This window comes from Camellia sinensis, chromosome 6, assembly GCF_055761805.1.
Source record: "Camellia sinensis isolate YWXY chromosome 6, ASM5576180v1, whole genome shotgun sequence".
NCBI lineage: Eukaryota > Viridiplantae > Streptophyta > Magnoliopsida > Ericales > Theaceae > Camellia > Camellia sinensis.
In genome coordinates, this window is record NC_138966.1 from 204,766,160 (window position 1) to 204,838,248 (window position 72,089).

The 72,089-nt window shown below is 37.7% G+C and overlaps 2 protein-coding genes across 9 annotated transcripts; one reads left to right on the forward strand and one right to left on the reverse strand.

The window, feature by feature from the left end:
* The first annotated feature begins 16,731 nt into the window (after positions 1–16,731).
* CRSH (Ca2+-activated RelA/spot-like protein) lies at positions 16,732–43,427 on the forward strand. 3 transcript variants are annotated; one of them, XR_014333825.1, is made up of 5 exons: positions 16,757–17,300; positions 17,801–18,733; positions 19,081–19,365; positions 31,632–33,693; positions 33,781–35,140. XR_014333825.1 is itself a non-coding variant. In XM_028253255.2 (4 exons), the coding sequence occupies exons 1-4, from the start codon at positions 16,854–16,856 to the stop codon at positions 43,264–43,266; spliced, it is 1,803 nt and encodes a 600-aa protein (XP_028109056.1). In that variant the 5' UTR covers positions 16,732–16,853; the 3' UTR covers positions 43,267–43,427. The 3 variants fall into 3 exon arrangements, 2 of the variants coding, with proteins under 2 accessions (XP_028109056.1, XP_028109192.1); XM_028253255.2 differs by lacking the exons at positions 31,632–33,693; positions 33,781–35,140 and adding an exon at positions 43,129–43,427 and having other exon boundaries at positions 16,732–17,300; XM_028253391.2 differs by lacking the exons at positions 19,081–19,365; positions 31,632–33,693; positions 33,781–35,140 and adding an exon at positions 43,129–43,427 and having other exon boundaries at positions 16,761–17,300.
* Positions 43,428–44,209: 782 nt separating this feature from the next.
* On the reverse strand, positions 44,210–54,231 carry CIPK1 (CBL-interacting protein kinase 1). Of its 6 annotated transcripts, none has more exons than XM_028253495.2 (12): positions 53,719–54,231; positions 53,155–53,217; positions 47,864–47,935; positions 47,616–47,723; positions 47,119–47,199; positions 46,819–46,998; positions 46,482–46,703; positions 46,271–46,375; positions 46,041–46,157; positions 45,662–45,724; positions 44,707–44,781; positions 44,210–44,617 (listed from the first exon to the last, which is right to left on the reverse strand). In XM_028253495.2, the coding sequence occupies exons 1-12, from the start codon at positions 53,929–53,931 to the stop codon at positions 44,546–44,548; spliced, it is 1,371 nt and encodes a 456-aa protein (XP_028109296.2). In that variant the 5' UTR covers positions 53,932–54,231; the 3' UTR covers positions 44,210–44,545. The 6 variants fall into 6 exon arrangements, with proteins under 6 accessions (XP_028109296.2, XP_082732023.1, XP_082732027.1 ...); XM_082875897.1 differs by having other exon boundaries at positions 46,271–46,378; XM_082875901.1 differs by having other exon boundaries at positions 53,155–53,626; positions 53,719–54,157.
* Between the last annotated feature and the right edge of the window lie 17,858 nt (positions 54,232–72,089).

Consider the following 72,089-nt stretch of genomic DNA (forward strand, 5'->3'; position numbering starts at 1 on the left):
GATTATTTCATGAAATCAAGGCCCAAAAGCATGCCAATTGTTCACAATTTCAACTTAAACTTTATGGATGCTCCCAAAAACATGACATGCATGAAATGAGAGGATGTAAAACATGATGAATTCTCAAAACATTGGTGAAATGAACACATGCATGAAAGAATTCTTTGAAATCATGCCCAATTTATGAAGAAAAGAACATACATGCATGGTATCGCTCAATTCTCCTCAATTCTAGTGCAATTCCCTCATGAATTCACCTAATTCACTTGAAGTCTTGTAGAGTCTAACTCAATTACACAATTAAGAGTTTGATTCCTTACCTAGAGACTTGAATTCACAAGAGTTGAAGTTGAAACTCTCAAATCTTCTTCAAATGTCAACAATTCCTAGCAATTCCTTAGTTTGAGTTCAATTTTTCTTCCCTCTCTCTCTCTCCCTCACGTTTGGTGCTTAAAGGTGGGAAGTAAGAGTGTCAAAAACATGTAATAAGGTGTAGAAGTGGTCTTGCATAAGCCTACTTAGTGGCCTAGCATAAGCCCACTTAGTGGCCTTTAAGTAATTGGCTTAACCTAAATTAAGTAGCATTAATTATTCTAATTTAATCGTTCCAAATCAAATTTTAATTAAACTTACCATAAAATCCTATAAATCCTAATTAACATATAAATCAAGTCAATTTCTGAATCGGATGTCGATAAGACCTTTAATTCGCAAATCAAAACTAAAACATGAACAGATCTTTCTACGTCAAACAAATATAAACACAAAATGATGCAATGCACATATAATTAACTCATAATTTCTTCTTAATTACTTATTTGGCATACTTAAACATGAATTAGCGTTAATCATGGAACGGGTTGTTACAGGCTGCCAGCCACTGGTGCACCATTCTTCCTAGGCATGATAAACTAATTCAGAAAACACATAAATAAGCTACTGAACACAGACGAATTTGAGGTAGGACTCAAATCAACATAAAAACTAGGGTTAAGCAGGAATGAGAGGATAGAGAACAAAGGCTATCCCCACCTTAATTACAAAGAAAGTCATCACACTACTAGATGTTGGTCACGTAAATCTTCCTAAGAATGATGTAGTGTAAATTTTGTTTTCTTCCATGTTTGTTTCTTTTTTGTTTTTTGTGTTATGAATGAAACAAAGAGGGTCGGAAGAAAATAAAAAGAACAAAGAATGCATCAAATGCACTCTACATAAATACTACAGTGCATATAAAATTTGATTTCTCTCCAGTTCATTGATTCTCATCTTTGTATAATTACAAAGTAGATAGATACAGCACGCACACACATACACATATAGTCCAGCATGCATTTGATGAAATGAGTTCTAAGTGCTTCACTAGGATGATCAAATTTTTGTAGTTACAATTAAAACACTAGCTTGGTCCCTAGATGCTAATCCTTAAAAAGGATAATCGAAATTAAGAAGGCTCCCATTTTCTTTTCCATTTTTTTTAATCCAAAGTAGATCTAATACATTCACAACCCTTCATCTACGAAGATATAACAATAGAAACATTGAATAAAAAGTTCTAGAACTGTAGTCAATAAACCCGTCACAATTCTAAATTTTTTGCATTTATTTGAAACCAGAACTCCATTACAAAAACATGGTTTGCCTGTTTCAAACTTGGAAGCCAAATAAATATATCTCAATCATAGAATAACATTTCTTGCATCCGCAGTGAGTTGCTAAATATAACTTAAAAACCTAAAAAATAGACTCATTGGGTTAACCAATCATGAACTCACCATTCAATCTGTATTCACCAAAAATGAAGAAAAATATAAAACGTCAAGGGAAGGTAGTTTAACCTAATAACAATGGAAACTTGCTTTTTGGGGAATTCCCAAACCCTGCTTGCTGCGATAAACGAATCTACTTCCCGAGATCAACAGCTAGAGGTTCCAACTCTTCTATGTTCTCATCTTCTGGGGCAAAATATGTAGGAAATGGAAGCATCAAAATATCTGGTTTTTTGTAACCAACATCTTTTATAAACACATCAGAGCGTTCTTTAAAAAAGAGAGGTATGAAGGTGAGCTCGTATCTTTTGGTATTTTGTACCAAAGACCTAAGATCAAATCTCATCCTCATCAGCATTGGGAGTTTTATGGTCATGGGGAGGGCATCCGCCCATTGTGTAGAATGTTAATATTGGATCCCAAGAAAAATAAAAGATAAATAAAGGGTGAAGGAGTAGGATATCAGCAGTGTCAGGATTTTGTTAGATTGCTAGCATATCAACAGTTTACATAGGCAGAACATAACCCAATGCCTTATAACTCAGACTTTAAGCATTCACATCAGAAAGATTAAAAGGTTAGAAAAACCATACTTGGCCTTTCACCTACATCAAGTTCCTTGTTGGGTTTATTTTGTAAACCAAACATTTTTAACTGTCTGTTACTTGCCACCTATGCGCCCAGGCATCTTTTTGCCTTTGAAAGCCTGTTCAAACAACATATTAAGAATGTAAGCCATAATATACATCCACAGTAAAACTACTGTTCACAGAGAAAAAGTTTGAAGAAACTTTCCTCCCCCACTTTCTTCCTTCAAGAGAGATATTTGAACACACCGTTTCCCAAATTCAAAACAAAATTTTGACGTACAACATTCTAAACAAACCCAAATTCATATCTTAAAATAATTTCCCCATTCCCTACAAAAATTTAAATAAATAAAATGTTTATGTTCATGATAGCAAGGTACGAATCTACCACGATATTTTGTATGGTCATTGTCCTTTGATGGAGTTTCTTCTTGATTTGCCTTGGATTATAGTAGATAAGAAAGAAGTTGTGGCAAATTTTCTCTATATTTTTACTACAGAAGTTTTATGGTCACCCAATTCAATAGGACATTTAATGACTAGGACATGGAATTTGTTGGGAGCTTTCTAAGGAGATTCCGAGGATAACATGGTGCGAAGACCTTTGACATGTTCTTGATGAGTTTGTTATACATTTCTTTTTGGAAGACAATGGGTTCATATTTTCCTTGAAAAGGAACATGCCGTACTAAAGCTCCAAGCAAGCCTGTTTTAGATCTTGGATTTAGAGAGAGATTTGTGGAGTGAAAAGTAAATAAAATATAAACTAATGTTTTCCACAAATCCCTTCCATTTTTTTTTTCCCTCAACAAATCCAAGATCCAAACACAACATAAGATGAATTTTTTGCTTAGATGACAGCTAGGGAGTCCATTTAACTTTGGATAACCCTTAGTTAAGGGAAGTTTTAGCAGAATTGTCACGACCTAAACCCGCCTCTATAGGTTCAGCGTTGTAACCGGCCAGTAATCCTTAGATTACCAAAGGCTTTTGAACAAATTATTACATAGTAAAGGGCTGTGAAAGCAAATATAGAAATATACATAGTCCATAGAGCTGTGTAGACATACATGGAACTGAAATTTAAAACTTAGACACATAAGAGTGACGTCGTATCTATATATTAGTCATACGTCACCAAACCCACATATACAGAACTTACAAAACATGTTCGGACAAAACATAAGAAAGTACAAAGGTCCTAAAGACTTGTTTTTCATAAACTTGATCAGATCTCAAAAGGGAACCTCATCGGGAGGCACAGTGGCTGGCTGACCCAAACTCTCCAGGCAGCAGCTTAGGCCTGGTCATGCGTCTGCTCACCTACATACATAATATAAATAGTGAGCGGAAGCCTAGTGAATAATAACAAAGTAAAGAATTTAATGAACAAGTCCTATAGCAGATTTCAAATTAGAAATAATTTCAAATTCGCATACTTAATTAGAAATCATAGCAGGTATATATGGTACATCCATCTAGCTATCATATCATACCAATTTTGCATAGTTGGTACCGACGACCACATAGGTCCATATCTTGTGCACAAGTAACCATGGTATTATTACCCCCAAGCGAGGGCCACGTAAACATAAGCCATGGTATTGTTACCCCCAGGTAAGGGCCATATGAATATAAGCCATAGTATTGTTACCCCTGGGCATGGGCGACGTGCATATTGGCCATGGTATTATTACCCCCAGGCGAGGGCCATGTGAACTAAGGATGCCACAAATATATTTCAGAAAAATGGGCATACATTCATGATTCATAAAATAGCATTTCAGGAAACAGATCGTATTATTTAGTCAAAAACTACTTATATCCAAACATAACTTTACAAAGTTATTACTCAAAAGTAGACAGACAAAGCAGACAAATCAGATAGCTTATAGCGCGTGACTTACACAAACATAACAGATACACAGATTGAAACACACACACGGAATATACTTAACTCATTACGTTTCGTTCTTAGTGTGTTTCTAAGTCTTATCCTCATTATTATGTCTTAATCTTGGCTTACAAATGCCTAAAATGCAAAGAGGATGCTAAAATGCACTTAAGAACGCTTAACAAAACTTGTTAAAAACAGGGGTCTCGCTCGAGCGCAACTTCCTTCGCTCGAGTGAACGTTCAAAAATGTGAGTGGTCGCTCGAGCGCAACTTCCTTAGCTCGAGCGGCCTGTAAACTTCGCAAAAGTACTGGTTGTGTAAATTCTCCGCTCGATGGTCGCTCGAGCGTGTGAATGAGATCTTTGCTTGAGCGCAACTCTTGTCGCTTAAGCGGTCTGCAAAAATTGTAAACTTCTGGGAGCATGCATTTTATGCTCGAGCCAACCTTTGGTCGCTTAAGCAATAGTACAAAATACAGAGTGGTCGCTCGAGCGCAGGTTCTGTCGTTCGAGCGGAAAGCAGAATTTTGAAATTTCCAAATTTGCTCCCAAGCTACAAAACTCGAATCCAAGTTATAAAACAGGTTCTCTTGAGCCAAAAACTTGAGGAAACACTTAGAAACTTGTAAAACATGGAGAATTAAAGATCGTTTCATGAAATCAAGGCCCAAAGCATGTTAATTGCTCAAAATCAAACATGAAGGTTTCCAAACTATAACGTGCATGTGATGATATGCTCTTCAACCAACCAAACCATGATCTATTGAGATGTTTATGACAAAACCATGTTGAATTGTGAAACCATAGCCAATGGAAGGTCATGCATGCGAAGATTCTTGCAAAAACAACTTCAAAGCTTCATGATATGCATATGCATGCATGAATCATGTTCAATTCTACCATCTAGCCTCAATTCTCTTTGAATAATGCACAAGGTAACTTAAACTCATAGAGTGTGAGTTGATTTCTTACCTAAAGTCCATAATTCCTTTTGATTCAAGCTAGGCTCAACAGCTATCACTAATTCCTTCCAATTCTTGATCACCCTTAACAATTCTCTCTTTTCTTCTTGGCTTTGATCTCTCACTTGATCTCTCTTTTTCTCTGTAGACACCTCATTTTTTACTGTCCTTAAGACTTGGGGGCCTCAGGTTGATTGCTTGAGGATGAAGGCTATATTGTGCAAATGTTCGATTTCTTCGGCAAGAGAAGCTTCAAATCCCAACCTTACAACCCATTTCGGACCAAAAATGTTTTGACCAAAATTATTTTAGACCTTAAAACCTTTTTTTCAAAATATTTTTGAAAAAAGTTTTTACAATGTTCTGAAGCTCGCATTTCGTTAAATGTTGCATTTTTTCGGTAAACCGAGCAAGGACAAAGTGGAAATAAATGAAAGAGAGGTGAAATCTTTGAAAAATCTTTCAAAACACCTTATTTATAGGTTTGGAGTTGAAGAAAATAGGAGGGGAGGGAAGAAAACTAGTTGAGGAGAAGTTAGACATCAATTCGGTTAGGACCAAAACTGAGCAGTTTTCACTAAAATAGGCATATCTTTTTTGAAACTTAGAATTTTGATGTGAGGCTGCCATCATTGGAAATTAGACTTTTGGAACTTCAATTTAGACTCAAGAATGACCTATAAAGGAGTCCGGATGAAGGAGATATACCCATTTGAAGTCGGGCCCGAAAAATAGTTTTTGGCCATTGATGTGGCTTGTCGGCCCCATGCCAGCCGTAGGTGAAGTTTTTCGGCCCCATGCCGGCAATAGATGATGTTTTCCGGCCATGGATGAAGTTTGCTGGCCCCTGGTGTCAAAAAACAGTTTTTTTTTTTTTTTTTTTTTGTAGATATTTACCTCCAGCTGTTTGCACAAAGTTCCAGCTGTCCATTTGATGATATTTTCAACCAAAGCTCACATTTTTCTATACATAGATGACCTATCTCTCATATTTCAAGGTTAGAAAAATTTTAGGAGTCTCTCTCTCTATAATTCTCTCTCTCTACATTTCTCTCTCTCTCTCTTGCAAGTTTGTACAAATTAGCCTACATACACTTCAAGTTTGCCTATCAATCCTTAACCAAAGTTGCTTATCTTTGGGTTGAGGTTATTTGGGACCCTCTTTGAGCTCTAGAAGGTGGTCTTGGCTTGATTTATTGCTTCATTTGTGTCTTCCCTTCAAGAGGTATAACACTCTCCTTTTATACTTGTTTTGCACACTTGTTTTGCCATCTTTTTCAACTGTTTTTGGCCTGATTTTGAACTGTAAAAAAATCTATTTTTGTGGCCTAAAGTTGGTGGCTTAAGGCCATTTTCAGTTAGGGCGTGGTTCACCCTTCTTGCTTCTTTGCTTGTAAAGTTTTTGTGCCTTTGTCCATCACTTTCAAACCAACTTTTTTTGGCCTTTTTAACCACTGAATTTCAGAGGTTTTTCAGTGGCAAAAAAATTATTTTGAAGTCCAAATTTGGAGGGATTAACCTCCCTTTCTTGTGTCTTGTTTGTATGCCTAGTTAGCTTCACATGTTAGCATATTTTTCTAGCTTAATTCAGCTCAAGTCCAGCATATTTTTGTCTCTGAAATAGACTGCTTTAGCTCTGTTTTGGGTTGGTTAGGTTGGTTGAGTCTTGTTTTTCATGGTTATAGTGCAATAGTCTTCACAAGTTGGTGTTTTAGGGTTGTGACAACCCTCACTACTGTTTACTGATAACACTGATTACTGCTAAACTAAGACTGATCATGATAAGTAATTGAATTGATTGAAATTTTGAGCTAATTGATTGAGTGTGTTAGTTTAAATGCATTTTTATCTGCTTAATTGTTAAATGATCTATTCATATGCTATGTTTTAAACTGCAAATTGAAGGCCTTATCGGCGGTCGAATCTGAAATTGATTAGTGTTTTATGCTGACTAGAATTTATATAATTTTATGATATATTTAGTTGAAATGTGATTTGGTATGTTTAAATTGGATTAAATAATACTAATTTACAAGAGTTGGACTTATTCACCAAAATGCCACTTAGTGGACTTTCATGAGCCTTTTATTTGATCTCTATATGCTAGCATTACAACACTTCATCAGCCCTTTTTTGAGTCCAAACCGACTGAGAGAGAGAGAGTAAGAGGATAGGCTTGAATTCATCAAACTTAACTTGGAGACTTGAAGAAATTGAAGGTTGATTGCATAATTGAGCTCTCATTCTTGTAATTGAGGAACCTAGGTATGAAATTTATCCTCTTAATTGTTAAATTAAGTCATATATTGCATGGTTCATGGAAGTTTAGAGATTAAAGTCAAAAATTGGTTTAGATTGTTGAATTGAAGCTTGTATCATGCATACATGTGCATATCTTGAAGTTTAGAGTTGTTTTCATGGAAATTCTTGCTTGCATGTCCACATTTTTGTTATAGTCCATGAACTCACCATGTTTTGAAGTTAAATCTTGCATTTGATCTTGTTTTAGAGCATTGGAGTTTCAAGGAACCCATGCATGTCTTGAATTTGTATTGTTCTTCATGTTCTTGAAGTTTATTTGAAAATTGTGTTTAATTGAACTATATTTGGGCTTTGATTTCACAAATTGATCTTTGAAACATGTCATATTTTGAGTTTGCAAGTGTTTTTCAGAAAATTAGCCCAAAAGGATCGAATTTGATGCATTAAAGTTGAGTTTTGAGCTTGAGGTTCAAATCTAGAAATTCCTGATTTTGGACTCACGCTCAAGCGAGGAACTCCACGCTCGAGCGTACACTGAGTTCATGCAGTCCGCTCGAGCAAAGAAAGTGACGCTCGAGCGTGAAATGCGTGTATCTAGTACTTTGTATGTGTTTACAGTTTGCTCGAGCGAGAGAGTTCACGCTCGAGCGAGGACATGTGTCTCACGCTCGAGCGTGATTTTTGTACATCCAGTATTTTTACTGTAGCTTACAGTCCGCTCGAGCGACAGAAGTTACGCTCGAGCGGAGCTCCTTTGTCTGCATGTCCGCTCGAGCGTATAAAGACACGCTCGAGCGAGACCCCTGTTTTCTGAAAATTCTGAAAACTGTTTTTAAGTGCATCTTTGCATCCTCATTCCATCTTAGGCATACTTAGGCCTAGTTTAAGGCATCTTGATGAGGATATCGATGTAGAACCACACTGAGGCAATTTAGGGATTAAGTTATTATTTCCCAACTGTGTAGCTTAGTGTGTGTTCATTCTGTAACTGTAGGGTTGGCATCCGAGGACGCTCTAGCTGCTTATAGCCCAGTGCTCTGTGAGTAACAATGTTGTAAAGATATGTTCAATTGAGATTATTTTCTGAACAAATGACTGTACTGCTTTATGAAATGACATTGTTTACTGAATGAATGTTTGTCCTATTTGTGAACTGTATTCGTGGCATCCATAGCAATTTACTGTTACTGCTGCTGTTATAGAGATCTCTGTCGGTTCCCACGTTTGGAACCACTACTGTTTACTGATATGATGACCATCATTGACTGTTCAGTCTCTTAAGACCTACTGTACTGTTTTGCTATTGGATGTACCACATATGACTATTATAGTTTTTGAATGACTGTTATGGCATGAATTATGAGCCACAAACTAAATGACTGATATACTGATAAATGACTGTTTTCAGTACTCAAAGGACATTCATTCTTAACCTCTTTACGCATATGTTATTCATTGGGCTTCAGCTTACTATTTATATATATATATATATATATATATGTATGTAGGTGTTCAGGCACTGGACCGGAGTTAGGAACGTCAGGCTAAGCCTTGTTTTGTCAAGCCAACCATCGTGCCTCACCTTGAGGTTCCAAGTGCTGCCAAGCTAAGGCTGCTTCAGGGTGTTTTAGATCCCCCATTTTCTGTCTCTGTTTTGTATCGACTGTATTGACTGAATGATATTTGTACTGTACTGTTATGGTAGGGACTTGGTTCCTAACCTGAATGATTGTATATGATATATGTATATACTGTTTTTGTTCTGAATGTGAATATGTTATAAAAAGTCTTTTTGCATACAGACTGTTACAACTCATTGGATATCTTTTAATTACTGTTTTGGCTTCCGCCAGCCCCTGTACTCTGTATTACTGTTTTACTGTTAAGCAGGCCTTCGGTAATCTCGGATTACTGGCCGATTACGATGCTAAATCCATAGGGGCAGGTTTGGGTCGTGACAAGGGTCTTAGACATCTCTTGTTTGAGTTGATAGCATTTTTTGGTGTTGTTTATCACTCATTTTCAGCACTTAACCATCTCTGCAACCTCCCTCCTTTCTTGGTTTTATTTTTGCTTTGAAAGTGGTTCAAACCATTTTCTTATTTAAAGCATGAAATTGAGGTTTTATACTTAATGATTTAATCTTTTTGGGGGTTCATTACCAACGGCATGAGGTCTCTTTCATGCCTAAGACAACCTTTGGTTTGAGCTTTCTTTCCATTTAGAGGACTTAATTCACCATTTGGACTTAATATGATTAAAGGATGGTTGGTAACTAAAATGTGTAAATAAAATTGATAAGTAAAAGAGGCAAGATAAGCATTCCTTTGTACTGCATTGCATGTGTTCAATTCGGATGTTAGTTTGAACACAAGAAAAATGGGACATTTTATACTCGAAAGTGATGAAATGTGCCATTTTCCTAGGTCTCCATTGCCCTTGATCTTGCATGATAAGGTGATAGTTCTTGAATGTTTTGTTTTGCATACATTAAGCTTGCACACCTTGAAGCACAAGCCATCATGCAATGAAATTGCTTTGATTGGTGGCTTGTGGTTTAAGTTCACAATTCTTTGGATTTGTCCATGAAAAGAAGAGGTGAATTATGCAGACAACCCTTGGAAAAATTCTCTGTTTGGTCTGTTTGTACTCTGTTGCAGCATGGTGATCTAATGCATCAGTGGCCATCAATGCACCATTGGTGGCCGGCAGTGCACTATAAATGGCCGGCAGGCCACCCTTTTGGCCAATAGAGGGCCGACAACATCCATCCAAGGCCGACATGCCACTGATGTAAACCTCAATTGATTTTGGTAAGATGGGGTAGCAAGGTTCTGGAAATTCTCAACCCTACAAATAGAGGCTTTCAAGAGCAAAACAGAGGTCTTTTCGGGCCAAAACCAAGCATGTGCATCTTCCACTTGTCGAGGCAGAGCAGTGGCAGCGTAGTTTAATGTCTTAAATGCTTAGTTCATGTGCATTTGTGTTGTAAATTAATTAATTAGTTAGTTAGTTAAAGTGTTATAATAATTAATAATTAGTAATTAGCTTAGCTAGTTATTTATTTGGCTTGTAATAATTAGTCTAATTAGCTTAATTAGATTAGTTTAATCAGCTAGCTAGGTAGCCCTTATTCATTCGAACCCTCTTTCGCGATGGCGTAATGTTGTAATAAGTGTGTGTGCATGTGTGTATGTTTTTCCAACCCCACGTCTTTCTCCCTTTTATTTACTCGCTTTTGATGGTTAGATAGGGGACATGTTTCAATTAGCATACCTTATGCTTGCATCCATTTATTCGTATTGCATGCACTGAGGCTCGACGCATCATTCAAACTGCATTGTTATTTCAATACATATTTGAATATGTGTTTAATCGCATGTTATCAAATCGATCCATATGCCATATTAATAGCCAAGCCTATTAATTACATATTACATGTGTTGCATTAGGCATCTTGTATAGTTAGAAATCATGCATATTTTTCTAACTGGTTTCCTTTCTTAGCTTGGAGTACTAGGTGAGTTTTTATGCTTTAGCATACTTGCATGAATGTGGATGTTTCCATGATTAGCATGCTTGCCATGAGGCTATGTGCTTAAATGCTAAACTGCTTAAATGCCTATGGATGAAGGCTTGTTGTTTGAATTGGAACAATTCAACAAATGTATGTTTTAAGCCCACTTTGTTAGGTAGCAAATCAGTTTTAAGCCCACTACGTTTTGTGGTAAATCCGCAAACTTTAAGCCCACTTAAGGTGGCAAATTTAAACCATTTTCACAAACAAACATGAGTTGAATTGTTCCAACTTGAACAAACTAGTCTATACTTGATTGTACGCATCACATAGTAATGCTAGCTTAATAACCAGAACAAGAACACATTATATTTATAAAAGATCATATCATGATTAGTAGAAGCCGACCTTGATCGCGCGAGCGGGAGTGCTCAATTCATGACCTTCCCCTCTCGTACCTAAGTTCCCTAGCCGAGACAACTTTAGTGATGACGGACACATGGCCTTTGCCACGAGTCATGTGTTTCCTAAATTTTTCCAAAAATAAAATATTTAGGTGGTGACTCTGTATCTAGCAAAGTAGTCCAATTTTGGCACTTTTTGATTCAAAATCAATTTTCCAAAACGATTTGTCGAATTTGGACTCTTAGGTGTTTATCAGTTTCACATTGCACTTGTAAGATTAGATTCAGAACCACGGGAGTCCAAACTGTAGGGCTTTCTTTTCGAGCTTTCGAAAGGAGACGTGAAAAAGCCCGAGCTACATTCTGTCTCTCACGTTTATTGTGTGTATAGGCTCAAAATGAAGAAAAGAAATAAGGTGAAGCATATAAGGGGCCTTATATAGGCTTACCTAGTGATAATTAATTAAAGTTAATCAAATGGGCATTAATTATTCTAATTTAATTGCTCCGAATCGAATTTTAATTAAACTTACCATAAAATTCTAAAAATTTCAAATATCACATAACCTAAGTCAATTTCACGTTCAGATGCCGATAAAGCCTTCAATTCACAGAACAAAACAAAAATACGAACAGATCTTTCTACGATAGATAGATAGAAACACAAATAATGCAACACACATGCAATTAATTTAAAATTTCATCTTCATTCCTCATCAAGCATTCTTAATCATGGTTTAACAGTTAATTATAGATTGGGGTTATTAGAAGAATAGTGTTACACCTGCAAGTAGGTGGGAGAGGATACAAACCATCATTTTTTTGGTGTTCAGTAGGTGATGTCCCATATAATTAAGGGCATGTTTGCCTTTTGGAGATATATGGATGTTCGAAAGGAATATATGTGTTTTTTTCGTGTTTATGGAAGGAGAAAAATAGCAATTATGTTTCAGTATGAGGCCTCTAAATGTGGCCGACATGGCAAATAATTGATCACTCTCTCTTTAGCTTAGCTTTGGAGATAACAGAGCTCATCAAATCGAATACTCTTGAAAAGGGTTTCAAGTTTCACCATACCAGACCAATGTGTTGCTGCTTCTACTGTTGTTCAGCAAGAGGGAGATAGAGGGAGAAGACGAAGCTCCAGATTTTAGTGTAGGGTTTTTGATTGGGGAGCGTTTGTGTACTCGACAGTCTTCTGTGTTCCACTGGACCACTGACCGCTCTTGTGACGCGTGTTCATTCTCCAGGCTCGGTTTGATTCTTGGATATAGAAGGCTAGATTGGAGATTATATACTGTGGGTTCTATATATCTTGTGTTTGTAATTTTTTTTGGAGGAGGATATAATATACAACTAGATTGTGTATTTCCAAAATGGGTGGATATACAATACCCACTCCACCCTATTATATCATATCCCATCAAATGGGATAAGAACTAAAAATACAATTTTACCCTTTTATAATGGAAAATCTAATTATGTGTATATATGAACTTTACAATGAGAAATTTGATTGTGGAAAATCGGATTATGGAAAATCTAATTTAAAAGTTTTGAATTTTCAAAGTTTTAATTCAAAAAATATTTACCAATTTAAGAATTAAATAAATAAGTGGGCCAAATAAACTACGATATGTATTTTATTTTATTTTTTTAATTCTGCCAATTAAACTATGATATGTATTTTTTATTTGTAAGAATTTAGAATATGCAATTAAATTTAGAAAAATAATTTTAAAAATGTTAAAACTTAATTTATTCTAAATTATTTTTCTTAAATATTTTAAACAAATTTATATTATTATTTAATTTTTGATTATGTTATTACTTAATTGATTATTATTATTTAATACACACACACATATATATATATATATATTTGTAAATGATTGGATGTAATGAAAATACATATGTATTGCCTGATGATGGGTATAGGGACAAAATAGACATTAATGTATGTTATTTGCTTATATCTAATAATTCTTTTTGTTAAACAAGCATGGATAAAAAATTTTCAGTACTACATACTGAACTCAACAAACACGAGCATGAGATATGTTATCCAATTCATATATCCTATTCATTACATATACTGAGTAAATCCCAAGGCACATTATATCCTTCATTTTATATCCGGACAATCAAACAAGGCCATAGAGCATTTTCTTTTCTCTTTGGAAAATTTATCATAAAGTGGTAATTTTATGATACTTAAGGTTGCAAACGAACCAAACTGTTTATGAATAGTTTGAACTCGACTCGTACAAAACTCATTTGAACTCCACTCATTTACTAAATGAACGAGCTCGAGCTCGATTTTTATGCTCGTTTATTGATCAAGCCGAGCTCGAGTAGCTCTAAACTCGGCTCTTAAACATAAAAATAAATAAATAAATATTTATTTTTAATAATATATTAAATAAAATTTCAATAATCTTTTTTTTTTTTTTTATGTTTGGTGTTTGTGTAAATTTACATATTTGCTTGATGAAATTTATTATTAATATAAGTATTATTATATATTTTACTCATAATTTTGTATATATTTTTTTATCTTAATAAGTAAATTAATTTAAATTTAATTTTTTTCAAGCTCGAGTTCGAGTTCGAACTCGGTTCTTTTATGTAATCAAGCGAGCTTGAGCCGATCTCGAGTTCAACAAATATTTGACAAGCCGAGCTCGAACTTGATTTTTGAAGCTTGACTTGAGCTCGGTTCAAGCTCAAACTCAACCAATTTTTAATAAACGAGCTTGAACATTCAAAAGCTCGACTCGACTCAATTCGTTTGTAGCCTTAATAATACTAGCCCAGTTCGGCATAAGGGTGTAAATTTGGCTCGGCTCGACCCGGCTTGACCCATCCAAGCTGGGGCTTGGGCCAGTCCATGTTGGGTCGCACGGGTTTTTGCCAAAATTCGGGTCGGGTCAGGCCAACCCACGAGTTAGAAAATTAGGCCCAGGCTTAAGCCCATGGGGTATTCGGGCCTTAAACCAGACCGGTGGGCCTAGGCCTAGGCTCAAGCTTGGGTCATGCCTGGCCAGGACTAAACAAATTTTTTTTCTCTATTTTTTCCACCAAAATTTTATTCTTTTTCACTAAAACTGACACTGAGGCCTCAAGTGAGCCGGACTCTAAATGGGTCTTGAACAAGTTGATGGGTTGGGCCATGCCTCAAAATGACGACCCATGCCCAAGCCCAAGGTCCCAGGCTGGGCTAGAGCCTAGACCTAACCGGGCTAGGCCCACACCAGGCCACGGGCGAGCTTCAAGCCTCCCACGCCCAGCGAGCCATTTTTACACCCCTATGTATGGGCTAAAATAAAATTTCCCAAGTCCTCAAAAAGTAGAGCTGGACTGAACAAACAAATGTCCAATTCCATTTATGCTTCATTTGGAGTGTTAGTTTTTTTTGTCAAAAATAATTAAAAAACTAAAACATCTAATTATATCATTCTTTCTTTTCTTTTCTTTTTTTTGTATTTTTTCATAAAAAATTTAGAAATAAATTAAAATAGTCCCTCCTCAAACACCTCCTTAGATGAGGAGGCATTAATACTTTATAATTTCATTCGAGTGTGTCTAGTTTTAATTTTTTGAATTTAATTTTTTTTAAATTGAGTTATTTATTTTTTGTATTTTTTTATTTTTAGTGAATAGTTTTAAAATTTTAAACATTTTTTTTTGCTTTTTTTAGATGCACCTTACTTAGCCTCCGTTTGGCAAGAAAAAGCCCAGGCTTTTTTGGCTAAAATAGCCACAAAAAACAAAATAGGCTATTTTAGCCACAAAAAACAAAACATCAAATCCAACCCATAATCATTACAATCCTCTCTCACAAAAAAAGTCAAAAAAGCCAAAAAGCCAAAAAGTCCTTCCCAAACCAGGCTAAAATAGCCCAGGCTAAAATAGCCAAAAAGCCAAAAAGCCAAAAAGCCAACCCACTTCCCAAACGGAGGCTTAGATGTATTTAAAAAGTAAAATATTTGCGAAAAAAATATTTTTAAAAATTAATAAATGCACAAAAATAAGAAAAATGTATTGAATTTTCATAATTTTTTTTTATTTTTTGGTATTTGGTGAATTTTTTAAAGATTTTTTTTACAAATATTATTCTTTTTAAGTGTATTTATATTTGGTGTGTCTAAAAATTAAAAAAAAATTACTTAAACTATCAAAAAAATTAGTGAAAACAAAAAAAATATATAAAAAAAAGATAGAATTTTTTAAAAAGTGAATTTTGAAAATTAAAACCAAACAGAATGATAAAATTTTAGAAAAACTCAATGTAATTTATCTTTAAAAAAAAAATAAAGTGGACAATAACTTTTGTTTCCCCCCTACTATGTTAACCAAAATGTTTGCCAATTTTTGTATGACATAAAAATTAATTTTTTTTAAAAAAAAAATTCTTTATAAATTTAAGATTTAAACATAAATTTTAAAAAATAAAAAAATAACAAATTAAAGATAACATTTATTGCACATGTTAGCAACTCCCATTATAAACTTATATTTTATTTATTTATTTGGGAAAAACCTCCTCTTCAGTTTACAATTGATAATGTTGTTGAGTTAGTGAGATTTATCATGAATTTTATTTTTGGAAGATTTATTAGAAAGTATTTGATAGTGTGAATATTCATATTAACATATTAACATTCACATTGATAGTATGAAAATTCACATTGACTGTATGAACATTCACATCACAAAATATTCATATTGTAAATGTGAATATTATTAGGGGTATTTTAGTAATTATGTCACCCATAAGACTTATTAGAATATAAAAAAATTATGTAAACTAAATTAAACATAAGTAGGTGAAAAGAGATTAATGAAAAAATGTCTCTTTATTCTAATGATCCAAATCGTCAATATATACAATTAGTTGAGTATTTTATTTTTATAAAAAATTATATTAATTGAATATTGATAATCTCTTCATCTAATCATATTTTTATTAATAATAAATATAATTTTAAAATAAAAAAATATTCTAATAAAATATTAATCAATATCTAACCGATAAAAAATACAATAAATTTAGACAGTTTAAATTTTCAAAATAAAATTTATAATAAATTTCAGACCCAACAACGTCGTTTGCGGACGGGAGAAAATATGCACCCTTTCTAATTTCTCCGGACAAAAGGAAAAAGTAGACGTGGCGTCCGTTCACGTCACTCAGAGAGTGAGATAATTATTTAATAATCTCATAATATAAATAATAATATAATTAAGAAAAAAAATAAACAACTAAAATATATTACGTCAAGAGATTAAAATATATAATAAAAAATAAATAAATTATAATTATTTAAGTAGAGACAGATGTTACTCCCAAAATAATCTAATTTTCCTTAAAAAGACGCTGTCGAACGATAAGAATCGATAAGAGAGTAGATTTTTATCGACGGACGTTGGTTGTATATCTGAAATTAGGACATGGAGCTCTATCTACTACACAACTACTGCTACCACACTATTCACTCATCATCATCATCATCATCATCATCATCATTTCCCAAAATCATTAGAGCTCCATCTCCAGCCCCGTCATCGTCAATCTTGTTTTTCCGTACAAATCTAAGATATATGCGGCGGCGGCGGCGGCGGAGGATTGCGGGTGGAGGCGGTGGCGTCAGAATGTGTGCGGGAGCGGCTTCGAGGCTGGAACAGCCGGGAGGGAAGATGGTGGTGGAGCTGGTTGGGGCATTCAATGAGCTGACGGAGAGAATGAACACAAAGGCACTCTCGACGAGCTCTTCTCACGTACTCTTCAAGTCTCTCAAGCTATCAATCCCCATCCTCCAAACACTCCCTCTCCTTCCCCATGCCCGCTCTCCTCTCTCCAGGGCTTTATCTGTCGCTCTCCTCCTCGCTGATCTTCAGGTCACTTACTTGTAACTTGTATTGTATTTGTATTGTATCATCCCCCCAATTAATTAATCAAAGCCCTAAATAACAACAACAACAACAACAACATTTTCACCTTCTTCTTACTTTCTTTCTGTGATTTATCACTAAAACTACAGATCTAATTTGTACGAAATGCCATCAGATGATCACGTTTCTCAATTTCCCCTAATTTTGCATTTTCAAATTTCTTGTTTTTCCCCCAACCCCAACCCCAACCCCAACCCCAACCCCAACCAAAACTCCTAATATATATCTATCCATATATATATAAGCAGGGGAAATTGCAAAAAAGTAAAAATTAATTGCAATTGCTGTTGTACCTATATAAAACAGCTAACAAGGTTAGTACTCCTAGCGTTCAATTGTAATAATTGTATTCCCAAAAAAGCTCGGAATAGGATGTTATTGCTGCTTAATGTTCATAGCTGTCTAATCAGTCATTAATATTGTTGTAATAATAATATTGACTTCAGATGGACGCAGAAGTTATTTCAGCTGGTATACTGAGAGAAGTTGTGGAAGCAGGTGGTATATCCATACATGAAGTGAGAAATCGGATAGGTACTGGTACCGCTCATCTATTACATGAAAGTTTCCGCGTTAACAACATTCCGTCAAAAGTTGATGTCTTGGATGACCGTAGTGCTACCGCTTTAAGGAAGTTCTGCTTGACTTACTACGATGTCAGGGCTGTCATTCTAGACCTTGCTCTCAAGCTCGACACCATGAGACATCTTGATTACCTCCCAAGGTATAAACAGCAACTGTTTTCACTTGAGGTTATCAAGATACATGCTCCCCTAGCTCATGCTGTTGGGACCAACTTTTTGTCAACTCAGCTGGAAGACCTCTCTTTCCAATACTTGTTCCCTTATTCATACCTTTATGTTGATACATGGTTACGAAGCCATGAAACCGGAAGCAAACCCCTAATAGATATATACAAGGACCGTCTGCTTCAATCCTTAAAATCTGACTTCTTCTTGGCAGACATGGTAGATGATATCTCAGTCAAAGGTCGCTACAAAAGTCGTTATAGCACTATGAAGAAACTGTTGAAAGATGGCCGCAAGCCTGAAGAAGTGAATGATATATTAGGATTGAGAGTAATACTAAAGCCAACTTCTGGGGAAAATATGTCTCAAGTAGGCGAGAAAGCATGCTACAGGGCACGTGAAATTATTCGATCTCTATGGAAAGAGATGCCTAATAGGTCAAAAGACTATATTGCCCAGCCCAAAGCAAATGGGTACAAGAGTTTGCACGTGGCAGTTGATGTCGGTGACAATGGCAGGACTAGACCACCAATGGAAATACAAATACGGACAATAGAGATGGATATGTTGGCTGCTGGTGGAATGGCATCTCATTCATTGTACAAGGGTGGCCTTACTGATCCAGAAGAGGTAAGGCCCTCCACCGTGACTGAAACTGGATTTCAAATATTATTTTGTCAAGCATTTATTATTACCTTTGATCAACTATTTGTCAATCAATATTATCAAAATTCAGATATTTGTATTAATTTTAAGAAAAAATGTAGACAGCGCAACACCTTAGTTTAAAAGCACAAACTTCTATAATCTGTTGTTTCCATGCCACTCATGAGCTAAGTTTAATCTTTCTATATTTACAAATTTCTATAGTCTATTGTTTCCATGCCTCAATTCTTTCCTTTGTTAGGCAAATGGTTTGATATTGCATTTTGTAGTAGACAACTTGACTAAGACATGGGTTATCTGTTGATGCTCAGGCAAAGCGGCTCAAGGCAATTATGATGGCTGCAGCTGAACTTGCAGCCGTGCGTCTTAGAGATCTTCCTTCCTCAATTCATAAAGGTATTGAGACTGATCACAGAGATCGAGTATTCCGTCTTCTTGACAAGAATGGAGATGGTAAGATCAGCATCGAAGAACTTATGGAAGTGATGGAAGAGCTTGGTGCTCAAGGCGAAGATGCCCGGGAGATGATGCTGCTTCTTGATTCAAACAGTGATGGTTCTTTGAGCTCAGATGAATTTGATATGTTTCAAAAGCAGGTAAATAAATGTGAATGCTTATTATGATGAAACTAATTACAAAACTAAAAATCAGAAATGGTATAGCCAGATTCCTTGTCATCATGATTCAGTAGTTTAATATTTAACTTGATAATATTGACTTAGAAAATATGAGGAAGAAGAACTCCGAAAATATGAGGAAGAATGAATATATTTCTGTTATATTCAAAACTTCTTTTTTTACAAGACCAAATGACACTCCTTATATAGGAGATATTACAAACATCATTATAACCCATTATATGCCACTTACATATTATATATTACCACTATCTACCACTATCATATTATATACATGCCACTATCTACCACCAACACCACTATCATATTCTATACATGCCACTATCTACCACCAACACCACTATCATATGCCACTATCTTATTATATGCATTAACACAAATTTCCAGCACTCCCCCTCAAGCTGGTTTGAAGATATCTTCCATAGCCAGCTTGCTAGTCAGCTTATCAAATTGCTTCTTGTGTAGTCCCTTCGTAAGCACATCAGCTAATTGTTCACCTGTTGGAAGGTAGGTCATACAGATTATGCCAGCATTGATTTTCTCCTTGATGAAATGTTTATCCACTTCTATATGTTTTGTGCGATCATGTAGAACTGGATTATGAGCTATAGATATAGCTGCTTTGTTGTCACAATAGACCTTCATAGGTGTCGGGTGAGAAAGCTTTAATTCTTCAAGAATTCTTTTAATCCACATTACTTCACAGATTCCATGGGCAACAGCTCTGAACTCTGCTTCTGCACTACTTCTAGCTACCACATTCTGTTTTTTACTCCGCCATGTAACTAGGTTCCCACCTACAAAGGAGCAGTATCCGGATGTTGATCTCCTGTCTGTAACACTTCCTGCCCAGTCTGCATCTGTGTATACTTCAACTTGAAGATGTCCATGTTTCTTGAACAGTAAGCCTCTCCCTGGAGTTCCTTTCAAATATCTTAAGATCTTATAAACGGCCTCAAAGTGCTCAGCCCCTGGTGAGTGCATGAACTGACTTACCATGCTGACTGCAAAGGCAATATCAGGCCGCGTATGAGACAAGTAAATCAATTTCCCGACAAGTCGCTGATATTGTTCCCTCTCTTTGACTTCTTCAGCCTTAGCAGCTTGTAACTTCAAGTTAGGCTCGATCGGAGTCTCCACCATCTTACAACCAAGCATACCTGTTTCTCCAAGGAGATTAAGAACATATTTTCTCTGATTAACGAATATACCTTCCTTGGATCTTGCAAATTCCATTCCGAGGAAATACTTGAGGGCTCCCAGATCCTTAATGTGAAATTCTTTTGCGAGTTTCTCTTTGAGGGCTGCTAACTCTGCTTCATCATTACCAGTTAAAATGATGTCATCAACATAAACAATCAAAATTGCAATTTTACTGTTTTTTGAATGTTTATAAAATATTGTGTGATCTGCTTGACTCTGCGAGAAGCCACAACTGATAACTGCCTTCCCAAAGCGTTCAAACCACGCTCTTGGTGATTGTTTGAGTCCGTATAATGACTTGTTCAATCTGCATACTCTGTCGCTTCCAAGTCTCTGCTCAAATCCCGGCGGTAGGCTCATGAACACCTCCTCTTCAAGATCACCATTGAGAAATGCATTTTTAATGTCAAGTTGATGTAGAGGCCAATCTGAATTTACTGCAAGAGATAACAGTACTCTGATGGAATTTATTTTAGCAACAGGAGCAAACGTCTCCTGATAGTCGATCCCATAAGTTTGAGTGAAGCCTTTAGCCACCAGTCTCGCCTTGTATCTCTCAACGCTTCCATCTGCGTTACATTTTATTGTAAACACCCATTTACACCCAACTGTTTTCTTGTCTTTGGGTAGATCAACTATCTCCCAAGTACCACTTCTCCTTAAAGCATTCATCTCCTCCATGACTGCTAATTTCCAATTCGGATCATCCAATGCTTCCTGTATATTCCTTGGAACAAACAAGTGTGAAATCCTAGATGTGAAAGCTCTATGGTTTTTAGACAGTCTTTGATAGGAGAGGTAATTTGCAATAGGATGTTTAATGCAATTTCGGACACCTTTCCTTATTGCTATAGGAACATCAAGGTCGGAAATAGAAGGAATAGGATTACCTAAAATTTCGATGCCAGAACTCGGGTGGACATTCGGGTCATTAGGATGGACATTCGGGTCATTATTCCTCAGATGAAATCGCTTCCTAGTATAAACCTGAAGCTCAGGATTTAGATCATTTTGTAGTACTTCTCTCCCTAAACAAGAATCTTCTTGACTAGGCACCATAGAACTTGGTTCTCCTAAGTGATCATTATCAGACAGATGTGGTTTTTGTGTAGGATAAATGACATTGGGGAGCGGGATAGAAATATCCCAAAAACGGTCTTCTACTCCACTTGTCTCCCCCTGAAGAGAAGTGTTGGGGAAATAGGATTTTGTTTCCACAAATGACACATCCATACTCACATGAAATTTCTTGGTTTGAGGATCGAAACACTTATACCCCTTTTTGTTTGAGGAATAACCCAAAAAAACACATTTTATAGCACGGGGGTCAAGTTTTGAACGAAATTGACTAGGAACATGAACATAGGCAGTACATCCAAAAACTTTGGCGGGTAAATCAGAAAACAACCTCGTGTCAGGAAAAAAAGTTTTGAGACAATCGAAAGGTGTTTTGTATGTTAACACCTTTGTAGGCATCCTGTTTATCAAATAAGAGGCTGTTAAAATTGCTTCACCCCATAAATATTTAGGAACATGCATGTAAAACATTATAGCACGTGCTACTTCAAGTAGATGTTTATTTTTTCGTTCTGCAATGCCATTTTGTTGAGGGGCATCCCGACATGTAGATTGATGAAAAATCCCCTTTTTTTCCAAAAACTCACCCAACTGCTCATTGAAATATTCTGTTCCATTATCAGAATGTAAAATACCAATTTTGGTTTGAAATTGGTTTTCAATCATATTGTAAAAATTTGTGAATAAATTTTTCACGTCAGATTTTTTATTCATCAAATAAATCCAACATAAGCGGGTATGGTCATCAATAAATGTAACAAACCATCTTTTACCAGAAAGAGTAGTGATTTTAGAAGGGCCCCAAACATCACTATGAATCAAATAAAAAGGTTTGGAAGCCTGGTAAGGTTTTGGCAAATAAGTGGAGCAATGAAATTTTGCAAAAATGCAACTTTCACAATGAAAAGAAGAACAATCAATCCCTTTAAATAATTCTGGAAATAAATGTTTCAGATAAAGAAAACTAGGATGTCCTAGCCTATAGTGCCATAGCATTATTTTTTCTCGAACAGAGATTGAACTAGTACTATTAAAGCTCTGAGCTTTTTTATTACTAACAGGTACTTCATCAAAGTAGTAAAGACCTTCAAGCATCCTAGCACGCCCAATCATCATCCCCGAGTTCTGGTCCTGAAATTCACAATGGGATTCAAAAAATGTAACACGACAATTAGAATCCTTAGATAGTTTACTGACAGACAAAAGGTTACAGGCTAAGTTGGGGACGTGAAGAACAGCATTGAGATTAATTTTCTCAGTTAGTTTAATAAATCCTTTTCCTGCAATAGGTGAAAAACTGCCATCGGCTATTCTGATTTTGTCATGACCAGAACAAGGGAAATAGGTACTAAATAAATGGGAAAAACTAGTCATGTGATCGGAGGCACCGAAATCTATGATCCACGGAGAGAAGTTTAGGCAAGAGAAGGCTTTAGGATTTCTACCTGTTTGTGCCAACAAAACACTAGGAGTACCGGATGAGGAGTTGGATTTTATCAGCTTTAAGAGTTGATCAATCTGCTCTTTGTTGAAGGGACCTGAATCGGCTTCATTAGCGGTAGGAAAGCCACGATTCTTCTCTCCTTGTTTGCTACTTTTCCAGTTGACAGGTTTGCCATGGATCTTCCAACACGTTTCGCGTGTATGGCGAGGCTTGTTGCAAAAATCACACCAGACCCGTGGCTTATCATCAAACCTGTGCTGGTAATTTGCAGCCTTGTTGGCCGCAGCATCGCTAATTAAAGCAGAAATTTCAATTGATTCACCAGTACCTTTTTTCTTAAGCATGACGCTCCTTCGGCTCTCTTCCCTTCTGACTTCGGCAAATACTTCGCCAATGGATGGGAGAGGAGGTCTGCCAATAATTCTTCCTCGCACTTCATCGAACTCAATGTTGAGGCCGGCAAGAAACTTGTAAATGCGGCTGTCTTCCACAGTTTTCTTGTGGTGGTTGCAGTCGCCAACTGATTTCCATTCGTATGTGTTGAAGATGTCAAGATCCTGCCACAACCTTTTCAACGAATTGAAATATTTGGTGACGGAATCATCTCCTTGACGAATCTCTCCCAACTTCAAAGTTAATTCGAAAACTTGAGATTGATTTCCTAGGTCAGAATACATCTGACTAACATTATCCCACAATTCTTGTGCAGTAGGATAGCACATGTAATTAGAGCTTATATCCTCCTCCATGGAATTGACCAACCATGTCATAACCATGGAGTTTTCAGCGTCCCAACTGTCGAACAGCGGATCATTAACAGCAGGAGCCTTCTTGTCACCAGTGATGTAACCGATCTTTCCTTGCCCACGGATATACATCCGGACAGATTGTGACCAGCGGAGAAAATTATCACCATTTAGGCGGATGGTGGTGATTTGGACAGAGTGAGAGTTGGACGTTTTCACCGGAATGGCAGCGGCAGGGGTTGAAGTGGTTTCGGACGTGACTTCCGACATGGCTATGACGGTTTTAGGGCTGCTGTGTTTTTTGTAGCTCTGATACCAACTTAGAAAATATGAGGAAGAAGAACTCCGAAAATATGAGGAAGAAGGAATATATTTCTGTTATATTCAAAACTTCTTATTTTATAAGACCAAATGACACTCCTTATATAGGAGATATTACAAACATCATTATAACCCATTATATGCCACTTACATATTATATATTACCACTATCTACCACTATCATATTATATACATGCCACTATCTACCACCAACACCACTATCATATTCTATACATGCCACTATCTACCACCAACACCACTATCATATGCCACTATCTTATTATATGCATTAACACAAATTTCCAGCATATTGAATTTCCAAATTCTTTGACCCAGAAACCTCATGGCTTGTATTAATATATTCAATAATGAAGTATGTCTGTAAGCCTTGCTAGAACCACAATATTATGAGTCTATGCTGATCCTGAGGTTATGCAATAGATGTGGTCCATGTGGTGGACTTGCACTATACTGTCCTTGAGTTTTATGTGATAGCTAGACAAAGGGAACTTGCATGAGTGTGTATTTTTTTAGGCAAATTTCACTTTACTCCTTGTGGTTTGGCCCAATTGCACATAAACCCCGTGTGATTTGTGGACTAAAGTGCGCCGTCAGAGCCATTAACGGCTCAAGAAAAAAGACTAAAATGCTTTTGTACATAAGTAACCTAATTGTGCAAACTACAGACATTATTGTCCATTTTTCTGTGAGGCAAAATTCACTTTAACCGTTGTGCTTCACTCAAGATGTGATTTACGCCCTTGACATTTGGAAATGAGCACATAACCCCTTTCTGTTCTGGCACGTGTTTTACACTTGTTACCTTGGACAGAATGTCTAACAAGTACACTTCAGTCCACAAATCACAATGGGATTATGTGCTTATTTCAAAATGATAGGGAGCTAATCTGCACATGGGCTAGATCATAAGGAGAATCCGTCCCCCCGCCCCCCCTCCTTTTTATAATGCTGATCAGCATTTTTTTTAATTATTTTTAAAGCCCAAAACTGTAATTACCACTTAGGCTGAACATTTCATCATTTTCATGGATAATCTTGTTCATTTTTCATGTTGTACTCTGTCATTGAGCATGTACTTCAATTATAGAAGGCATGAACTTGGTAAGAAACTATGGTTTAAGTTTTCGATTTGAATGGTATTTCTTGATCAAATTGATTGGGACATTGCTTGTCTTGCATGTTAGGTGTGGGTGAGAGGTGTGGTTAGAGGTAGTCCGGGAAGATGGCGGGCACTTCAATGGCTTGGGACCACCGGAGGTGGAGAGGAGGAGGTCAAGGCAAGCTTGGAGAGGGAGAGGTTGGCAGTGATAGGCCTTTGAACACTAATGTAAAGTATGAGAGAGTGTTTTAGCATGAGACCTGGTTGTATTGTTCTCGTTGTGTCTCGCTGCATATACGATACGTTATATAGGCCGCAGGAGTATTGGAGCCCAAGCAAACTGTCGAACAGGTGGCTCGTTCTCCTCAACTTTGCCAGAAGTGATATAAGCCTTCTGCCGTCTGTGGCTTGCCGGCAGGCGGAGAGCAACGTTTCATGGCAGGCAGAAAGTAACGTTTCGTATATGCATCGGATGACATGAACGTAAGGTCATTGTTGCCTTTTCTCCAAGCCTGGTCGAGATAGAGTTGTCTTAGCAAGAAGACAACTATCTCGACGATCTCATGACCTCAGCCGCCAGTCCAGTATCCTCTGATGATCCCGAGCAGTAGTGCCTGGGTCCTGCTCCCAACCCAGGCATCCAAGTAGATAAATGGGCTAGGGGCCACCTTAGTGTTTAGGAGAGCCAAGGGCTCGCTTCCAAGTGATCAAGTAGGAGAATGGGCCGCAGGCCTATCTCAATGTTTAGGAGAGCCATTGTTTATCAATCCAAGTACAAGTGAGCCGGGGGTTGATTGTATTGTTGTTTGGCCTTGGAGCTAGGTATGAAGGACCATGGGTTCTGCGGGGCCATGGTGCTGTCTGTTGCAGGGCTCTTCATATCTAGATATATTTGGGCTTGTATATATGCTCCCGCTTAGGCTAAGCATATAGTTTTGGTTGCCTTGGCACATGGCGCCTATAGGGCTCGCCATGTATGAAACATACAACATGCCAGACGTGGTGCCTTATTGGTCTGCCACGTAGGTGGGGTTTTGGTGATATGGCACCTGTAGGGCTTGCCACGTATTGAGCTTGATACAAGTACCCACAATAATGCCCCGTTGTACAGATGCTCTTATAGCTGATGAGAGTATTTGTACATGACTATGTTAAAAAGTTTTTTTTTTTTTTTTTCAAATAATATTAACTCATGCAGACAAGTATTCAGATAGAGCCGTCTAAAATTAAGCTTTTGATATAGTGGGGGCATTTGGATTGCTCATGGAGAGTTTACATTTTAAATTTCATCCGGGGCGAGCCGGCCGGATAAAGATGTGGGCTTGTTGGGCGATGGCTTGATTCCGGGGAATTTCCACTACTTCACAGGAGATTTCGGCTTCATTCCATAGGCACCAGATTCCGCCTCTCACCCTTTCCATACCGCTAGGAGGGGGGGCAATGGTCTTGGTGTTAGGAAAGCCCATGATTTGGCTCATGAACTGGGCCTCGCTTCCTTCTTTTTTTGTGTTTGTGATGATGACGAGGTGGAAGCGTCTGCTGGAGTGTAGGTGCATGTAGTGTTGGAGGAAGTTGGGGCGAGCGACACCCTCGGTGTTGAAGAAGAGGATGTTAAGTGGAATGTTGAGCGGGATGTTTGGCTGGGCACTACGGGAAACGCTCTCTTCTCCTATGTTGAGATCTGCAAGACTCTCTATGTTCCATCCAAGTCCCAAATCTTCATTTGGGTTTACCAATGGCGCTGACATGATGGAGATGTGGTGGTCTAAATCTCTCTCTGTCGGTCTTTGTGAGAGGATGTTGATACGGATCCTCTCGAAATGCGGGACTAACACCTGATTTGCCTAGCAGGTGGATCCCTGGAGAGTGAGGTTGATTTCTTGGTTTATCAAACACCAAGTATGGGACAGTGGTATTGTGTAAAGTTCTGGAATGGTTAGTGCCTTGTACCATCCTCTTATTTTACCCCGGAATTCTTCCGGCACCTCTACTACTGTATGAGCAGATATTGGGTGTTGGATCCAAGGGGATTCGAATAGTTGATCTTGGAATTGCCATGGAGGCATGGAGAGCATTTTTCGAAAAAACTCACACACAGGGCGGCAGTGAGTAGGAGTGGAGCTCGAAACTTTAGAGTTGGAGCTTGAAGCTCTATAGCTTGGACCTCTTGGGTTTGGAACCTTGTTCACCGGCCGCCAAACGGTGTTATCTCGATGCCTCTGGCTGCCGGAAGCCATTTAGAGAGGATGGGTTGAAGGGAGAGTGTTAGCAATTAGATATGAATTTGCCTGCGTTTTTGTGTGTTGTTGTCCTGCATTTGTGCTCTCTTATAAAGACGGGGAAGAGGGGGTGAATTCATTGATTTTTGCAGCTTTTTGTTGGGAAAGAGCGATCTATGGAGAAGACAACTCATCAATTGGACTTATAGGTTTAGAGCAGACTACTAATAGTAGCTGATTTGGAGCTGCTAGGTAGCGTGCGATAACTTGAGCGATTTTTTTTTTTGAAGAGTCTAAGGTTGTTGCAGTCTGCTTTTAATATTTGTAACAGGCAAAGAGAATTTTTGATTGGTTTAAGGATTTCCCTTGGGAAGTGTGTACATAAATTTATTTAATCTTTTTTTTTTTTTTTTTGGAACTTCTCGTCCTGCTTGAATGTTGCATTATTGCCACATAAAAGATTGTGTATATTCCGGGTATAACTTGAACTTGTTCGAATCATTGGAATAGTGAGCTCGCTGTTTTGTAGAGATAAAAGACTCTATATATATATATATATATTTTGTTTTTGAATCAGGATCTCTGTTTGCTCCCTTTTACACATTGTACAGAAGGGTGTGTCTCGTGGACATGGTTACACAGAGTTAGGTTTCTTAGATTTTATGGACCATAAAAAAAAAGATAAAATAAAAAAAAAAAAACGTTATTTGGCGAGTCTAGGGTTTTGTTGTACCATCCTGTTTGGGTTTGGGTCTAAGTGTTCCACAGTCTCTCAATCCAAGTGGAGTGTTGGGTTGCTATATTTTCTGTCCCTCTTTGTAAGCTTGGTTGGCTATCCGTGTTGTGTTCAAGCTGTAAAGGGAAGATAGCAGGACGAAGGCTGTCGGAGGTCGTCATTGGTGGGTCGCAAGGGTGTGGAGTGGTGCGCAGTGGTGAGGCGACTCTCACACTGTCTCGGATTGAAGCAGATTGCGACGCTGGAGGGTTAGTTGCTGGGTATAGGAGAGAGGCTAGATGTTTATATTATTGGGTTCAAGGTGGTGAATCGAACTTCGAAGTCGCGAAGGGGGAAAGAGGCGAGTCGGGCAGAGGGAGAAAGAAGGGAAGAAAAGTGCTGCGAGTCGCGGAAGTCACCGTTACGTGAGCTGCAGGGGTGCTGTGAGGCGATCGGTTGGGCTGTCGGAAGTTGAGTTCTGATTTTGGTTTGGCTGCTAGGGCTCTTAATCCAAGTGGAGTGTTGGGTTGCTATATTTTCTGTCCCTCTTTGTAAGCTTGGTTGGCTGTCCGCGTTGTGTTCAAACTGTAAAGGGAAGATAGCAGGATGAAGGCTGTCGGAGGTCGTCATTGGTGGGTCGCAAGGGTGTGGAGTGGTGCGCAATGGTGAGGCGACTCTCACACTGTCTCGGATTGAAGCAGATTGCGACGTTGGAGGGTCGGTTGCTGGGTATAGGAGAGAGGCTAGATGTTTATATTATTGGGTTCAAGGTGGTGAATCGAACTTCGAAGTCGCGAAGGGGGAAAGAGGCGAGTCGGGCGGAGGGAGAAAGGAGGGAAGAAAAGTGCTGCGAGTCGCGGAAGTCACCGTTACGTGAGCCGCAAGGGTGCTGTGAGGCGATCGGTTGGGCTGTTGGAAGTTGAGTTCTGATTCTGGTTTGGCTGCTAGGGCTGGGTTCTGTTTGGGTCTTGATCGAAGGACCTGTGCGTGAGCCATCAGCAGCAAGGGTTTGGTGTCGATCTGTTTGATTCGGTAAAGTTGGGTTTCTAAGGGTTATTGCTATGGGTGGATTCTGAGAGGAGCAACGACCAGGAAGGGAAAAAAAAAAAAAAAAAAAAAAGAGAGCTGCGGGAAGGGAAAGAAAGAAGAACGGCAGACGCTCGCAGAGCTCATCGCGATTGGGGCTTCCTAAGGTTGTAAAGGTATGGGTCTGTGCACAGTTGATTTGAATTATGTTTTCATGTATAGATTCATATATATATATATAAGCCAAGTTTGGGAAGATTAAATAAGTGTACTTTTTGTCTTTTTATGAAATATGAGTTGAGTTTGGGTTGAGTTTGAAGTGATGTGTTAGAGAGGTGATGTGACTTAAATAAGATAATGTGATTTAAATAGGATAGTGACTTTTTGACTTTTTGAATTTTTTAAGAGTTGCCAAACTTGGCCATAGTGTTATTTTGTGGAAAATAGAAGGCTGTTGAAAAATAAAGGTGAGCCCGAAAATAATTATTTATTTATTTATTTATTTAATATGTATATATATATATATTTTCTGTTTTTTGTTTTGTTTTTTTTTTTTTTTTTTTTTTTTTTGGAGCAAGAGGCAGATCAATAAAAGAGGGTTGTATTATGGAGAAGTGGAGAGGTCTATAATAAAATTGTTAATTAGGTAAAAAGTGAAAATGTTGGAAAGTAATTAATAACGAATAATTGAGAAGTGTATGCTGAATAAAAATAAACTGTTAGAATAAATATCGGAGAGCTATTTGGTAAAATTTTAGTATTGTATTGAGAGCTATGAGGTTTTATTATTATTATTATTTTTTTTAATATTATTGATAGGTCGTAAACAGAAAAGTTGAACCGAGGGAAGCCCCAAAAGGATTTGGAGAAGTATAAATAAATAAAATAATGAAGGGGCTTATTTATTTTATTTTACGGTCATGAGGTAATAGAGGCGAGGGAGGCTCAAGAGTTTTTTTTTTTTTTTTGATGTATTTATTTATTTATTTATTTACAAACAAAAGAATTTTGTGAAATAAAGAAAGATGAAGCGAGGGAGGATTGGTGCGAGGGGAGTGGCGAGGGGAAGTAAAGATTAATAGGAGGGATGGTGGGTGTTGCGAGGGAAAGGGGCTATCCCAAAATATGGGTTTTGTTATGCAAAGGAAATAGGCTATCTCAGAATAGAGGTTTAGCCTCAGCGAGGGAAAGAGATTTTTTTTTTTTTGGTGGAAATAGTTAGAAAATTTATGCGAGGGATAGAGGCATGTGAGAGATAGAGGCTTAGCGAGGGGAAGAGACTTAACTCAAATTTTATTTTTATTTATTTTTTTATTTTTTTCGATGGGAAGGGTTGTGCGAGAGGAAGGGGCTATCCAAAATATGGGTTTTGTTGGGTTTTGTTATGCGAGAGAGAGAGGCTATCCAAAATATGGGTTTTGTTAGGTTTTGTTATGCGAGGGAGAGAGGCTATTCAAAATATGGGTTTTGTTGGGTTTTGTTATGCGAGGGGAAGAGGCTATCTCAAAATATGGTTTTTTTTAGGTTTTGTTATGCGAGGGAGAGAGGCTATCCAAAATATGGGTTTTGTTATGAGAGGGGAAGAGGCTATCTCAAAATATGATTTTTTTTTTTTTTGGATGGGAAGGGTTGTGCGAGGGGAAGGGGCTATCCAAAATATGGGTTTTGTTGTGCGAGGGAAAGGGGCTACCTTAAAATAGGAGTTTAGCCTTAGCAAGGGAGAAAGGTATCTCAAAATGTGAGTTTTGTGATGCGAGGGAAAGGGGTATCTCAAAATATGTGTTTTTTTTGTTTTAATGAAAATAAAATAATGAAGGGAAAGGGGCTATCCCAAAATATGGGTTTTGTTATGCGAAGGAAATGGGCTATCTCAAAATAGTGCCTTATTCTTAGCGAGGAAAAAGATTCTTTTTTTTTTTTTTTTTTTTTTTTTTTCATGGGAAGGGTTATGCGAGGGGAAGGGGCTAGGCGAGGGATGGATTATGTTGTGTGAGGGAAATGAGGATAAGTGTGAGCGGTAGGGGGGGTGCAGCGTTTTTTTTTTTTTTTTTTTTTTTTTTTTTTTTTTTTAACTTTGGTGGAAATAGTTAAAAAATAAATAAAAATTTGCGAGGGATGAAAACATAAATGTAGGCGAGGGATAGAAACATAAATGTAGGCGAGGGATAGAAACATACCGGGAAGGCGAGGGAGAGGTGAATTGCGAGGAAAATGCCTAACTCAAAATAGTGCCGTAGTGAGGGAAAGATGACTTTTCTCTCTCTTTTTTTTTTTTTTTTTTTTTTTTGTTGATGATAAAATGCAACTCAAAAGTGAACGACATTTCTGATTTGTAAATCTTGTGTTGATGTAGGAAAGGCGAGCTTTTGTGATATGGCTAAAGTAAAAGGGGGAAGTGTTGTGTCCTGTCGCAGCGCGCAACAATCACTAGCAGGTTCTTCTGGCATTTCCCAGTCAAAAGAGGGTAAATCCAGGAAAAATCTTTTTAAGGCCAAGAAGGACGCGGATCCTCCAATCGTCCCTCCAGCGGAATATTGGTGTAGGGCACCTTTCTTTGGTGCCATGGATTTGTTTTGGGCGAGGGTGGATTTATTTGATGACAATGGCAGGGACTCGACTGATTCGACTGATTTCCTTCTTGGTGGGGTTGAGCCAGAGAAAGGGGTTGAAGCTTTTGTTCCTCCACAGTCTATTGTACGTTTTCATGTGGAGAGGGGCACTTATCCGTACTCTTTTCCAGCTTTTGAGGATTATACGGGGCCTAAAGATGACTTTGATGTCTGGAGCGCAGCTATCTTTCGTCATCCCTCATATTGTGAGGTGCTTGCTGGAGCTAAGATTGCTACTGCTATTTCTCAGTGTATGCGAATTAGACGGGAGCCATCTTGGTTGGAGTTCGCATTGTCACGTTAGAGTTCAAGTTCTCATACTTTTATTGCACAATGGGGCGAGACGACCCCTACTCTAGAGGATGTAGTTGTTTTGACGGGGTTAGAGCATCTTGGATCGGCGAACCCTAGCATAGGAAGTTTGTCCCTTAGCCAGATGGCTATTGTTGGGAGATTGGAGGAGGCCGTGGCACCGGCAGGGAAGTTATTAAGTCGTTATCAAAATAAAGTGTTAGTAACATCTCGATCACGAAAACGCCCAAAAAACACTTTCGGGGGATGGCTTCGGTACTAGTTTCGAGATCTTAGCCATCAGCTGCAAGGAAATGCGGAGGATGGATTCATAGGTCCAGGGATGGAAGGGGACAAGTGGGGGAGTATTGAGCATTTAGCTGCTTTCATTACATATTGGTTGTCGCGGTATGTCTTGATGGGTAGACCCCAAGATGGTATTTGCCATGAGCTCTTTCCTCTTGCTGCCATTCTTGCTTCCGGCCGTCCGATTCCGTTGGCTCCTTTATTTCTGGGGGGGCTGTATAGGAGGTTAGATATGTATCAGGAGTGTGTTGATCGTTCCAAAGGACGATACGATGTTACCAGCTTCCTCCCTACTACCTTTCTGCAGTTGTTTTTGTATGAGAGATTTCCTAGCTTGGCCCCTATGCAAAGGTGTTTTCCATTGAAAAAAGTGAGCCGCGTTCTGCTAGGTGGGCTGAGGGATGTGTACAGGGGAGTTTGGCCAGCATTTTTGATTTTGAGGACAAGTTTGTTGCTCGTCCTTATGTTATGCCAGTTTGTGGAGTATCTTCTACCATTGCCTATCGTCTAGATGATTGCGAGCTTGTTCTCGAGTCGGGTGTGTCTTATTTGGGGCATGCGGATTCAGCGATGGTTCTTAGCACCGTTTCTGGGTATTTACCTTATTTTCTGGATGGCACATACAGTGTGGTGGCCTATAATCCTTTGAGGGTTGCTCGACAGTTTGGTTTGGACCAAGGGGTTCCTCAACATCTTCCTTCTCCTGCGTCTTCGGCCGCCGACTGTATGCAATTATATGTATACTCTTTTCTTTCAGAAGAATTAAGGCGTCGGGGGCGAGTTGTGCTAGCAAGTAAGGGTAGAATTGGCGGAACCACCCCTAGTTGGAGGAAGTATTGGAGATGCAATCTTGCATTATTTCGGGCTTTTTTGAGTAGTGATCTTGATCCTGTCCATGTTGAGCTCATTCCGTTTGATGACCCTGAGTTATGTATGGCTCGCGGAGAGCGGGGCTTGTCAGCTACAGATAGGGGGGAACTCAGCCCATTGGCTCGTTTATCTAAGGTGACTATTGCTTTGGAACAAACCCAGATAGTTTCTCCTGACCGACCATCTAGTGCCAAGCGTAAAAGGCCACCCCCTTACTCCGTTCTTGTTCCAGTGCCTGGGAGAGTACCTCCACAGATTAGAGGTATAGGTCCACCTACTAAAACCAGGATTGCCCGCCAAGTGAGGGGTTGCTCGACTGACACCATTGATTCGTCACAGGTAAACTCATATCTTGTATTTTGGAATTATTTGTGAGTTTGTGGTGTTTCCAATACGTTTGTATTAAAATACCTGTGTTGTTTGCAGGGGTCGGCTGGCGCGTGTCAGATAAAATTGGCGCGGCATAAAGTCTTGCCCATAGGTGCTGAGGATGATGTAGAAAATTCAAAGGATGATAAAGAGGGTTTGAATCAGAGTCTTGAGGTTATGGGGGGCAAGAGATGATGTTGAAGACGATGTTGGATGTGATATGGTTAGTGCTAGGCCTTCTTTGTTGGATACATCAAGTTCTAGGGATGCATTGGTTCCTTTGCGAGCCAAGATTGGAGGTGGTGTCCCTATTGCTCGCTTGTTTGAAGGTGGTTGTAATTTTTCACATAGCGATGTGCTTAGCTCACGAGTTGGAGGTGCCAGTACATCCGTGAGCTTGTCATGCGGTATAGGCTCTTCTGCGCCCATTTCTTTACATGCTTCTACGACCTCTGCGGGCCTAGAGAGTAATGTGCCCACCATTCCTTCGGGCTCCGAAGTTGGAATCAACTCGCCTATTGTTTCAGTTGGTGCAAACTTGGGTGGTGTGCTCGTACGCGAGTTGTTTGGCTTCATTCAGAAAGGTGCTAGTGATATCGGGGGTAGCCTTCAAAGACCATCACTGCCAGCTATTGATGGAGATTATTCCCTCATTCATGCTACTGATGGAGATTTTTCTCCTATTCATCTTCCCCGTGGCAGTGTGGTTCTTAAAGGGATTGATTGGAAGGAAAAGCTACTGGATCCAGTTGTGTTGTTTGCCGAGGTCAAAGCAGAGTTACTTCCTCGACTGCTCTTTGTTCTTCATTATAAACCGACCACTTTCATGCACTTGGGTAGCTCTTATCTCCGGACTTATTTTTTGGATGGTTTTGGAGAATTCCTTAAGGAGCTTTACAAGTTATCCCCAGAGACAGCTTCTTTTGATGAGGTGTTGGCCCAACGTGCTGTTTTGGACGAATTTCGAGATGGCCGGATTAACAGATTGGAGGTGGGTTGGTTGGATGATTGGTTATCCCTTCTTGAATCCAAGGTCAGGAGGAGGATGATTGAGGCTGAGCTAGGCGAGGTAGACAAGGCTTTGGTTGTTGCTGTACGAGTGGAGGAGGAACGTAAGCTATCTTTTGAACGAGCACAGAAAGCTTTGAATGAAGCAGAATTGGCGTCTTCTTGCTTGAGAGAAAAGAAAGCGATTCTTGAAGCAAGATTGGTGGGTGAAGAAGAAGAAGATCAAGCTTCTAGAGTCTTGATTTAGTTGGATCATAGTTTTGTAGCATATGATAACTTTATAGCATATGATAGCTTTATAGCCTAAAACTTTTTTGTATGTTGGAGTTTTGGGCCTCCCTTTCTTTTTCTTTTTTTTTTGTAATTGAAAATCTTCAACTACTTTAATGGAGCTGACTTTCGAGTTAAAGTGTCATCTTTTATTAGTTGTGATTATAGTTAGAATGAGTGTGAAAAAGGACGATATTCATTGAAGAAGCCCAAATGGGCACAATACATCTTGGTGTAGTACATTATATAGTAATGGGTAATTTCTAAGGATAGTAAGCCTTCAACCATTTCGCATTGATGGGGCTTAAGAGGGTTTGAGAATCAGGCTCAGAAATTCTGTAATAGCCATTTTCATTGACTTCCCTTACTACAAAAGGATCCTGTCACTTGGGTGTGAACTTGTGAGTTGATGTTCCCCTCATGACGTGAGGTACAGCCCGCAACACTAAATCACCTTTTTGGAACTGTCTTGGATGTACCAGAGTATCATAAGTTTTAGCTATACGGCTCTGGTAAAAGATTAGTCTGGGCCTTGTCCCTTCTTTCATCAAGGACTTCCAGCTCTGACGGCCTGGAGTACGGGCTAGTTCCGCTTCGGAGGGCCATGCGAGTTGATGGTATGGCAATTTCCACTGGAAGGACGGCTTCCGTGCCATATACCAACGAAAATGGGGTCATTTGAGTTGGTCTTCTTTTGGATGTTCTGTATGCCCAGAGCGCCATTGGAAGCACATGTGCCCAGTCCCTTTGATAATCCTTGAGAGTCCTTGAAAGGATTCTAAGGAGTGTTTTGTTGGTTGCTTCAACTTGTCCATTCCCCTGGGGATAGTAAGGCGTTGATTTATGGTGTGTGATATCGTAAGAGACTAAGAGTTTTCCCACTTGGTGGTTAACAAAAGGGGTCCCATTATCCGACAGGATTACTCTAGGAATGCCAAAACGACATATAATGAATTCTCGAATGAAATTGGAGACAGCGGCTCCTGTTGCCTTCTTCAGGGGGATGGCTTCTACCCACTTAGTGTAAGTCTCTGTGGCCGCTACGATCCATATGTGTCCCTTTGACGGTGGAGAGATGGGGCCAATAAGATCCATAGCCCATGTGTGGAAAGGCCATGGTGAGCTCGAACTATGAAGATCAGTGGCTGGTGCGTGAATAAGGTTACCATGGACTTGACAAGGTTTGCAGCGTTTGGCATATATTTTGGCGTCCGCTTCCATGGTGGGCCAATAATAACCTATATGCAAAAGATGTTGGAATAGCTTGGCTTCGCCTTGGTGCTCTGACCCATGAGCAAGTTCTAAAACTTTATGGATTTCTGCTCTCAATAAGCAGCGTAAAGGCTTCCCGTCAAAGCCACGCCTAAAAAGTTGCCCTTCGTGCAAAAAGAATTTCGAAGCTCGCTTCTTGATTATTGCTGCTGCAGAGCGATCTGGCGGCAATGACGCTTCTGTGAGGTAATCTATATACACCTGACGCCAGTCGGAGGTGATTTCTGCGAAATTACATTCAGCTTTTGGAGGGAATTCCTGGCATTTGGTGCACTTTCCCTGAAGGTCGTTTGTTTCTTTGGCCATAGTAGGCCAATAATATCCCTGTCGTTGTAGCCTCCTGTAGAGGCTCACGTCTCCTGTTCCGCAAGAACGATTGTGAATCCCTTCTAACTTAGACTTGGCTTCGGTAAAGTCGATGCATCGTGCTAGCAGACCCGCAGGCCCCTCTGTAGTAAAGGACTCCTTGGTAAATCGTGAAGTGTTTGATTTCGCACAAAGGTAGTTTACCTGAGGGGGCGCGAAGCTCATTGATGATTGGGGCTCTCCAGTCGGCGGGTTCTTTTTTAGGAAAAATAGTTGTTACCGAGCACGACATGGAGCGCTTCAGAACTTCTATCTTAGTTGATTCTTTCGCGAACTCTACTTTAGAAGCCAAGGTAGCAAGGGCGTCTGGGTGTCGATTGTTGGAGCGAGGAGCGTGTTCTATCCTTACCGTGTCAAATTTGTCTATCAACCTTTGGACAATGGTTCTGTATGAGGCTAAAGGGGGCTCTTTGATAGCATAGTCTCCATTGGTCTGCTTGACCACCAAATTAGAGTCTCTTTTGATGCATAGGAGACTTACTCCCAGGTGGAGTGCTGCCATAAGCCCTAATATCAGGGCTTCGTATTCAGCCTCGTTATTAGAGCATTTAAAATCTAGTTTATATGACAAATTGACTTCAGTTTGATTTGGGGAAATAAGGACTATTCCAGCTCCTCCCCCTTTAGAGGTGGACGATCCATCGAAACTCAAACTCCATTCTCCTTCGGTGTTTACTTCAGCTGCTTGGAGCTCATCACCTGGCAATTCGTCCGAAGGCGGTTCATGTTCTCCACTAGGGAAGTGAGCTAAGAGGTCGGCAAGTGCTTGACTCTTGATGGCCTTGGGAGCTTTGCAAGTGATGTCGTATTCTGCTAATGATAGGAGCCAGCGAGCTGGCCTGCCGGAGAGCGCTGGTCTAGTGAGGAGAAAGTGGATAGGATCACTCCTGGTCATGAGATGGATGGGATAAGAAAGAAGGTAATGGCGGAGCTTTTTGGCTGCGAACACTAGGGCGAGGCAGTGTCGTTCAATGGGGGAATATCGGACCTCAGCCCCTTGGATGACTCTGCTTATGTAGTACACGGGCCGTTCAAGTCGGTCAATTTCCTGGGCGAGCAGAGCGCCGACTAATTTCGGCGTGGAAGTGATGTAGAGGATTAAGGGTCTCGCCGGCTGAGGAGGAGTCATGGAGAGAGGGGATGTTAAAGCTGATTTCACTCCTTCGAATGCTTGTTGGTGTTCCTCATTCCAAATGAACCTGACATCCTTCTTCAGTAATGAATTGAAGGGTTGTGTTATTTCGGCCATAGCTGGGATAAACCGTCTCAAGTAAGATGCCCGACCAAGGAAGGTTCTCAACTCGTCTAGACTGGTTGGTCGTGGCATATTTTTGATGACGGCGACCTTTGCTGGGTCGGGGTCTATCCCATGGCGATGAATGATGCAGCCAAGGAACTTGCTGGCAGTGACTCCGAATGCACATTTAAGCGGGTTCATTCTGAGTCTGTATTTCTTACAACGTTGAAAAACTCTTTGGAGGTCTTTGAGGTGACTAGTCTCCTCTTTGGATTTCACTACCAAATCATCAATGTAACATTCCAAGGACTTGTGCAACATATCGTGAAAAATGGCTGTCATAGCTCTCTGGTATGTTGCTCCCGCATTTTTCAACCCAAAAGGCATTACAGTATAGAAAAAGTTACCTATAGGAGTGCGAAATGCTGTCTTTGGGGCATCCTCTAGAGCCATCTTGATCTGGTTGTAGCCGCTGAAGTCATCCATGAATGAGAACATATGGTGCCCCGCCGCTGAATCAATCAAGGTATCTATGTTTGGGAGTGGGAACTCATCTTTGGGGCAAGATTTGTTTAGATCTCTAAAATCGACGCACACTCGAATTTGACCATTCTTTTTGATAACTGGGATGATACTAGAAAGCCAGGTGGGATGTTGGTGGGTTTGATAAACCCTGCTCCAAGCAGCTTCACCACTTCGTCCTTGATGTTGAGCTCCACCTCGGGCTTATAAAATCTTACTCCTTGCTTGACTGGTCGAGCCAGGGGGATGACGTTCAACCGGTGCATGGTAACATCTTTGTCTAATCCTGGCATTTCTTCATATGTCCATGCGAAAACGTTCGAATATTTCCTTATCAACTTGATGAGAGGCCCCCTTTGTTCTGTTGGAAGATCTTTGCAAATGAAGATAGGATGCCTGGGTTCTCCTTCAGAGGCTATGTTGATTTCTTCCAGTTCTTGCTTTTGGGGCCTAGGGCCGTCCTGTAAACACTCCGGAGCCGGTCAGACTTCTTGCAATCCATCTTGCTTGGCGGGGACTTGGTTAAGAGATGAAGTGGCTGCCTTGAGGGGTTTAGCTTTTGAGCCTTCGGCTCCATCCAAATGAGTTACCGCAGGACAATAGGATTTGTCAGAGTGTTTATCTGTTGCTGGAAAAGCCACAACTTTTCTTCTCCTTCTGCTCTTCTTGTCTCTACTTTTTTTATTCTTTGCCATTGGCGAGCGTTGGGCCAGCGCAGGCAAGGTGTAGCAACAGTGATCTTCTCCACTTAATTCACGGTGGACAATTGCTACATCGTCTAACTGGGGGTCGGCATTGGTAACATTTGCCAACCCCTCGCACCGTCATAAACGATATACTACTCTGCCATCTTTTGTTTGAAACTTGGTGACTTTAGGGAGCTTTCTTGAGGGCTCTGATTTGGTGAACGTCTTTCTACGAGGTGGTGATGAACCTTCTTCAGAGAGGTCATCCCAGTCAGGTACAGGAGTTCCTCGAAGTGGCAGGGGAGGTTCGTCTTCATCGACATGATTGTAAAATACTGCATCTGCCATGTGAGCTTCATCTACTCGAAAAGGCTTTTGAGAGCCAGCTACGGCTACTACTTCATTGTTGTAGATTGCTTTTACACATTGATGGTAGGTGGACGGAATCGCAGCATATCTGTGAAGCCAAGTTCTCCCTAGGAGAGCCTGATAGGTCGTTTATGCTTCTATAACATGAAACTTAGTAGTAGAGCGAATCGGTCCCACTGCTAAGTCTAACTGGACATGACCTACGGTTTTAATTTTTTGGCTTCCAAAACCGGTGATGGAGATGGGTTGTCTGACTAAGTGCTTTTGTGGGATCCCGGCCACCTGGAAAGTAGAATAAGGCATCACATTGAGTGAAGCTCCTCCATCCATGAATCCTCTTTGAAACTCCATCCCATTGATGAATACTGGGACGTAGAGGGGACAGTTATGTGGAAATGGTACTTGTTTGTCGGCCTCGGTAAAGGTTATTGCCAAGGAGTTATCCCGAAATACTTTCCTTACTGATCCGCTTACACTCATGCACGTTTCACCATTCTGCTCTACAAGTCTTAAAAAGGCCTTGGTGGCTTCAAAGCGTGTTGCTTCAGACAGGCCGAATTGGTCGAAGAACCACTTGAACTTTGTCGATTTCTTAAGTGCTATCACACGTCTAGTCTCAAAGTCTAGACAAGTGGGAGCTGGGAGTTCAGAGAGCTCGCACACCATTGGCTCTTCCATCTCGTCATAATGCGAAAGCATCATGACCGTCTTGCCATTATCCTTATGGCGCGGGAGAGGATCTTTCAAGACATCTTCTGTTTGGCGAGGTAACTCCAAAGCGTCTTCAGACATCATCTTTCGAACTAAGGATCTGAGTGCCCAACATTCCGTAGTAGGATGTTTAACGGAACGATGGTATATGCAATAGTCTGCCCGCGCTTGATCCTTTTTGTTAACAAGTTGCCTTGGCTCGGGAAGGTGAACTTTTCCATCTTCTACCCAAGCGTTGAGGAGTGCCTGTGCCTCATTCACTGAGATAGGTAATGGTGGGGGAATTTGATCAAACATTCTCTTTTTTGCCTACGGGTCTTCTCTTCCCCAAGAGGAGCCCTTGGCTGTATACACAGCGTGGTTGCGTCGGTTAGGCCTCCATGAGGAAGGTTGAGGTGCTGTTGGTCGCCATGAGTGGGGTTACGGTGCTGTCATTTGTGCCCCTGATCTTATTGTTTCAATTATGTTTCGGGCCGCAGCACATAAAGCGGAAAAGTTAGGGAAGTGGTGGTTGACCAGCTGGAGTTTATAAGTCGTGATCATTCCTTCAATGCACAATGATACCAGTTGGTGTTCTTCCATTGGGTCTTGAATGTCTACTGTTTTTTCCCTGAAACGGCGAACGTAAACGAGGATGTCCTCCCCAAGTCGTCGTGTTTCCCTCATAAGATGAAGGGTGGTTAAGCTCTCTTCAACATAGAAGAACTTGATGTAAAACTTTTTTACCAAGTCTTCCCATGAAGAAATAGAGCCAGCAGCGAGGTTAGCATACCACGAGAATGCTCGATCTGTGAGGGATTTGGAGAATTCTCTCATGCGGAGGTTTCGGTCTTCTCGGTGAGCTCCAAGGGCGTCAAGAAAGCGTGAAACATGCTCCCTGGCGTTACCTTTTCGTCCGTCGAAGCGAACAAACTTGGGTACTGTATATCCCACGGGATATGGAAGACTTGCGATGTGAATAGGGTAAGGAGGACGGAGATCCAATTCTGGGGAGGCAGGGATGTGACCTTTGTTTGTCTGAAGTAGGCTATGTATGTGCTCTTTTACGACCTCCAATGTTAATGGCTGGGAAGGGTTCTGATTTGCCGGAAGAGCTGGAGAGCCAGTTGAAGCCACTGCGATGGGAGCTCCACTAATGGACCCAACTTGTGGTGGGGGTGTCTGGCTGGGAGCTAATGGAGGGAGCGGGGGGGCTGTTTGTCCTCCCGCTTGGGTTCGCGAGTCGTTTTGTGTGGCGAGGTTGGCTTCTGAGCCATTTTGGGGTAATGGCAGAAAGCCATTTTGAGATGATGTAGGAGGGTTAGATGATGATGGGAGCGTAGGTGCCCTTTGTAAGGTTAGCAGGGCGTCCATTAAGAGTTGTTGGTTCTGTTGAAGGGAGGTGACGCTCTCAGTCAGTACACGTAGCTGATCTGTTATCACCGGTTGGGAGGATTGTTCTTCCGGAGAGCCACCGGAGTTGTGTTCCGAGGTCTCCGCCAGGGTCTCCCTACCGCCACCTTGGGATGTCGCTACTCCAGTTCCAGTGTTCTTTTTGGGTGCCATGCGAAGCGAGCACCACTCTTCCCCAGTAGAGTATAATGTGGGTGAGAGGTGTGGTTAGAGGTAGTCCGGGAAGATGGCGGGCACTTCAATGGCTTGGGACCACCGGAGGTAGAGAGGAGGAGGTCAAGGCAAGCTTGGAGAAGGAGAGGTTGGCAGTGATAGGCCTTTGAACACTAATGTAAAGTATGAGAGAGTGTTTTAGCATGAGACCTGGTTGTATTGTTCTCGTTGTGTCTCGCTGTATATACGATACGTTATATAGGCCGCAGGAGTATTGGAGCCCAAGCAAACTGTCGGACAGGTGGCTCGTTCTCCTCAACTCTGCCAGAAGTGATATAAGCCCTTCTGCCGTCTGTGGCTTGCCGGCAGGCGGAGAGCAACGTTTCATGGCAGGCAGAAAGTAACGTTTCGTATATGCATCGGATGACATGAACATAAGGTCATTGTTGCCTCTTCTCCAAGCCTGGTCGAGATAGAGTTGTCTTAGCAAGAAGACAACTATCTCGACGATCCCATGACCTCAGCTGCCAGTCCAGTATCCTCTGATGATCCCGAGCAGTAGTGCCTGGGTCCTACTCCCAACCCAGGCATCCAAGTAGATAAATGGGCTAGGGGCCACCTTAGTGTTTAGGAGAGCCAAGGGCTCGCTTCCAAGTGATCAAGTAGGAGAATGGGCCGCAGGCCTATCTCAATGTTTAGGAGAGCCATTGTTTATCAATCCAAGTACAAGTGAGCCGGGGGCTGATTGTATTGTTGTTTGGCCTTGGAGCTAGGTATGAAGGACCATGGGCCTTGCGGGGCCATGGTGCTGTCTGTTGCAGGGCTCTTCATATCTAGATATATTTGGGCTTGTATATATGCTCCCGCTTAGGCTAAGCATATAGTTTTGGTTGCCTTGGCACATGGCGCCTATAGGGCTCGCCATGTATCAAACATATGACATGCCAGACGAGGTGCCTTATTGGTCTGCCACGTAGGTGGGGTTTTGGTGATGTGGCACCTGTAGGGCTTGCCACGTATTGAGCTTGATACAAGTACCCACATTAGGCATCAGATGTCGGAGTCATATTGAACTAGTGATTGAGTCAGAATGTGTATCTTGAATTAATGTTTTATGTCTCACCTTCACGTTGTCCACTATGAATCAATTAGTATTATTATTGTTTTCTTCTCCTTATTGAATTTAAATTACTGTTTTCTACCCTTTTTCTTTATTGGAAGAATGTGTGAGATTAGCTATTTGGTTTTTTGTACACTATACAACCATCCATTAGGAGTCTTGGCCTAGCATGGTAGCACAGACATCGTCACATGGAGAAATTTCTGTATCATTGCCATACTGATAAGCTTTAAGTGCATACCACTTCTCTAGTTTGGATTTATCTTTAACTCTTATTTTATGTCAACTTTTCTCTGTAGGTTGAACTGATGCGTAACTTACAGGATAGAGATGATCAATACAAGACACTGTTAAATGAGAAGCTTCAAATGGCTGATAGCAGTGGTTTCATTCAATCATATAGAAAAGAGCTTGGGGACAGCCTTGTAGTAAGTTAGTCATGTTCATGCCTAATTAAAGCTAATTTTGGAACTTATTGCGGTGAGGGGATATTTAAAACTTCCCTAAGCACCTTGTAAATATATTATTTGTACGGTATATAATTTAATTCCTAAGTGTTGAACTATTTTATGAGAAAGAAGTCGTTGGTTTTTGCATATAGAATTAAGTTTGAGTAGGGGAAAAAAATGGTTGATGAGTAATTATCCCATGTTCCTGGAATTCCATGTTGGCTATGTGCCCAACCAATAGCAAGGGATTAAATGAATACATGGCCTAATAATAAGAATATAATGGAAAAAATATAACATTTCATTGGTCGAGCACATGAACAGGTGGTGTTCTCGACGTACTTCATAATTTCTGGTTGATGAAGATATAGATTGATTGCTTGCGTGCTGTATAAAAACTACAGTAAATTTAGAACCTGTTTGTTTTTTTATTATTGATTGAATGGTATAAAGGATTAATTGTGCTAGAAAAAAAAGCAATGCTACGCACCTGAATTAAATATATGATCCAATTCTTTTATTCAGGTGCAATTGTATTTTTATGCTTTTGCAGGAGTATTTTAAGTTGAAATGTTGGGTTTATTGGCATTCAATCATGTTCTGAGGACTTAATTACCATTTTCATCAAAGCAAGTAGTCTTTTGTATCTTATTTTTCAACTGGTTGCACTTGGGGGGGTCTTGTTTCAGGTCAATAAATACCTTACTGTTCAGTTTCGGGATGAGCAGATTGTGTATTATAATTCAGTAAGGCTATGTTTGGATTATAAATTTGGCTAAGGATTTAGGATTTGAAAAAACAAAAGAAAAAAATGTGAATGAAATATAAACTGATTTTTTATTTGTAGTGATTTTTTTTCTTCTTTTTTGTCGTACAGTGCTATTTCCCTAATGAACCATGGGGGAAAAAATATTTGGCACATGTCGCCTTCTTTTACAACTCGAACCAACAAATAAATTGTCTATTTTGAATATCCCAACACTTGTATTTGTCTGAGATGCAGCAAAAATATTACATTTCAATTTGCCACATGGCTTGGTTAGGCAACCAAGTAATTTTGTAGCTTGATTGTGCAACTCGGACACTGAGGAAAACGAAATATGTCTGCATGACATTTCCATGTACTAATATATCTACTTCTAAGATGTTGTAACGAAGAATTGAAAGAAGATTTTACATTTTCTTATTATGGTTTTTAATTAACAACATTTACAAGTGAGGCTCATCTCTGTATTGGTGTTTTGCTAACTCGGGCATTTCCTGATGCTCAAACTTCCATCGTCATCAGCTCTTCTTGACTTGATGACACACCCAGATCATTTGATAACTTTTTACACAACTGCACGTCCCATGTTAGAATCATATGTTAGAAATGTCTTTCTGCCTGTGTCTCACACACACACACACACACACACACACAGAGAGAACCTGTCTATAAACTGTAGAATCTCCGTATGATTTTCTTAATTCAACTACATACAGGGATGGACTTATCTCGAACACCTGCCACAATTACAGACAGCATGATGAATATATATACAAGGTTTTAGTGCCACCAAACTACGTTACACGGACTCTTTGGATTTTCGGACGTACCCGTGTCGATAATACACGACACAGGTATGGGTGTAGGATGCGGCCAAGATACGGCTACTTACAAATAGATACGGCATAAGAAATGAAAGAGGCGAGAGCAAGAGAGAACCTAGTTACCGTTCGAAAGGGTGAAGACATCGATCTGGTCGCTGACTTCGATCCCTCTGGTCGCTGGCTTCGACTTACGCTCGATGCTCGATCTCCTTCCCTATCTTCTCCCTCGATCAGTCTTCTCTCTCATCTCTCAATCTCCTTCCTCTCCTCTTGTCTCTCGATCTCCCTCTCTCTCTCCTTCTGTCAACTTCTCTTCTTCTTTTTTTGTCTACTCTTCTTTCTGTTCTCTTTCTCATCTTGTTAATTACATTTATATTATTTACTATAAATTACATTAATATAATAATATATAATATTATTCACCCAATAAAATATTGTATAATATAATATATCATAAATAATATAATTTATTTTATGTCTAAAATAATTTTTCTTTGTTATTTATATTTTTTTTGTTATTTTTTTTAACAAAATCTGTTATTCCTTAACTTTTTTTAACTTATCTTCATATAATAAATATATTTAAAAAAAAACTATTTACCGTATCCCCGTACCTATATCCAAATTTAGATCCATATCCACGCATTCTCAATTTTTAATTTTCAAGTGTCTGACCCTTAAATATGTACCAGCACCTGATACCCTACACCCGAATCCGTGTAACGTAGCCACCAAGTACATAAAATAAAAGAATTTCTTATAACAATTAGTTTGAATAATAAAACTTGCTTACTTCTGCTGCGACTGAAAGGCTACACGGGCTCCTCTGACCTTTGTGCTCTTGAATCACCTTAAGCTGAAAAAGATGGACACCAAATATTACTGAATTCTCAGAAAAATTTCCTTCAAAATTGACATGGTTTTCATTTTAAAACAAGCCTCATTGATTCTTTAAAACCAGCATTTAAAGAAAGCATATCTGATTCTGGCATGGAATTGACATTTATGATATAACCTCATTTTTTTCTTTTCTTCGAGGATTGTGAAAATCAAAATTTTCTGGTTTGTGGAGGGGATGGGGATCATTTCTTATACAATGTTCTGTTATCTATGGAAAAATGCAGAGGAATGTATGCATGCAATGCAAGTCCACAGCTTTCAAAGAAACTAACCTGTCCATTTTTTTTCTGGACCCCAAATCCCATCTGAGTTACGGTATCCTCAATCCTCTCGAGCAATTCTTTTGGGGAACGGTTGGATGTAAACCTGATCTTCCTTTCCGAAACATCCTAAAATAAGTCAAAAACAAAATTTTTGTTTAGATTTTGGAATAAAACTTGCTGGCACGAGGATATTGACAATGAATTACAAAGCTAACAAGTTGTGTTATTGAGGTTGGCACCTCTTTCTCAAAGAAGCCAGAGAGATCAAGGCATGAGGACATTCCAATCAGCTGAAAAGCGTTGATAAGGGTAGGTGAATCTGGATTTTTCTTTGCTTCAGATGGCTGCTTTACACCATAAGAGTTTGGCACAAAATCACTAAATAAAAATAGCCAAACAAGGATTGAAAAACAAAGGGAAAGGTTATATCACTCTCAAGTTCATTCGTACCACGTCTGTGTCTGCATGCATTCTCAAGGCTTCATCCTCTATGTGTACATTTTCTTCATCATCATCAGGATTAGCAGGAATGTAGTCTTGTTTGAACCATTCGTCTGCTTTAATCTCTGCCATTGTTATCCGAGTAGCAGGGTTGGGATCAAGAATCCTCCTTATTAGGTTTCGTGCTCCCAGGGACAGCCATTTGGGTATTTGAACTTCTCCCTTGAAAATCTGAAAACACCTTGAGAGGATTAAAAAGATCGGAACTTTTATCCACTTTGTTGGAAATTATCTGTAGTGTAGTCTAGAGGAGGAGGAGGAGGAGGAGGAGGAGGGGTGTGTGTACCTTCTGGTAGAGAACAGCGAGATTTCGATCGTCAAAAGGGAGATAGCCAGTGAGAATGACATACAAGATGACACCAGAGGACCAGGTATCAGAGGTGGCACCATCATAACCCCTGTTAGCAAGGATCTCTGGGGCAACATAATTGGGGCTTCCACAGGTTGTATGCAGTAACCCGTCATCCTAATGGATAGAAAATGGAAGGGATGATGAGTTAACTGAACTGAACTGAACTGAACCACCAAAAAATGCCATGTATATATATAGAGAGAGAGATGATACATGTATAGGTGGTTTCCATACCCTAAAATGTTGGGGTAATGCACTGAGGCCAAAGTCGGTTATCTTTATGTTTCCTTTTGCATCAACAAGTACGTTCTCTAGCTGCATATTATTAACATTTCGAAAAGAGAATGACTGAGCAAGAAAATATCCACAAAAAATAAGTGCATGCCTTTTTCACAAAGAAAATGTCACTAAATGTTGAGTATATGTATTAACTTGGTTGGCAATTGGTTCTCCATTTTTGGGTTGTATGTATACCAGGGGTGGCAGGCGGGTGCACACGCTAGATATGCATGTTTAATTTTAGATTTAATTTTTTTGACAATTTGTTGAATGAGAAACATGAATTAATTTTGAAAACTGATTAGCAGCTATTGTGGCATGTTTGTATACTCAATTCAATTAGCCCTTTTTTTTTTTTTTTTAAATTTAAAATTATGTGACAATTTTAAAAATGTCTTTGAGTAGAGGGGGAAGATGAATGAAAGAAAGAAAGAATGAAGGGAGAGGGGTACCTTGAGATCGCGGTGGTAAACACCTTTGTTGTGACAGTAGCTAACTCCGTCAATTAGCTGTTGGAAGAGCTTCCTTCCTCGTGACTCTGACAGTTTCCCTTTCGATGCCTGTAGACAGCCAACCAGAGCAAGAGCAGCAGCAGCAGCGTAAGAGTGTTTAAAAAATAAACAAAATCAAAATCAAAGATTTTCTGAAGCATTATTATTGGAATTATTATTATGGGGTCAAAAGCAAAAGCTCAACTTACAATTCTATCAAACAATTCACCACCCGTCACGTATTCTAGGACCATGTAAATCTTGGATTTGCTTGCCAGGACCTACGCACGCACATACATACATACATATTCATCATCATCATTGAAAGATTTATGTATAAAGAAAGAGAAAGAATTGTGTATTGAATATTGTCTTGAATGTTGTGTATATAATGTGAAGGTACCTCTCCTTTTATAGAGAGGAGAGTGTTACAAAGGGGCCAAAAGAGCCGAAAGAAGAAAACATAATTATTAAACACTTTACATATTATATTCTAACAGCCCCCCTCAAACTCAAGGAGGATAGGAACCAACCAACTTGAGTTTGGAGAGAGTAACAAAACAGGAAAATAGACTGACAAATAATAGTGGATAGGAGACACTATATGGTCGTGTCAGACCGTTGGTGAAGACACTGTATGGTCGTGTCGAACCGTTGTAGAAGCTAACCGGAATCAATGTCGGGACAGTTTATGGGGTCATGCCGGACCGTTGTAGAAGCTGACCGGAATCAATGTCGGGACAGTTTACGGGGTCATGCCGGACCGTTGTAGAAGCTGACCGGAATCAATGTCGGGACAGTTTACGGGGTCATGCCGGACCGATGTTGAAGCTGACCGGAATCAATGTCGGGACAGTTTGCGGGGTCATGCCGGACCGTTGTAAAAGAATTTGGTGGTGCACCAAGGTGACGACTTTGGGAGTGCGCCATGGGATGGCTTGGGTGGTTCGCATGGTGTGTAACCATGCTCACCATGATATATGTATAACCCCCCCTCAAACTCAAATAGGGGTGACGATAGAAACCTATTTGAGGTTGAAACAAAGGGAGTGAAGAAGTGGAGTAAAACAGCTCAACACAGAGTGAAGATGGTAAAAAAAAAAAAAAAAAAAAATGATTATGAAAAACGAGTTGGTTGTGAATGGATTTTGTGTTTTTTTTTTTTTTTTTTTTTTTTTTTTTGTTTGTTGTTTTTTTTGTTTTTGTTTTTGTTTTTTTTTTTGTGGTGGAAAAATAATAATAATAAGAAAAGAATAGACAAAGGGATGATGCTCACCAACTGAGATGTATAATAAGAAAATCTCGAGAGAGAAAAGGGATGATGTTGTTTGTTTGTTTTTTTTTTTGTTTTTTTTTTGTTTTTTTTTTTTTTAATAAAAAAAGAAAGATAAAATAAAATAAAATAAAGTGAGCATGGGGCTCACGGTTTTGTTCAAACCAACCCATGATGGTGCCAGCCATTAGATTAATAAAATATGCAAGAATCATTGATTTGGGTGTAGGATGGCCCATTGATTTGGGTAAAACCAGCACATGGTTTGTGGGTTTGTTTGTTCAAAAATATTGTGTAGAAAAAAAAAAAAAAAAAAAAAAGAAAGGGAGGTGGTGGAAGATATGGTGATGAATAAAATAAAGGAGGAAGTCGGTGGACTGGGTGGCCCCTCAAGGACAGAGAGAGAAACCCATGTGCGTTGTAGATTGAGAGACCCAGCTAGAGAGTTGCAGAGAGAGTGAGCTGTGTGGGTGGTTCCGAGAGATGCCCAGAGAGAGAATTTTTTTTTTGGTGGCCGACGGTGGTTCACAACAGTCGACGACGGTGCAGTAACGGTGGTGGCTCGGTGCATAGAGAGAGAGAGAGAGCTTCGGAGATGAGGCTACCGGTGGTGTTGGTCGCCGGTGACAACGACGGCACCTGGAGTGGCAGCCATGGGCAAGCTGGGTTTTGCCCCTGTGGAGAGAGAGAAGGTGATAGATAGAGAGGTCATGCATGTGTATCTCTTTGTCGGAGCTCTTGCTGGGTCTGTGTGTGTATGTGGATCTCTTGACATTTTGCAACACTCAAAACAGCCGAGAGAGAAGAGGGTGATGTCCCTGAGAGTCACGTGACCAGACGGTTGGATCAAAACGTTCTCGGGCTTGAGGTCGCGGTACACGATGCCCATGCTATGGAGGTGTTCGAGAGCGCAGACGATCGCAGTGAGGTAGAACCGAATGACTGAAGGAGAGAAGACGTGGTCGGTCTGACGGTAGCGGAGAACAGTGAGGTCGCCGCCGGGGCAGTAGGGGACGGACCAACCCAACAACCGGTGGGTCACGAAGGATCCGAGAAGGGTGGGGAGGTTGGATAAGCGGGCCAGGACGGAGACCTCCCAGCGGGCACGGCGGTCAGCGTCGAGCTTGGAGTAGAGAGAGCAATGCCCGACAACTGTGAGGGCGAAGGGGGAGAGGGCAGAGGGGGCACGGGACTGGTCATGGACAAGAAATACAGTGCCCATGGCGCCTTTTCCGAGTATTTTGATTGCTCTCAGGTTGTCCAGCTCTAGCTCCGGTGAATTTGGCTCCATAACAACCACCACTGTAGAGAGATAGACACAGAGAAAAGAAGAAGAAGATCAAATAATTTGCAGCAACGGAGTGAATGTATGTGTAGAGGTCCGGCGGGCGGCCAAGGCGAGGCTGCCGCCCGCCGGTGAAGCAGAATGATTAGGTTGTTAACCTAGCTCTGATACCATGAAAGATTTATGTATAAAGAAAGAGAAAGAATTGTGTATTGAATATTGTCTTGAATGTTGTGTATATAATGTGAAGGTACCTCTCCTTTTATAGAGAGGAGAGTGTTACAAAGGGGCCAAAAGAGCCGAAAGAAGAAAACATAATTATTAAACACTTTACATATTATATTCTAACAATCATTAACAAACCCATCAAAATATATATATATATATATATATATATGATCACAAAGCATAATCAATCATAACAATTCCATTTAAATAGGAATTTTTTTATAATATAAGGGGTCATGTTAACTGACTAGAAAAATAACAAAATAATTAGAATATTAAATTGTCTATTAAACAGAGGCTGCGTCATATATATATATATATATATAGTCCAGGGGAGCAAACCTTGGTCTCTGTTCTCTCAAGTTATCTGGTGGCATTAAACAATTGTTTTTTTATTACTATTTTTGTTTATTTTTTATTTAAAGATTGACAGTGCGGGAGGTATAGAGATGATTAGTTGTATGAACCGACCAGGACCCGTGAGAGAATATTCTAAAACATTGACCTGGTATTCCACGTGGGTATTTCATTTTCATATTTTGTAGGCTGATTATGTGGAACTAACCAAACGAACGAGGAAGCGTATTTGAATGGGCCAGTGGATTTGGGGTGGGCTTGAAGCTGTGCCAATCTTATCTTATCCTACCCCTCCCCCCTCTCCCCCATTATCAGACAGACAAATAATATAACATCAAATGGGTTAATTCCATAAAAATAAAAGAACAAAAAAATAAGGGTTGTCAGTTCGTTGGTTATTTTTATTTTAATTGATAACAAAAACACAAAAAGATACCACTCAAAAACAAGTTTGATACTCTCCTTCATAGTTTCAGACCCTAATCCACTTCTAGTCTCTATTGTTCTTCTTCATCATATTCTACTGGTCTAATTTCCCAATTGAAACAAATAATTGAGAGTCTCCAATGTTTTTTTGTTTTCTTTTCTTCTTTTTAAGCTTTCTCCTATTGGGTTGGAAAAAACAGGTGAAAAGAAATAAGGGTCGTGTCTTATGTCGTAGGTAGGTCCACTCCGCCTATACTAAAACTATAGTACTATATACATTAATTATTAATGGACATATTAACATATCAATTAGTATTATATTATTATTATTAAGTTTACCTATTATACAAAATATAAATACTCAAAACTAACAATGATACATATCTCTAAAATTAGAGCTCTAATTGAGCTCTAGTGAGATGGAAAGTCAAAAAAAAAAAAAAAAAAACAAGGCTAAAACATCATATCAGATGAGTCTCACATACACATTAAAACTATTAGAACTCACACGTTAAAGCTCCAAAACATTTTTGACAAATAAATATCACTTAATTACTTGTATTGGTGATGTGATGTCTAATGAAAACGGGAAATAATTAAAGGTAGAAACTCAAATAATAATAAAAAGAAATTTAGGCCTTGTTTATCATAACCTAAAAAAGTTAAAAAATTAAAAAATTACTATCCTATTTAGGGGTGGTTTGGAATGCTATAAATAAGTGCACGTTTTGATTTTTTATAAAAAATGTGTAGAAAAGTAAAGAGAAGAGGGTGATTGATGTAACCAAAAAAAAATAAAAAGATGAACTAAAAAATAGGTTATGCCAAATAAGGTTTTAAGTCACATCATCTTATTTAAGTCACATTACCTCTCTACTACATCACTTCAAACTCAACTCATACCCAACTCATATTTTATAAAAAGTCAAAAACTACACTTATTTAGATCATCTCAAACCACCCCTTAATAAATAGAGAGAGGGAGAGGCTCATCATCATATCTATAAGAATAAAGATTGAAAACTCTAATTTTAAAATATTTTTAAATTTTTAAATTAAAATTTAAAAAAGAGATTTAGTGGTATGACAAAGAATAAGATCCATAAATAATATGATGTGCGTATATATTTTTTTTTTGGGCAAATTACATATACACCCCTCCAGGTTTGGCAAAATTACAGATACCCCCTGAGGTTTGAGAAATTACGAATTCCCCCCTGAATGCTATATTTGCATAAGAAATTAGGGGGTAATTTGTTATGAAATATAAACCTCAGGGGGTAAATTGTTATGAAAATACAAACCTCAGGGGGCGGGATGTAATTTCCGAAACCTCAGGGGTATCTGTAATTTAACCAAACCTGGAGGGGTGTATATGTAATTTGCCCTTTTTTTTTCCACTTATCACATCATTGAAACTCTATTATTGTTAGAGACCTAAGACCTCCGCTCCACACACACGTAAGGATTGCTGATTGAAGAAAAAAAATAAAAAAAATAATAATCTGGCCAATCATCACCCACTAGGGTGCTGGCGTCTTTTCCCTTATTGTTGTATCTATATATATTTATTTCTTTTAAAAAATAGTAAAAATAATAGATTCCTACTTTCATGGCTGCCAGTGCCAGGCACGAAATTATCTACCACAATTATTTCGAGGGAAAAAAAAAATCATATTGTACTTTTAATGATTTTTAGCGTTTGGTTGAAAGATTTAAAAAAAAAAAAAATTAGTTGGAAGTTTTGAAAAAAAAATTTAGAGAAGAAAATAGCTGCACAGTTTGTAACCGCCAAAAAAAAAAAAATTATGAAATCATAAAAAAAAAAAGTGTAATATTTTAATTATTAAGGTCTATAATTTTTTTCTACTGATTTATAAATTATTATTTTTTAACTGTTCAACTGTGGAGGGCAGGGTAGGGTAGGGTACCTCGTGTAATCTGACAACGTTTGGATGTTTGAGAAGCTTCAATGTCCCAATCTCCCTCTTTATCTGCAAATTCCAGTCCCCCACAACACAATTCCTTTAATTTGTTAGATAGAAGAGGTAATGTAATGTATATTATTAATTATATAATATTGAGCAATGAAAAAATGAGATGGGGATTGGGAGGAGACAACTGGGCTGGGCTGGGCTGGGCTGGGGATCATAATAATAAGAGGAAGAAGATATGAAAACAGAGAGACAGAGAGGAGAAAAGTATCTCAGACAAGTCCCCCCCCCCCCCATGTATAATAATAAATTTCAGAGACAATAATGATTCATCCAATCTCTCAACATCTTCATCTCTCTGTTTCTCTTCTTGTGTTGAGTTTTGAAAAGATGTTGATCATGTCATGTTGATGCTGATGATGAACAACAAACAAGAGCAATCTCCGATCCAAAAGGCAAAAACATGACTCTGCAATTTGTGTGTATTGTATATGTATGTAGAAATATGAATGTTAAAAATAAAAACAAAAGAAGAAAGAGGGGAGAGGAGGGGAGGGGAACCTGATCGGTGATATTGAGGTGAAGGATTCTGGCCTTGTCGAGGATCTTGAGGGCGAATGAGTGGCCAGAATCAAGGTTCTTAGCGTACTTTACTTTCCCAAAATTGCCTTCTCCCAATGTCCTCCCGATCTCATACTTTCCTCCCAGTCGCATTCCCTCCTCGTCCTCTCCCTCCTTCTTCTTCTTCTTCCCACCACCACCAACTCCTACCATCCAACCAACCTTCCCTCTCCTCCTCTTTCTTCCCCACACACACACACACACACGATTCGAGCCTTTTGGAGGACTTGTATCGGCTACACACACGTCTCTCTCTCTCTCTCTATGTACGTATCCTCTCTGATCTTCCTCTGCACTCAATTAGCTTTTGAAACGGTTATTTTATGACTATTGGCTGAGAGCATCAAGGGAACGCTACACAATTAATTGCTAAAATATCTGGATGTCTGTGTATTTATATATGTAAATCCATGTTTGTCATGTATGTATGTATGTAATTTATAGTGATGTTTTTGGAATTTGATAAAAAGTAATTTTTTGTTTTTGTTTTTGTTTTTTTGTTTTTTTGGTTTTTTTTATGTGAAAAAATAGAGAAGTAATATGATTTTAAAAAGTCACAAAAATCAAAAAATTGGCTTTTTACTGTGCTACCTAAAGGCTCGTTTGAGAACATGTCATTTTAATAATTTTTTGGCTAAAACATGAGATAAAAAAATTAGTATGTTTGGAATGAATTTTTGATTTTTTACGAAAAAATGTGTAAAAAATAGAGAGAAAATTGAATCTTTGACTTTTTAGTATAGATTATAGGCTTTTTAGTTTTAGTAACTTTTTGACTTATAAGCTAAAACAAGCACTTGCCAAACGTGGCCTAAGTCCCATTTGAAAATATATTATTTTAGCAATATTTTAAATTTTTATAAAAAAAATATGTAGAAAAATAAAATTCACTATGTCACGTATGTATGTAATCTATACATAGGTCTTATTTGAAAATATATTACTTCAGTAATATTTTAACTTTTTATGAAAATATATGTAAAAAAAATAAAAAGAATAATATGATAATTTATAGATAAAATTATTTATAAGTCCTATTTGAAAAACTTAGGTAGTGTTTAGTAGAGTTTTTTAAATATTATTTGAGAACCGGAGTTGTATTTTGAGCTTGTGAGTTTTTTTTTTTTTTTTTTTTAGTTTGTGAGTTTTGAAATTATGATTTAAATGTAAAAATTTTGTTTGGTGAAAGAGTTTTGAATTGAGTGAGGAATTTGTGATGTGACATATGATAGTTGATACAAAAATTTACAACTCATAACCAAACACACAACTCAAAATTCTATTCAAAACTCATAATTTTTTAAAAAAAATTCTGATTTTTTTTTATTTAAAATATAAAAAATAATAAGTGCCAATTGTAAATAAATAAATAAATAAATTTGCACTGTTCCGGTCAACTGGTTGAACATCCAGAGGACGACCGGCCGAACGTCCAGGGAGACAACCAGTTAGCCTAAATTTTTCTCCTTAGAAAGAGTTTTCAAAAGTGGATATATAATTAATTTTTAAAAACTGTAACCAAGCACTACTTGCAAATCAAGAGATAGAACTACATTTCCAGAACTCTTCCAAACAAAGTCTTATTTAATGTGAAATCCTATGAATATTATTTTAGAGTTTGGAATCCTATTTAAATAAGAATGTATTCCATAAGGTCCTATGAGTTATAAATAAATGATATTAGTGTACTATTATACACCTAATTTGTATTCATATTGTATCTTATTTTTTCATTCATCATATCATGTTTAGGAAGGCTTTTAGGAACGACAAATTTATAAACAACGACGTTGCGAGTTTTTTTCACCTTGATCGCGAGATTCCAGTATATTTTCAAAATATTGCTTAAATAGATATGTATATGGTTGATGATGTGATGAAGTTTAAGGGTTGCGTGTTAATTTCTTTGACAAATTTCGGCTCTAATCGGTTGAGGAGAAGAGGGTTTCTTGTTTTTGTTTTTGTTGAAGTGTGTTACTGTTTGTTGAAGTGTGGATTGTTCATCTTTAATAGGACATTGACAATCTATTACACTTATTAATATATACACTTTGGCCAATGTTCTGATTGAATGTATGTATTTAATACTGTGATGGTTGATGCGTTTTAATATGTTCGTGTGGGGTGGTGTGTATGGGTTCATGGGTTGGGTTAGGGGTATTAAGTTTTGGTTGTTAATTGGATGTCGAACATGAATCACATCGTAGGATGACAATTGTACATTGGGACCTAGATGATCGTGTTACGATGCATGTTACATTTAGTGTGTAACGTTAATCCACATACACCATGTAGTAAATGACATTTGTGTATTTGTTTGATTGTATATGTGTTTGAATGTATATCGTGTCTTTGTTGTAATTAGTATTTATATACATGTCACAGTACATTGCGCAAAGTTACTAGAGATTTAGGTTTGTAATTGAATGTGGATTGAATCATATCACGCGATATTAAAGTTACTCTGGGTTGGGGGTAATAGTGGTTCAATACATGAGTTGAGTTAGGATGTTACATATTATATTTAGAAAATTTCATTATTCATAATTCAATGGTGCAGTGTTGGAATGTCACGTTGGGTTTGGGATGAGAAGCATATGGGAATGTCATGGTGGTTTGGGCATTGGATTTGAGATAAGAAACATATGAGAATGTCATGTTAGATTTGAGAATGTCACATTGGGTTTGAGATGTTACATGTTACATGTTACATTTATGTTTTGAATTTCAAATTTTCAACCATGTAAATATGATCACAATCTATCATAATATTGGATTTCCCATATATAGTATTGTCATTATATTTACGTTTTGAATTTTAAATTTCCAACTATATAGATATGATCAGAATTTATGGTAATATTAGATTTCTCATATATGGTATTATCATTAATTAGGTTATTCTAAATTTAAAATTTTTTAACAATATAGGTATGATCACAATCTATGGTAACATTAGATTTTTGACTTTTAAATTTCTAATCGTATAAATATGATCACAATTTATGGTAACATTGAATTTTTCATATATGGCATTATCATTAATCAAGTTATTAATTAATTAAGATTGGGGGTAGATGTGTTCTCAAAAAATTCATAGGACCTATTGAATTATAAGTTTTTTCATAAGATCATATATTGTATAAGTCTTTCAAATAAGACTTATAAATAATTTACCCTAATTTATATTCAGCTTGTTCGGTTAGGTATTTCAAAAAATACTTTTCAGAAAATTATATTTTCTTATTTTTCGTATTTTTTTTTGTTTTTACTGAATTTTTTTAATATTTTAAGCAATTTTTTTTTTTTTACTTTTTAGACCTAGCTAACATAAATATACCTAAAAAGTAAAAAAAATTGTGAAAAAAACTTTTTAAAAATTTACTAAATACCAAAAATACAAAAAAATATGAAAATTCAGTACATTTTTTTGTATTTTTATGTATTTTTTAATTTTTTAAAATATTTTTTCACAAATTTTTTACTTTTTAGATAAATTTAAGTAAGGTACATCTAAAAAAGTAAAAAAAAAAATGTTTAAAATTTTAAAAATATTCACTAAAAATAAAAAAATACGAAAACTAAAAAATCTAATTTTTAAAAAATTTAACCCAAAAAATTAAAATTAAAGACACTGATTGATATTTTAATTAATTTTCAAACAAGGCCTTTTATATTATGGAAAACGATAGTGCTACATGCACCAATTAGTGTACTAACTAGTATACTAACACTAGAAATGACATTATTATTGCCCGCACTCATTAATCATATTACAAATACTAAAAACCTCTTAAATTATGTCACATTCTCAATTGGTACACTAATTTAGTGCATCAACACTGCTACATACCCCAGTGGAGTCACACCCCCAGTGAGGTGTCGCGCCTCCACTGGCTGAAACTTAAAAAAAAAAAATAAATAAATTTTTTTTTGCCCAATAATGAAGTGCCACCTCATTGGGGGTCGACCCCTGTGGGGTGTATGAGGCATTTTTCTTTAGTGCATACACCATTATTCTATTAGAACCATTACCACTCCCAACGTATTGTAATTGACTACCTTTTGTTTTGTTTATTTGTTTATTTATTTTCCTTCTATATCTAGCTGACATGTGTTAATAGAATTATGGGAGTCAAAATAAATTTTTTTTTTATATCATTTCTGTTATATTATTGTGTGATTTTATTTCTATCCTCTTTCGTAGTTCGTTGCTTCCCCAGGCCCCCACCACTTTTGTCTTGAAAATTATCGGACTTCCTGTCACCGGTGCAGCCAGGAATTTTGTGAGGGGGACAAATTAATGATAATATTAGTTTATTTTTTTTATAGTAAATAATAAAAAGATATTATTAAATTTTAATATTAAGAATTCACTTAGATATATGTAAATTTTAAATTAAACGATTTGAAATTAAATTTTACACAAATATTAAGAAATAATTATTTTAGAAAGATTGGAAAATTAAAAAAAAAGGTTAAAATAAAAATGATATATTTTAGTAAATAAATTTTATAAAACATATCGTAAAAAAAATGTATCATATGTTACAATTATAATTTTTTTGATTTTTAATTATGACACATTATAATATTAGATATAAGATTATTTTGAAAAATAAATTAAAAAATAATTTTTTTTAAATATATAAAAAAATATATATAATTTAAAATAGATTAAAAGTTAAAAATTAATTTTTAATCTTTTAACCAAAGAGACCATAATTTATACTATATATTAAACAAAAGAGGGTTTTTAACCCCTAAGATTTGTGGGAGCTTCAATATTTCAATCTAAATTTTTTATATTTTTTATTTTTTATTTAAACAAAACTTAGCATTTATTGATTTGGTTAAAATCTCCCGATCAGCATTTATTAAACTTTTTCAATCCATATGTCTTTTCACATGCCTACAAATAATTATAGATATAATCCGTGTATAATTACTGCAGTACCATTTTTAACTTTTCTCATACACTATGGTTAGTGATAAGATTGTTAAATTATTTTTATAAAAAATCTTTAAAAACATAATTTATATATTAAAAAAATCTAAAACAAATATCAATATCTATAATTATCCCGTGCATAGCACAGGTGATAGGCTAGTATATATTAAGGAAAAATGGGTTTCTAACTCCCAAGCCTTGTGGGAGCTTCAATATCCCAATCTGAATTTTTAAAATTTTTTATTTAAAAAAAAAAAACCTTCAACATTTATTGATTTGGTCAAGATCTCCTGATTAGTATTTATTATCTTTTTCCAATCCACAGATACAATTCGTGTATAATTACTGCAGTACCCTTTTTAATTTCTCCCATACACTATAGCTAGTGATAAGATTGTTAAATTATTTTTATAAAAAATCTTAAAAGCATAATTTATATATTAAAAAAAATCTAAAATAAATATAAATATCTATAATTATCCCGTGCATAGCACGGGTGATAGGCTAGTCTATACTATATATTAAGCAAAAGGGAGATTTTTAACCCCAAGCCTTGTGGGAGCTCCAATCTCCCAATCTAAATTTCTTAATTTTTTGATTTAAAAAAAAAAAAATCTTAGCATTTATTAATTTCTCTCAACTCCCAAGTCTTACACTCATAATAACACTTTATTGCATTAAGAACAAGCATAAAAAAAATTCTTTAAAATCCAACACATATGAATTCCTTAAAAAGTCCAAACACATATAATTATTATTCATCATAATAATAATTTAATGCATTAAGAACAAGTATAAAAAAAATTTCTTGAAAAGTCCAACACATATGATTATTATCAAAATATTAAACTTTAATATAATCTATACTATATATTAAGCAAAAGGGGGTTTTTAGCCCCAAGTCTTGTGGGAGTTCCAATCTCCCAATCTAAATTTCCTGATTTTTTGATTTAAAAAAAAAATCTTAGCATTTATTAACTTCTCTCAACTCCCAAGTCTTACCATCATAATAACACTTTAATGCATTTAAAACAAACATAAAAAAGTTCTTTGAAATCCAACACATATGAATTCCTTGAAAAGTCACAACACATATGATTATTATCCTTAATAATAACACTTTAATGCATTAAGAACAAGCATAAAAAAAATTTCTTGAAAAGTCCAACACATATGATTATTATCAAAATATTAAACTTTAATATAATATAATATAAAAAAAGACATTTAATTCCTTGAAAAGTCTAACACATATGATTATTATCAAAATATTAAACTTTAATATAATATAAAAAAGGAAAAAAGAAGACATTAAAAAAAAAATTTAAAAATTACAATTTACATATATAGATAATTGCAAACACAATCCGTGCATAGCACGGGTGATATGCTAGTATATATTAAGGAAAAATGGGTTTCTAACTCCCAAGTCTTGTGGGAGCTTCAATATCTCAATCTGAATTTTTAAAATTTTTTATTTAAAAAAAAAAACCTTCAACATTTATTGATTTGGTCAAGATCTCCTGATTAGCATTTATTATCTTTTTCCAATTCACATGTATTTTTACATGCCTGCATTTATTGATTTGGTCAAAATTCTATGATCAACATTTAAAATCCTCTCATACAACTAATTATAGATACAACCCGATCATAGTTATTGTAGTACCCTTTTCAACCATTTTCAACTTCTCCAAGACACTATGATTAGTGATAAGATTATTAAATTATTTTTATAAAAAAATCTTAAAAAAATATAATTTATATATTAAAAAAATTTAAAACAAATATAAATATTTATAATTATCCCGTACATAGTACGAATGATAAGTTAGTTCATAATGATAGTGGTGAAGGTTGCGGTTGCAAGTGGCTTCCATGAATGTGGCGTTGTGGTGGCGACGCTGTGTTGACAATGAATGGGTAATGAATGATACACTAGTAAAATTGGCAGGTGGATTGAGAGATTTTTTAGTTAAAATATTAAAAAAAAAAGAAAAAAAAAGAGTAAAATATAACATAAATTAAAAAATTAATAAGACAAAATATCACATTTAAATTATAATCATTTTAATTTTTTCTTAAAAGTAAAAAAAGTCACAAAATCCAACCAAAACAAGCTTTTTAGCCTTAAGTTAAAATGGTAAAAAAAAAAAAAAAAAAAGAAGTCAAAAAATCAACTTATTTTCCAAATGAAGCCTTGATTAGTTTTAAGGAATAATTCTAGAGACGGGCTTATCTCTAATCTGAGGTCAGATTAAAGCATGTTGTTGGATCCGTCAGGTCCACCATGAATCTTGTGTTGATAATCCAAACAATTCTATATGCAGAACTCATCGATTATTTTATCCTTGTAAAAAATAAGGGTGAGCATGGTTCGAATTGGAGTCAAATCAGGACCAATTCATTATCTACAGTTCCTGAAAAATTAGAATCAATCCAATCCTTTTAAATCGTGGAACCAATCTATTTAAACACGGATTGGATTGGTTTAAGATTACGGATTCACATAATTAAATAACAATAAATAAATAAATATATAGAACATTTTAATTTCATAAAAACATAAACATAGTATTATATTAGTTCCACAATAGCAACATGTCTTTCTATAATAGTGACATTCTGTTCCAGAATTTAAACAACTATAAAAAAACTGGTTCCACCATAAGTATTTATACCATTACAAATTAAAACTAAAAGCTAATAAACAAAAGTAATAAAAGAAGATACTATATGAATTTAGATTTGGATTTAGGTTTTATATGTAATAAGAGAAGATACTATGCGGGAGGATGTGCAACATAAATATAGGCTATTTGTATACGGTCTGGATCGGTTATAATCTGGAACCGTGGGATTCAATCTGAAACTAATCCGTAAACTACGGATTTTTAATTTTTCAATTAGGAACCGAACCACGGATTTAAAAACCAAATCCAAACCTACCAGATTGGACTGGACCAGATCGGATTATAAATTTCACAGATTTCTTGCTCAGCCCTAGTAAAAAATCATATTGATCGGATATCGATAACTATTTGATCGAATAAAATTTTTGTCAGCGGTAAATATAATTTTCGAAATAAATTGTTGATAAGATCCGATCAAGTAGCTATCAGTATTCATTCAACGTGATTTTTTACAGATATAAAATATTCGACGAACTTTACATATCAAACGTTCGAATTATCAAAACAGAACCCGTGACCACAGATCCAACAACACCATCCAATCCACTTGGATCGGAGACAAGTCTCACCAAAAATTCTATTATATACCACCCCATACACTCTTAAGAGTGTTTTGGGAATGACTTTTTTTTGATTTTTTTTTTTGGTTTATTTTTGTCTCGAGTAAAAAAGAAAATTAAATTTTTCAAAAAGCTTTAGGTTCCTAAATTCAGTCCGATAAGACAAACCAAAAAATTATAATTTTTTGTTTTAATATAAAAAAGATTTAGAAAAGAAAAAAATAAGCCAAAATAAGCAATTATTTTATTTTATTTTCGTCTTTAGTGATTTTTTTTTTTGATTTTTTTTTTAAATATACATTTTAGATTCGTCTCTTCAAGACGAACCGAAAAAGTAAAAAAAATTTGAACAAATAGGAGAAATTGTGAATAGATACAAAAAAATTTGAATAGATAGTCGACGAAAGTCAATAGATAAATTAAGGGGTAAAATTAAAAATAAAATATCTTTCAAAACCAACAAAAAGACTTATCATCAAATTATTTCATAAAAGATGAACCTCTTACCAATAAAAAATATTCACTAAATCTAATATCTTATACTTTTTTTTAATTTGTACTTTTCAATAATTTTCTCTTTTATTTATGTGTTTGATTTATTAAAAATAATAATATAAAATATATTACAAATAAAATTATTATCCACCTGATGAGTGAATAGTTTCATTTTATTCCACCAAACATAACATTCATAGACAAATGCATACATTGTGGATAGTAAAAAACATATGATTGTTTTAAATAGTGTGTGGATTATGAATTATTAATAAAAGAGACAAAAACATATTCACATAATAATTTTAGTTTACAATATTTTATTAGGCAAATAAGAGAGCAGTGGTTGTTATAAAAAATAATTTAAAAAATTAATAAATATTAGTAATTAAAATCACAATTTTTTAAAAAAATTATTGTGTACTACTGTTTAGAAAATTCCAATAAATGGTAATTTTTCCTATTTGATGTAGGAGTTACCCTCGTCTGATTGATTTTGTTTGGGAAGATGGGCAGCGCTAAAATAGTTATATAAGATAAATTAAGTTATTTTAGTATAATAAAATAAAATATTATATTTAATCTATAATTATTATATTTTTTTCTTACAAAAAATTTTAAAAAGTCAAAAAGAAAATTTTAAACGAGATTTTTTAATCCCAGGCTAAACTAGCTAAAAAATCAGGCCTCGTTTGGGGAGTGACTATTTTAGTCAAAAAGTTAAAAAATTACTAAAAGTTGTCATATCACCTTTCTACTTTTCTACACATCTTTTCGTAAAAAGTCAAAAAATTACTAAAATAGCATGTTCCCAAACGAGGCTTAAAAAGTAAAAAAGTCAACCCACTACTCAAACGAAGACTTTAGTGCCGTTTTGGGAACAAAATAAAAAGTCACGTTTTTGGACAAAAGGTCCAAAAATGCAAGTGCCAAAAACGCAACAAATGTGGTTTGGAAAGTGCCAAAAATGCAAGTGTAAACTTATAAATTAGGACTTATGAAAAAAAAATAAAAAAATAAAATTCTTATGTTGGGTAAGAGTATTTTGGTTATTTTAATTTTATTTGACACCATAAATAAATATTAAACTAAAAAATAAAAAATTAATTTTTTACCAACTTCTCAAATCACTTTTTAAAAAAGTTAAAAAATTTGGTAAAAAATGAAGAGTTAACTTTTTATAAACTTTTTAATTGTGAATGCACAGGGGAAAACGCGTTATTGTACGTTGCAGAGCATGGAAAGTTAGAGGGAGAGACACATGACGATGGTGATATATGGTTGGGTTGGGATAGTGTCAAATCAAAGGCGTGATTCATGTCTCTTTCTTGAAAAATTATTAATGCTGTGTTTGGTTGGGGGATTTGAGGAGGGATTTGGAAAGGGAAATGGAAAAAGTAGGTGAAATGTGAATAAATCATGCCTATATTTCACATAGTTTCACACACCTTTTCCCTTTCCTTTTCCAAATCCCTCCCCAAATCCCCCAACCAAACACAACATTAGTGTTTTTGGGTGTAACGTGACGGAGTTTCTCACTAATAATAATACATTGGGTGTGTTTAGTAATTGTTTGGGATGTGTTATACAAGTACAGTTTTTAACTTTTTGATTAAAAAAGTAGAGAAAAAAATATGTTTTTGGAATAATTTTTTGTCTTTTTACGAAAAGATATGTAATAAAATCAAATTGATCATTTTACCTTTTTGACTTTTTGATTTTTTGGGTAGTTGAATTCAAAGAGAAAAATAATAATTTTGTCCTAATGGCTTCCCCCTACAAGCTATTTTTGAATAGTTGTTGGCTACACATTTGGTACTAGCCAATGACATTTCGACGCGTGGCAACGTAAGGGTAATATGGGGAGACCAGGCAGGTCTTCGATCCTGATCATACGCGTGGCAGTTAATATTGGTTGTTATAAGATCTGAGTAGTAGCGGATCAACAAAGAGATATACGGTGACATGGCTTCAACGGTTGCTCACATTCAAATTCAAATATAAGGGGGAAGCCTAACTGCAAGTGAAGGCGTAGTGGAACTACTTATAAGGTAGCATGATCAGCGATTACGGAGGGGCAGTTCGACGGTTTGAAGTACAATTCGATGGTTATTTTCGGAGAGTATAAATAGCAGGAAGGACTTCAGAGAAGAGAGAGAGAGAAAGATCAAAAGAATTACTTTACATATTCCAGTGTTATTTCATGTCCTTTATATTTCTGTACTTTAAGTTCCTGCGCTGCACTTCATTTGTAGGAGTAGTTTTCGAGTATATTGTCGCTGTAATTCTCTACGGAACTAAGATCATTGTAAGTTTTTCATACTAATGAAATGCTTCAGTTTATTTAACTGTTCTTATGCTCAAGTTCTCTGAAGTCAAATTACCAGTAAGTCACCAATAAAAGTCCTCTTTATTGAGGCCGAAAGAACCATAACATAATCGTCTGAATAATTGTTTGGCAATTACAATTCTGTAAGGACTGATTGATCCTTGCTGGCACCCTCATAATTACAAAAGTAACCTTCGAAAGTCAAAAAGCCAACATATATTTTTGGCACGCCCGGTGGGACACTTTAAAAAATGGCTAGACGTAGGAGACAAGGAGAGAACGAACGATTGGAAGAAGGCGTGGAAGGAGAAGTGGAGACATCCAATCCAGAGGATAATGTGATAACACATCCTGTGGAGACTCCTATTTTATCAGAACCCATGGTCGTACAGACCAATACTTCAGAGCAAATACCATTTGTTCGTAATAATGGACGAGACCAAGGAATTGGACCATCTAGTGTCCCATCTACCCAGCCAGTCAACCCATGGGGCGGCTTAGTAGATGCTATGGGACAACAATTAATAAACACAATGGAAAGGTGGGCAGTATCCTTTTTGGATCGAATGAATAACCACCAACCAACAAATGTAAGACACATGGAGGAAATAAATGTCCCTTAGCAAAGATTGGCTAGACAGCCTATGCAAGCTAATGGACATTCCAATGGTCAAACCAGTAATCAGACTCATGAAAGATTACCACCTCAGTTTTGGTACGAACCCATTTCGAGGCCTGCTGCAGGCCAAAATGCCTCAATATTTAACAGTGAAGCCATGCAAATTGGTGGATCTGGCCCAGTACAGGAAAATGGCATAAGAATGGTTCCAAATCCAGCATTCGAAGTCTTACCTGGCACTAGGGGGTACAATAATCCCTTATTCGAATTTACACACGGGGGGTTGGAAGGTTTCCCTACAAGTGGAAGGGATACAATACCTGTTCCAGCACCTTTCGTGGGTCCTTTCGTAGGACAGGCTCAAAGAGGTTACTTACACCCCCAACAGCAGCCTGTACCACAGGGACAGCCAGTCCCGAATGTACCACCTTATGGACCAAGGGGACCACAAGCACAAGTCTGTCCGCCAAATCCTGTGTTTGTTCCTCCAGTAGTGGTTCAGCAGGCACAAAATATGGTCCCTAGGGACCAAATTACTGAGATAGTTAGGGAGTTGTGTGGGCCAATGGTTCGGGGGGTCCAAATTTCTGTGTATAGAAAACCATACCCAGAATGGGTCGATAGGGTACATGCATATCCAAGAGGTTTCAGCGTACCAGATTTTGTCCTCTTTCATGGGAACGGAAACCAATCAACAGTAGAGCATATTGCTAGGTTTGTCGCTCAATGTGGTGAATTTACCAATCATGACTATATGAAATTGAGACTATTCCCGAATTCTTTAACTGGGGGAGCGTTTGTATGGTACATTAATCTTCCATCTGGATCCATCCAGACTTGGCAGCAAGTGGAAGAGGCATTTCATGCCTAATTCTTTCAATCTGAGCCAGAAGTTTCCATGGCAGACTTGGCAAGATTGAGTCAAAGGCCTGAAGAGAAGGCTACTCAGTTTATTTCTAGATTTAAGAGGGCTCGAAATAAATGTAGAGTAATCTTGCCAGAAACGAAATTCGTAAGATTGGCTCAAAATGGCCTAGAGTTCAGGCTTCGAAAGAAGTTTGATTCAACGGAGTTTAGAGATTTAGTGGAACTGACTTATAAAGTATCTAGATATAAAGCATTACTAGAAGAGGAACAGGATTGAAATAATGCATCATATAAGACATACTACAAAGATCCTAATTATGAGATTGATGCAGCAGAGATTGTGGGAAAAGAGCCTATGATCTGTGAAGCATTAATTCATAAAGATACGACAATTGACCAGCAGTTTAGAAAGAAAGATCTCCACAGGAAATATTCTTTCGATTTAACTAAGGCAGATGACATTTTTGATCATTTGCTTGCAGCCAACTTCCTTAAGTTACCAAAAGGTGTTAAAATTCCATCTCTTGATGAACTTAAAGGAAAAATATATTGTAAATGGCATAATTCTTGGTCTCACTCGACTAAAAACTGTGTTGTTTTTTGAGACAGGATCCAAGAACAAATTCGGAAAGGGAGTTTGAAGTTCCCAGCCAAAGCTGAAAAAGCCATGGGGATCGATAGCAATCCATTTCCAGAAATTGGAGAGGTGGCATCCAATTTCATTATGTCAGACTTTCAGAACCTGTCTTTGAAAGAATTGGAGGAAGTCAATGTACAGATGCATGTGGCCAACCAGACAGCAACCAAAAAAGACCTTAGAAGTCCACCAGCTATGGGACGAGATTTCTCACATCAGAGGGAAGACTCTGATGAAGAAACACTGGATGATGACTCCCTAGAGGTAGCCGTAATGCAACGAATGTGTCCTAGGTGCAGACTGAGTTATAAGTGGTTGAAAGGCCTTCCGGTCGATGGAAAGCAGTATTACAGGGATGTGCAGAGGCGTCCCAAACCAACCAATGCTTATAATAAAAGGCCGTATCCGGCTAATGTTAGGCGGCAGCCATTAGTGGTTGAGCCGGACGTTGAGAGAATGCATGCTAAAGGCAAGAGGCCCTTATATGAGTCCAGATCACCTAACTATTACAGGTTGGAGAGTAGTCATTCTGAAAGAAGGCTGGAGAAGAGTTCAGGTTTTGGGATCAAAACCAGGAATTGGCCCCTTGGGCCAGCTTCACGAAGGACAGAAAATGATCACCATCATCGAAAACTTGAATCAGGCTCAAAGCTTGGAGGAGGCAGTTCAACGTCTGGGTCAGTAAGTTCGTGGTTACCTGGAGTCCCAGATTGGTTTGTGATGCAAAACAAACCTAGGGAAATGCCTACCCAAAGGAATTTTGGAAATCAAAGTAGGATGGTTAAGCCTCCTTTGGTGGCCCCCAACAACTGGGTATTGCTGAAACACCCAAGAACGAGGGAACCAGATATGGTCCCCGTTATTTCCAGATCACAAAGGAGGAAAATTCAGCGTAGGTACACCCAATACCAGAGAGACCTGAAAGAAAGTGGAGAGAGTTCTTCGATGATCCAGACTGGAGAAAAGAAGAATCGAAAGTCAGACCATAATTCAAAGCCAGTCACACAAAACGAGGTGGATCGCAGTAGAGAACAGTTGGCCAAGGTTCATTCTGAACTAAAGGTCAGAGAGAAGGAAAGTCTAGCAGGGTTGGAGAAAGCTCTGATGGAGAGTGGTAGCGAAACGGAAGAAGATATTGGCGTAAGCCAGAAGAAAGAAATCGTGGAAGAAGAAATGTTCGAAGCTTTCATGGCTGAGCAAACATTTTTGGTTGGAAAACCAGCTGAGGAAAATCATTCGAAGGGACCCGTTACCAATGAAATACCAGAAAACATCATGCAAGATGTTTCTGAGGTAATTGACCAAGGTGACCAAGAGGGGAACACAAGTACAACCAGCCATCCAGTTTGGCTCGTTTCCCCCGGTATCAGTGAACATGGTACACATACTACCACAGGAATTCCAAGCTGGAGATGAGAATCAAGAGGGGCAGGAAGCTGATCCAATTCCGATCTCTAGTGAAGATTCACAAGCGAGTATGGTACAAGATAATTTCAAAATGGTCACCCCAATGGAAGCTGAATATGAGAGCGAGGAAGTGGTAAGCATTAACCTCTCGTATCCATTCGAATATCCCTCGAATTCCATGACGCAGCATGTTAAGCCTTTGTACATTAAGGCTTTCTTCGATGGGGTTCAGTTAAACTGAGTCTTGGTGGATAATGGAGCGGCGGTGAACTTATTACCGAAATCCTCCTTGAAGAAATTAGGGAAGAGGAATCCCAGGTTGATCCCAACCAGAACAGCCATCGCTGGTTTTGCTGGAGACAAGCAGATGGCCCAGGGAATTCTACCCATCAACCTGAGTGTGGGAACTAAGGACTGCATGACGGCATTTTTCGTCATCGATAGCAATGCGAAGTACAATGCTTTACTTGGTAGAGATTGGATTCACACTAATAAATGTGTGCCTTCCTCTTTGCATCAGAAAATGATAATAGCTCTAGGCAATAGGAAGACGGAGGAAATTAATGCAGATCCTCAACCTTTCATAGCTTGTGCAGATTTCGCAGAAGCCAAGTTGTATATTGATGGCGTGGCACCGCTCAGTATACTGATGGAATTCGATGGCTCAACCGAAGTAACGGCTGAAAAGGAAGTAGCACACCTGAAGCATTTAGTCCAGGAGAATGCTGGTGAAGAGCTAGTGGTTAAAGATGACAATGATGCCTAGTTATAGGCAGCAAGATGAAGCACCAGAAGCCAGGTCTTTGGCTTTAATCAAGTTTTCAATATTGGATATAAAGTCAATAGTCCAGAAAGTTCGAGAGCAGAAGAAAGAAATCATGATGATTGGCTGCAAGTGGGAGCAGCAACAAGCCAGAGTTTTGACCTTTGATAAATACTGTGCATTGGACATAGAAACAAAAGTCCAAGAAATACAGGAAGAAGAAACCTTGTGGACAAATTTTGTCTATGAGGAGGAGAATAAAGAGGAGGAATCAAAGAGCCTGGAAGCAGAACACAGCAAGGAGATTTCTGCGAAGTCAGAGAAGATCAAAGAAGGAGTTCCAGTAAGTACTCAGATACAAGACCCCTTAGAAGAAATAAATTTAGGGGGAAGATTCTGTACAACAACCCATTTATATAAGTGCTTGGTTGAGTTCTCTTGATAGGGACCAGCTATTGGTTATTCTGAGAAGATATAAAGATTGTTTTGCATGGTCATACAATGAACTACTAGGATTGGATAGGTCATTAGTGGAACATAGGCTTCCCATGAAGCCTAACTTCAAGCCATATAAACAAAAACCAAGAAGAATGGGTTCAGAGGTGATCCAGAAAGTCAAGGAAGAAATTCTTAGACTACTCAAGGCAGGCTTTATCAGAACAACCAGGTATGTTGAGTGGCTATCTAATATTGTACCTGTAGTCAAGAAAAATGGCAAAATGAGAGTATGCATTGATTTTAGAAACCTAAATCTGGAAACTCCAAAAGATGAATATCCTATGCCTATAGTAGATCTGTTGGTGGATAGCTCAGCAGGACATCACATCTAATCAATGATGGATGGTCACTCAGGCTATAACCAAATCTACATTGCGGAGGAAGATGTTCACAAGACAGCATTTAGATGCCCTGGGAATATTGGGACCTTTGAATGGGTTAAAATGCCGTTTGGCCTGAAGAATGCCGGGGCCACATATCAGAGGGCTATGAACACTATCTTTCATGACCTTATTGGTGGGTATTTAGAATGTTATATTGATGACATTGTGGTTAAATCCCAATCCATGGAGGAACATTTGTTTCACCTAGAGGCAGCCTTTGAAAGAATGAGAAGATTCAAATTGAAGCTTAATCCTCTTAAGTGTGCTTTTGGCGTATCATCTGGAAACTTCTTGGGCTATGTAGTACACAAGAAAGGAATACAGATCGACCAGAATAAAGCCAAAGCCATCATTGAAGCCAGACCTCCATCAAGTAAGAAAGAATTACAAAAGTTCCTTGGTCAGGTTAATTTTCTTCGAAGATTCATTTCTAACACTGCAGGGAAAACTAAAATTTTTTCTTCTTTATTAAGGCTGAAAGATGAAGAGGAATTTGTGTGGACAATGGAGCATCAAAGTGCTTTCGATGGAATTAAAGCCTACTTGGCCAATCCTCCAGTACTGATGCCACCAAATGGCGTTAAGCCTTTGAAGTTGTACATAGCCGCAGCAGAAGATTCATTGGGAGCTTTCTTGGCCCAAGACAATGAGGAAGGCAAGAAGCAAGCTGTTTATTACCTTAGTAGGTTTTTAAATTCTTGCAAATGTAAATATTCAGCTGTAGAAAAGCTTTTCCTTGCACTGTATTTTGCTGTAATGAAATTAAGATATTACCTTTTGCCTACAACTGTCTTGGTAATTGCAACCACAGATTTGGTTAAATACATGTTATCTAGACCTATGTTGAGGGGAAGAATTGGCAAATGGGTATTAGCCCTGTCAGAATTTCACTTAGAATATGTGCCCCAAAGGGCAGTGAAAGGACAAGTTTTAGCCAATTTTTTGGCAGACCATCCATCTCAAACAGAGTGTCAATAAATAATGGAACTCAGTATGGCTAGTGTCGAGCCATGGCAAAGGCCTAATTGGGATTGGTATAGTAATCAAGTCACCACAAGGAATAGAAACCACACATGGTTTCAGAATAGATGAAACTGCTTGTTCTAATAATCAAGCTGAATATGACGCTTTGATAGTGGGATTGGAAATTCTTATTGGATTACAAGTACATGAAGTTGACATATTTGGAGATTCCCAATTGGTCGTTAACCAAGTAAAAGGGATTTTTAAGTGTCAAAGTATAAGTATGCTGCCATATTATGTCGTCGCATTACATTTGCTCTCTCAATTTGAAATAGTGAATGTAACTTATGTCCCGAGATTCTTGAATAATAGAGCTAACGATGTGGCGCAGAAAGCTTCGAATTTCAAAAGTAAAGATGGTACCCATTGGGATGTAAGCCAAACGACATACCAAAAACCTATACCACCTTTAAGTAAGAGGAACATGGTCCTGGAAATCAATTATAATGATCTGCAGGAACAGGATTGGAGACATCCAATAATACAATACTTGGCTGGCCCATCCTCGAAAGCCAGTAGAAGAGTTAAATTGCAATATGTGCAATATATCATATACAACAATGATCTCTACAAAAGAGGGGGAGATGGTCTATTGTTAGAATGTTTAGGGCCAAAAGAAGCATTAATAGCTATGGCTGAAGTTCACGAAGGTATCTGTGGTGCACATCAGCCTGGTGTAAAAATGAGATGGCTGCTTCGAAGACATTCCTATTATTGGCCGACTATCCTTAAAGATTGCATAGAATATGCAAAGGGCTGCCAAGCATGTCAAAAGCATGGTACAATAAGGCATGTGCCCATAACTGATCTACATGCAGTAGTAAAGCCTTGGCCATTAAGAGGATGGGCCATGGATATGATGGGGAAAATACACCCTCCCTCTTCGAAGCATCATTGTTTTATTTTGGTGGCTACTGATTATTTCACCAAATGGGTCGAAGCCAAACCATATAAAGCTGTAGATCAGACGGAGGTTATTGGGTTCATTAAAGATTTGATCCATAGATTTGGCATCCCACAAACGATAACGGTCGATAATGGGACTGTTTTTGATGGAAAAATGGTAAAGCCTTTTGTGGCTGAGTT

Coding starts and splice junctions, on each gene's coding strand:
- CRSH (XM_028253255.2), top strand. CDS start 16,854: ATGGAGCTCTATCTACTACACAACTACTGCTACCACACTATTCACTCA. Junction 18,734..19,080: donor GCCTTACTGATCCAGAAGAG/GTAAGGCCCTCC, acceptor GTTGATGCTCAG/GCAAAGCGGCTCAAGGCAAT. Junction 19,366..43,128: donor TTGATATGTTTCAAAAGCAG/GTAAATAAATGT, acceptor TTTTCTCTGTAG/GTTGAACTGATGCGTAACTT.
- CIPK1 (XM_082875897.1), bottom strand. CDS start 53,931: ATGGTAGGAGTTGGTGGTGGTGGGAAGAAGAAGAAGAAGGAGGGAGAG. Junction 46,999..47,118: donor CATTACCCCAACATTTTAGG/GTATGGAAACCA, acceptor TCTATCCATTAG/GATGACGGGTTACTGCATAC. Junction 46,379..46,481: donor TGCATGCAGACACAGACGTG/GTACGAATGAAC, acceptor TATGGTGTAAAG/CAGCCATCTGAAGCAAAGAA.